General features: G+C 40.6%; 3 protein-coding genes across 13 annotated transcripts; 1 reads left to right on the forward strand and 2 right to left on the reverse strand.

Moving 5' to 3' along the window:
- Positions 1 to 14,663: 14,663 nt before the first annotated feature.
- Positions 14,664 to 35,824, reverse strand: LOC135102176 (trimeric intracellular cation channel type 1B.1-like). Of its 7 annotated transcripts, XR_010269578.1 has the most exons (10): positions 35,543 to 35,824; positions 30,480 to 30,636; positions 29,606 to 29,701; positions 24,775 to 24,863; positions 24,449 to 24,536; positions 23,452 to 23,572; positions 22,828 to 22,984; positions 20,258 to 20,316; positions 15,079 to 15,729; positions 14,664 to 15,036 (listed from the first exon to the last, which is right to left on the reverse strand). XR_010269578.1 is itself a non-coding variant. In XM_064006990.1 (9 exons), the coding sequence occupies exons 1-8, from the start codon at positions 35,661 to 35,663 to the stop codon at positions 20,291 to 20,293; spliced, it is 855 nt and encodes a 284-aa protein (XP_063863060.1). In that variant the 5' UTR covers positions 35,664 to 35,824; the 3' UTR covers positions 14,664 to 15,729; positions 20,258 to 20,290. The 7 variants fall into 7 exon arrangements, 2 of the variants coding, with proteins under 2 accessions (XP_063863060.1, XP_063863074.1); XR_010269581.1 differs by lacking the exon at positions 20,258 to 20,316; XR_010269572.1 differs by lacking the exon at positions 20,258 to 20,316 and having other exon boundaries at positions 22,740 to 22,984.
- Positions 35,825 to 38,020: 2,196 nt separating this feature from the next.
- Positions 38,021 to 49,848, forward strand: LOC135102191 (holocytochrome c-type synthase-like). Of its 4 annotated transcripts, none has more exons than XM_064007023.1 (6): positions 38,021 to 38,200; positions 43,084 to 43,421; positions 44,036 to 44,218; positions 45,886 to 46,065; positions 46,611 to 46,723; positions 48,905 to 49,848. In XM_064007023.1, the coding sequence occupies exons 1-6, from the start codon at positions 38,158 to 38,160 to the stop codon at positions 49,113 to 49,115; spliced, it is 1,068 nt and encodes a 355-aa protein (XP_063863093.1). In that variant the 5' UTR covers positions 38,021 to 38,157; the 3' UTR covers positions 49,116 to 49,848. The 4 variants fall into 4 exon arrangements, with proteins under 4 accessions (XP_063863093.1, XP_063863088.1, XP_063863099.1 ...); XM_064007018.1 differs by lacking the exon at positions 38,021 to 38,200 and adding an exon at positions 40,459 to 40,498; XM_064007029.1 differs by lacking the exon at positions 38,021 to 38,200 and adding an exon at positions 40,476 to 40,642.
- Positions 49,849 to 50,542: 694 nt separating this feature from the next.
- On the reverse strand, positions 50,543 to 60,530 carry LOC135102205 (serine protease 7-like). Of its 2 annotated transcripts, none has more exons than XM_064007050.1 (9): positions 60,452 to 60,530; positions 59,347 to 59,422; positions 56,825 to 56,889; positions 52,638 to 52,671; positions 52,187 to 52,271; positions 51,964 to 52,077; positions 51,581 to 51,735; positions 51,246 to 51,418; positions 50,543 to 51,097 (listed from the first exon to the last, which is right to left on the reverse strand). In XM_064007050.1, exons 2-9 carry the CDS (start codon positions 59,411 to 59,413, stop codon positions 50,930 to 50,932), a joined length of 861 nt encoding a protein of 286 aa, XP_063863120.1. In that variant the 5' UTR covers positions 59,414 to 59,422; positions 60,452 to 60,530; the 3' UTR covers positions 50,543 to 50,929. The 2 variants fall into 2 exon arrangements, with proteins under 2 accessions (XP_063863120.1, XP_063863110.1); XM_064007040.1 differs by lacking the exon at positions 60,452 to 60,530 and adding an exon at positions 59,991 to 60,183.
- Between the last annotated feature and the right edge of the window lie 6,830 nt (positions 60,531 to 67,360).

The raw sequence follows: 67,360 nt of genomic DNA on the forward strand, positions 1-67,360 counted from the left end.
TCTCTCTCTCTCTCTCTCCTCTCTCTCTCTCTCTCTCTCTCTCTCTCTCTCTCTCATTGACTCCAAAAACACAATTCTTGTAGACAATTGAATCTTTGAAACGGGAAAGAAAGAAAACGGATGAAGGGGAAAAAAAACAGAAAAACGTAAATATGGAAGGAAAGATAAGGGATAAGAGATGAAGGGAAGTAAGTGCCCACCAAGATGGAAATTTAGGAGATGGGAGTGTTAAGGGAAAAGGAAAACAATGGTGCGGGGTAGAGACTAGAGAATAAGACCAGGAAATGATGAGAGAAAGGAGGAAGGGAACAGAGAAGGGGAAAGGAGAAGGAGAAGAGGGAAGAAGAAGGAAGGGAAAGGAAAAGAGAGAAGTAGAGAGAACACGAAAGGGAAGGAGAAGAGGGAGGAAAATTATAAGGAAAGAAGAAAGGAGAAGCAGAGAGTGAGAGAAGTGAGAGAAGTGAGAGAGGAGTGAAAGTTTTAAATAGGTACTGAAGGGACATTCTCTCTCTCTCTCTCTCTCTCTCTCTCTCTCTCTCTCTCTCTCTCTCTCTCTCTCTCTCTCTCTCTCTCTCTCTCTCTCTCAAGGCATCGTCACACTCACTTGTCAGTCTGAGAGAGAGAGAGAGAGAGAGAGAGAGAGAGAGAGAGAGAGAGAGAGAGAGAGAGAGAGAGAGAGAGAAATGATGATGATGATGATGGCAGGAAGAGACGTGAGGGAAAGAGGCGAGGACGTGCTTCTGAGGGAGAGACGAGAACAGGTGCATAAGGAAGTGCGAAAATAGTGGTGGTGGTGGTGGTGGTGGTGCCCTCCGTCAGTATACCCTCGTGCATTTTACATTAAGGCAGGTTGGGTGGATGAGTGGCTGGCTGGCTGGGTGGCTGGATGGCTGGGTGGGTTGGTGGTTAGCGGTTGTGTTCTGACGCGGTTGGTTTACTGCAGCTGTGTGTGTGTGTGTTTGTGTGTGTGTGTGTGTGTGTGTGTGTGTGTGTGTGTTTGACTTAATTAATTGTTAGTTCTGTATTGGATTCCACGCGTCAATTGCACATCCCCAGCGGTTGTGTTTCATCAAAAGGACATGCTGTTTATTATTCTCTCTCTCTCTCTCTCTCTCTCTCTCTCTCTCTCTCTCTCTCTCTCTCTCTCTCTCTCTCTCTCTATCGCGGATCTGACCCCTGGCGATGTAATTTGAAAGCTAAATCGTCATCCATAACATTATAGGATTAATCAAACAACAGGAATTCCGGCGTGTTGACATTCCCCTTGCTGCCCTTCGCCTTCTCATTCCCCTTCATTCCCTCCTCCTCCTCCTCCTTCTCCTCCTCGTCCTTCTCCCCACGATGCGATAAAGGCAAACAAAGGAGGAAGATATATTATGAGTAGTGAATTTTTCTCCCCCTCTTCTTTACGTCTCTTTCGTATTCTGTTTTTCTCTGTAATACTGCAGTGCAAAAAGAAACACACAAATGAGATTATGTGAAATGGCTTTTGTTCACGTGATGCGTCTACGTATTTTGTATATTGTATTACAGACTGAGAAACAGACAGACAGACAGACATGCACAGACAGGCTGGCAGGTATACACACACACACGTAGGTACATACATACACACGCAGGATTAAGTGTGCATTAAGTGTGCGTTATTATCATTATTGTGATCATTATTTTTTTTATTATCATCATCATCATTATCATCATTATCATTGTTGTTGTGGCAGTGGTGATGAAAGAAGATTGTTTGGGTTGTGGTTCTGGTGGTGGTGATGGTGATGGTGTATTTTAGATTTCGTCGATCTATCGGTGTCTCTCTCTTTGTCTCTGAGTGTCTTTGTTCCTGAATACACATTATGTTTGTGTCTTGTCGGTCTTTCTTTCTTACAAACTGAAATACTTTTATGAGCGGTCTGTCCAAGTCATTATTGATAATTATTCCTTCCCCTTTACATCATTTCTTCGACTGGCTTCTCCTCTCCATTTATTTTCTCTCTAACGACTCCCTTACCCTCCCTGCCCTTTCTCATTTCACCCTTTTTCCTTCACATCCCATTCCCTATCTTTAACTCCTCTTCTCCTCCCTTGTATCTCCCTCTTACCTCTCCCTATCTCTACTTTCCTTCTCCTTCCCCTCTCCTCCCCTCCCGTACATCCAACTCTTATCCCTTCCTAGCTCTCCCTTCCTTCATTTTCCCTCTCTCAATCCATTCTCCTCACTTCCTCTCATTTCCTCCTTCCTCACATCCTTCCAACTTCTCTCTCTCCCCCATTGCTTCTCCCTTACACCCTTCTCTTATTCTACCGTCTCCTCTCCCTTCCACCGGCCCTCTTCCTCCCTCACACCCCATCCTCCCAGCTCCTGTCCCTTCAGTCCCCTCCATCCCTCGCCTCACCTTCCGCCTCACCTTGTCACGACATTGTCTTAATAGCCTTGACCTGGTCCCGCTGCCTTCCCTCGTTCCTGCTCAGTGGTCCGAGAGTGGTTTGTGTGTGTGTGTGTGTGTGTGTGTGTGTGTGTGTGTGTGTGTGTGTGTGTGTGTGTGTGTACTGCTCGTTACACACACACACACAAACACACACAGAATCAAGAGTCACTATCAATTTTTTTTTTTTTTTGTGTGTGTGTTCTTTTTACTTCCCTTTTTCTTTTCTCTGTATGCTTACTTTGATAGTGACATTTCATCAGATTGCCACTTACTGCGAGCAAACTTCCAGGTTGTATTGGTGTGTCTCTCTCTCTCTCTCTCTCTCTCTCTCTCTCTCTCTCTCTCTCTCTCTCTCTCTCTCTCTCTCTCTCTCTCTCTCTCTCAGTATTAAAACGAGCGCTTAAATCATGTTCCGTCTTGCACTTACAAGGTTACAGCGTCAGTCGGTCGGTCAGGGTTACCAAGATGTAAGGGCAGAAAAACAAGGAAAAATAATAATGATAAAATACACACACACACACACACACACACACACACACACACACACACACACACACACACACACACACACACACATATCTAGGACTTCCGTGGCTGGCTGGCTGGCTGGCAGAAAGAAAGTATCATTCGTCTCTCCCGCCAAGCCTCTTCATTACGCACACCAGGCAGCCATTAATGAATCCACGAAGGCAATTTGACGCTGACTCGAATTTTTGAGAGGAGACGCATCAATTAAGAAAGAAATACCATACTTAAACGTTCGACTGTCTTTTTTTTTTTTTTTTTTAGACCGAAGCGTCTTAAGAAACCAGACTTAGTGCTCTTGATATAGTGAAAGGTTTAGTATTTTCCTTTTTCCTTTTTCCTCCGGGGTACGCGTCAGTTAAGAAAGAAATACCAAAAATTAAGCATTCCACATTTTATTGAAGAGCAAATCACGGTAAAAATTAATAAATTAAAAAAAAAAACTTAGCGCTCTTGATATAGTGAAAGTTAGTAGTGCTGAGTGATTAGGGAGCTTTAGATAAGTTTATGGGTGAAGATGATGAGTGAAAATACTGTAGGTAGGTAGATAAGTTTCGTACAGGAGCTTCCACGTGTAGACCTGGCGGCTTTCTGCAGATTCCCTTATTTTCTCATGCTTTAATGTTCTTATGACAGGTTTAACTATTTTTCCCCTCCATTCGTTTATTGTTGAGATAATAAAAGAGAGAGAGAGAGAGAGAGAGAGAGAGAGAGAGAGAGAGAGAGAGAAAATCAATGAAGTTCAAATGTTCTTATGAAAGTTCAGCGAATTTTTTCCCCCACCTTGATTTGTTAAGATAGTAAAAAGAAAGAATAAAAGAGAAAGAAAGTGGAGGTCTTCGGTGGTTCCATGGAAATTCTCTGAGTGGGCTCGCGGCGATGGTTTTTCCCTCTGTCAAGTCGCAGCCGCCACGTGCCACCGCTGCCGTCGCTGAGGAAAGGAAAACGGGGCGTGAAGGCGGGAAAAGAAAAAAATGAAGAAAATGGGAGAAGCAGATATCCGTCGAAGGAGATCACGCGGGAAATGAGAGAGAGAGAGAGAGAGAGAGAGAGAGAGAGAGAGAGAGAGAGAGAGAGAGAGAGAGAGAGAGAGAGAGAGAGAGTCAAGTAAATCTCAGCCACGTCTTCACTACTCTCCTTGCGGCGGTTGGTCTTCTTGACACTAATGAGAGGCGGGAACAGCTATCAGATGAGAGCCTCTAATGACCCAATTATCACCCATCTACCCTCTCCCCTCCCTCTCCCCTCCCTCTACCCTCCCCTCCCCATCACCTTCTCCCTGCTTCCATGTCCCTTTCCGTCTCCTTAAACCGGAGCGCCATATGACCACTGTGCTGCGCGTTTTCGATTTGTCTGACCAAGGTTTATGATGCGGCAGACACTCATTGTTGTCTGTCTCCTTTTCTACTGCACATCATAATTCAGCAGAGTTTCGTTGTAGAGCGAAAGATTATATGATTTTTTTTTCTTTTCTCCATATTCTTTATTATTGCATTCTTCGCCGTTTCAGACTCTCTCTCTCTCTCTCTCTCTCTCTCTCTCTCTCTCTCTCTCTCTCTCTCTCTCTCTCTCTCTCTCTCTCTCTCTCTCTCTCTCATATACTTTTCATCCGCGAGGTGGGGTGAAATAAAAGCCTTTTAGTTATATCAACATCATAAATCCTTGAAAACTGGCAAGAGGTTTCAGGGCAACCTTTCCTCTTCATCCCCCTGCAGTGTTCCTTACCAGAAATAAATGGCTTCAGTTTTGCGAAATTCTCTCCAAAATGACAAGACCGTGAACTCAAAACGAGGTCTGGCTAAACTGCCATAGAGAGCAAGCAATGATTTCACGTCGCTTGAAATTAATGTTTTGTTACTGAAACTTTGGCTCATTTTGGAATTGGGATGTTTTTTACTGATTTTTTTTTTTTCATCCTTGTAGCACTGAAAAAAAATTATGTATTGTGCGTTTATTTACACTAACCATACTTCATACTCTTTGCTGTTTGCTCAGCTCTCTTGCCTCCTTTTCTTCATATAGAACATTTCCCATGCAGTAAGCAGTAAACACTCGCTGCCGGCGTATTGTCCCGGTGCCAGGGTGATGCCTTCATGGTATTTTCGTGTTGCGCCACAAACACCTAACGCTCTTCTCCTTACCCCAGGACTGCCGCCAAATCCACCTCATCCCCCTCATCTCCTTGATATAACAACCCAGCGCTTCACGGTGCGGTCAGGTTACGGCTGAGACTCTCACCTTTTTCTTATTTTTGCCTGAAGAAGGACACAGACCCTGGAATTCAGATCCCTCGCCCGGGGGCGTCCCTCAAGTTTACACAGCTAGTCATTTGTGTCTCCACGGGCGGCTGTGTGGGCCATTTCACTGAGCGATCCCTCAGAGTGTGTGAGGGCTCCCCGGCAGACAGCGGGATGAAGGGGTGTGATGAGTGATGATCATAATGACATTAGCCAGTTCTCATTACCTATGCCAACGTTTTATGCAGTGTGTCCAAGGCCAGACAGACGGCGACGCATTGCATACAGACAGACAGTCACAAAAATACGCCCCGAGGCTCGCGTGCCGTCACGTAATGAAAAAAAGGCATTGATGGCCCTTCCCGGTAAAGAGGGCGCGGCCTCCCATCTGACGGAGACCTGCTGATTGAGGCGGCTAAGTGGCGGCTAATTATGGCCGGGAGTCCTTGATTAGCTGAGTGTGTGTGTGTGTGTGTGTGTGTGTGTGTGTGTGTGTGTGTGTGTGTGTGTGTGTGTGTGTGTGTGTGTGTGTGTGTCTGTGTGTGTGTTATTGCTCTCTCTCTCCTCCTCCTCCTCCTCCTCCTTCTCCTCCTCCTCCAGCTCCATCCCCTCCTCCTCCTCCTCTTCCTCCTTCGCCCCTGCCGTCGTCCATCTCTCCCTCCCCTGTGTTCATGAGGAGCCCCAAAGTTCGGTGCGTGAGTGCCGAGATAAGGAACTCACGCCACTTATTAACTACTCGTTTCTTTGCATATTTATACACTCATTACATCGATATATGCTGAATTGATAGGTTCTTTGCACCTCAGTTTGCCGCACTCACAGACAGACAGACGGATACACAGACAGACACACACACACCCACACACGCCTGACATGCGCACAAAGAATAAAGGGCTGCAAGGTAAGTCAATTAGAAGAGACCGGAAAGGCGTGTCTCAACTTTAAAACAACGAAATACAGTTAAGTAAATGTGATTAGTTAAAGACACGCCAGGAGAATACCACCACCACCACCGCCGCCACCACCACCACCACCACCACCACCACCACCACCACCACTATCACCATCATCACCCACCTCCATTACGACCATCACTACGACTACTACTAGTGCTGCTACTGCTACTACTACTACTACTATTACTACTACTACTACTACTACTTACTGTCACCTTACTTATTCCGCCACCACCACCACCACCACCACCATTAATACTATTCCCACCTCCATTATAGTCAACACCCTTGAGGCCGAACCACCACCGCCACCAACACCACCACCGGTATCCCTTCTTCACTTAATTCAGTGAAATTTCATAGCAGGACAGAGACAATTGAATACATTTACCTTACCACCACTACCACTAACTTCTCCACACCTCCACCTCCTCCTCCTCCTCCTCCTTCCTCCTCCTCCTTCCTTTCCTATGAAAATTCCATGTCAGTTTTTCCATACTGCATGGTACTTTTCCCAACTATTTCCATGCCAGCGCAAGCTGGAGGGAGTGGTGGGTGGGGAAGAGCCTTCTGCTATGCTGTCCTGTCTCTCTTCCCTGTAGCTAGTTAGAAGTAGTTACCAAACAGCCTTGCAAGGACCAAAAGGTCTGTTGCTGTTTGGCTTTCCTTTATATATTCCTTTGTATTCCTCCTCCTCCTACTACTACCATTACTACTACTATTACTACTACTACTACTACTACTACTACTACTACTACTACTACTACTACTACTGCTACTACTTTCCTTTCTTCCCCATCATTCATTTAATTCTCTTCACTCCCTCAGTCATTCCTTTATTCGCCTACTTCATTTCCTCCGTCTATGAGAGAGAGAGAGAGAGAGAGAGAGAGAGAGAGAGAGAGAGAGAGAGAGAGAGAGAGAGAGCAGGGCCAATCTTCTAATTCTAGCAGGTGTATATTCAAGTAATGGCTGGAAAACACTCCCTAAGGTGTATGAGATGACGCCTGTTAACTGTGTCCTTGCTGGTACCCTTGTGATGAACGCGTCTGTACATTGGGTATATGAAGTAAATCAGTACCGTACGTTGCTTTAGTATATCACTAATAACTGTACGGAGGAGCTGTGCGTTTATTTTTATAATGTCAATAAATATCGTGATGTTTATGGATAGATTTATTATTATTATTGTCAGTCATGGGTTCAGAATGGCTTATCATTGCTAACATCATCATTATTGTTGTTGTTATTATCATTATCTCACCATCATCATCGTTATCGTTGTTTAAGAGCAGTAATGACTATTTGTTTTCGTTGTTGTTGTTGTTGTTGTTGTTGTTGTTGTTGTTGTTGTTGTTGTTGTTGTTCTTCTTGTTGTTGTTGTTGTTGTTCTTCTTCTTCTTCTTCTTCTTCTTCTTCTTCTTCTTCTTCTTCTTCTTCTTCTTCTTCTTCTTCTTCTTCTTCTTCTTCTTCTTCTTCTTCTTCTTCTTCTTCTTCTTCTTCTTCTTCTTCTTCTTCTTCTTCTTCTTCTTCTTCTTCTTCTTCTTCTTCTTCTTCTTCTTCTTCTTCTTCTTCTTCTTCTTCTTCTTCTTGTTGTTGTTGTTGTTGTTGTTGTTGTTGTTGTTGTTGTTGTTGTTGTTGTTGTTGTTGTTGTTGTTGTTGTTGTTGTTGTTGTTGTTGTTGTTGTTGTTGTTGTTGTTGTTGTTGTTGTTGTTCTTCTTCTTCTTCTTCTTCTTCTTCTTCTTCTTCTTCTTCTTCTTCTTCTTCTTCTTCTTCTTCTTCTTCTTCTTCTTCTTCTTCTTCTTCTTCTTCTTCTTCTTCTTCTTCTTCTTCTTCTTCTTCTTCTTCTTCTTCTTCTTCTTCTTCTTCTTCTTCTTCTTCTTCTTCTTCTTCTTCTTCTTCTTCTTCTTCTTCTTCTTCTTCCTCCTCCTCCTCCTCCTCTTCCTGTTCCTCCCTTCCTTGTATTCATGAGGCAACCCACAGTTTGAGTCGTGATGGCCAAGATAAGCACCTCACGCGAGCAACCCACACACTGCAAATTTCTTAACATATTTATACTCTTATCAAATCAATGTACACAGACTTAAGTGTATAAGCAAAGGCTGGACGAATCAGAGGCTTAGACATTAGGTAAAATTAAGAAGTTTTTTTTTTTTAGTTAAGCATGTCAAACATTAAAATTCTGACAGATATACTCGTAAGAAGGAGAAGGAGGAGGAGGAGAAGGAGGAAGAGGAGGAGGAGAAGGAAGAGGAGGAGGAGGAGGAGAAGAAGAAGAAAAAGAAGAACAAGAACAAGAAGAACAAGAACAAGAACAAGAAGAAAGAAGAAGAAAAGGAGGAAGAGAGGAAGGAGGAGGAGGAGAAGGAGAAGGACGAGGAGGAGGAGGAGGAGGAGAAGGAGGAGGAGGAGGAGGAGGAGGAGGAGGGCCACCTTATCATCATCATCATCATCTACTCAGCAAACGAACAAGCAGCTAGAGAGAGAGAGAGAGAGAGAGAGAGAGAGAGAGAGAGACTCATACATAATCCCCTACAGGTCCCCAGTATCTTTTTACCATGCCATCTCTTTACTTTCCTCCTTTCCTCCCTGCTTTCTTTCCTCCCTCGCTCCCTCCTCCTCGTCCTCTCCCTACCTGCAAGGAAATTAAGTCCCTGGTGGAGGCCGTAATGCGGAAGCTGGAGGAGGAAATGACGTGAGGGAGGAAGGGTTCACACTTTACAGTCACTCGGTACTGGGGCGGATGGTATTCAGGTCATATGGGCTTCGGGGTCAGAATAAGCCTCAAGACAGATCGGCCTGAGTGCAAATAGGACCACTTTGTGAATACGGGGCCAGGAGTGGATGGATTGTAGGTTATACTATAAAGAAATAAAAATAAAGAATAAAAAAAAATGTATCATCGTGTGTGTGTGTGTGTGTGTGTGTGTGTGTGCTAGTCTCGCCTCCTGTAAGTAAACGTTCTCTGGCAAATTAAAGGGTAATACAAATATCCCATAAATGAATGAGTTACACATACATATTTTTTCCGTCCCGCTACAACATGGGTGAGTGTGGGTGGACGTGTGATGGAGTGTCGCTGGGGAGTATTGTGTAGTGCTGTACCTCAGGCGTGCTTCTGGTGGTACGTGCTGTGTGTGCTTACCTACCTGAAGCTGTAGTGGTAGTCAACGTAAACCGCCAGTAAAGTTGATAATTGTAATGATGAGGATAATGATGATGGCAACACCAGAGAGAGAGAGAGAGAGAGAGAGAGAGAGAGAGAGAGAGAGAGAGAGAGAGAGAGAGAGAGAGAGAGAGAGAGAGGCGTGGTCCTGTTAACATTGTTCCATCCTAACAGAGCCAAAGGTAAATATTAACTCAAAGTGAGAGCATTGTGGAAGCTCTCTCTCTCTCTCTCTCTCTCTCTCTCTCTCTCTCTCTCTCTCTCTCTCTCTCTCTCTCTCTCTCTCTCTCTCTCTCTCTCTCTCTCTCTCTCATTTCCCCTTTCTTTTGACCTTAGGTAACTATAAAAACTGTGTGTGTGTGTGTGTGTGTGTGTGTGTGTGTGTGTGTGTGTGTGTGTGTTTCCCTCGGTTAATGACGCGTTCAAAGGAGACCCAAAGGAGAGATGAGGCTGAGAGGGGGCGGGAAGAGGGCGGCAAGAGGACGGGAGGAGGGAGAGGATGGGGGTAAATGGAGGGAAGAGGAGGAGAAGGAAAGCAGAGGGTGTCACTAGCGGCCCTGCGTGTGTACCTAACGAGACAATTAGAGGTTGTAGCAAAGGCAAGGCATGGCTAAGGTGTAGACATGGTGTATGTGTGTGTGTGTGTGTTTGTGTGTGTGTGTGTGTGTGTTGTCATTAGGATTTTTGTGTGTTTTTTTCTCTCTTGTTTCCTTGTGTTTCCTTCTCTCTCTCTCGGTTTTCGTTATAAATGCGTGCCTCTCTCTCTCTCTCTCTCTCTCTCTCTCTCTCTCTCTCTCTCTCTCTCTCTCTCTCTCTCTCTCTCTCTCTCTCTCTCTCTCTCATGTTCTGATTGAAATTCTTCTTCTTCTTCTTCTTTTGCTCCTTCCAGACAGTTGAAGTATTGGTACCAGCAGCAACTCTATTATTACTGCCACTAACGCCACTAGTAGTAGTAGTAGGAGGAGGAGGAGGAGGAGGAGGAGGAGGAGGAGGAGGAGGAGGACGAGGAGGAGGAGGAGGACAAAAGAAGAAGAAATGAGGAAGAGGAAGAGGAAGAGGAGGAGGACAAAAGAAGAAAATGATAAGGAGGGAAGGAGAAGAAGGAGGAGGAGAAATGATGGTGGTGGTGGTGGTGGTGGTGATGGTGATGGTGGTGGTGGTGGTGGTGGCAGCAGTAAATGTTGCTTAACACAATTGACCTAATAAGTGATTGGTGTTGTTAAAGTAATGAGGCACTTCGTTCAGAGACTCCTCGGTGTCTGTGATTGTGTTTGCCTTTTTGGCGGGATATTCCATGTGCATTGACAAAAGAGAGAGAGAGAGAGAGAGAGAGAGAGAGAGAGAGAGAGAGAGAGAGAGAGAGAGAGAGAGAGTAAGGGACAAAGGGCATTTAAGTGTATCCTCTGTTACTTTCAATCTTTATAATTTCTCTCTCTCTCTCTCTCTCTCTCTCTCTCTCTCTCTCTCTCTCTCTCTCTCTCTCTCTCTCTCTCTCTCTCTCTCTCTTTGGCTCTCTTTGTGGCACGGGATTAAGAAAGGGCAGGTATAACAGTCGTTCCCTCGTACTCAGATTCCCTAAGTGCTTTCCTCCCTCAATAACAAATCCACTTTTCACTTTGCTCAATCCCTATATCTCTTTATTTGTACACGTATTTATTAAACCCTTTCTCTTTTAGGCCATTTCTTGTTGTTTCTTCATAACCTGATAACGTTTTTCACGTTTTTTTTTTTTTTTTTTAGATTCGTTTCCTTTGAAGTAGTTTTGTAATATTAAAACGACAAAAATTTACGTCTCTTCGTTATGTGACCATGCAAATATTTTTTTTTCTTTTTCACAGTGCTCTCAATGTTAAAAATATCGACCTGAGTAGCAAAAGCATTAACTAATTTATTCATTAATTGATTTCGTATCTTCCCGTGGCAATTGTTATATTATCGTTAGTAGAAGAGATTGTTGCATTACTGTTCACACTATCACCCTTCTCCCAGCAGTTATGGTGACTGTAATGTAATGTTGTACATACTACCACTCTTCTTCCAGCCTTCTTGAGTACAGCGGGTCATGATACCTGTAACGTCATAGCGCTACTCACTCGCCACCATCCTTCTTCCAGCCTTCTTTAGTGAGTCATGGTACTATAGCTACGTGTAATGGCGTCCCAGCGGCCTTCACACATTGTGCCACTCTGTGTACCGTACGAAATGACCCCCTCCCCCTGGGCCTACGCTGCCTAACAGTATGTACACAAAGACTGAAAAAATAAATAAATAAATAAATAAAAAAAGGACACAAATGGGTGAAAAAGTATTCGTCACTTATATAATTTGTACTTTTAGATTAAATTTTCGTTCAAATTATTCGTTTTCTTGTTATATTTTTTTACGTAGTGTGACAAGTGAAACACGTTCATATTGTTTACTCATATATGGAGTTCTTAAAAGTCTCCCATACAGATAATTCACACTGCTGAGAGTTTATTCTTTAGCGTGGTGGTTTGCGGGGCGATGGACAGATGGGCTTGCAGTGAAGGTTACTCGCTGCTACCTGGTCAATATAGATTGTCCTTGGCCCGCCTGTCAACACTGCTTGTCCGGGGACGTCAGTTATTGTCGGCCTGTGTTTGTTTACGGCCAGCCAGCCAACGAGCCTCCCGTTAGCTGTAGTGGTGAGGCAGACTCGTTGTGGTCTGTTGTTACTTTGCCTTTGGTTTGCTGGTCTTCCTCTTCTTCTCCTCCTCTTCCTCCTCCTCCTCCTTCCTCCTCCTTCTCCTTCCTCTTCTTCCTCCTCCTCCTCCTCCTCCTCCTCCTCCTCCTTCTTCTTCTCCTCCTCCTCCTCCTCCTCCTCCTCCTCCTCCTCCTCCTCCTCCTCCTCCTCCTCCTCCTCTCTTCCTAGTATCCCGATGAGGGAGATGGAAGTTTGTTCGTCGTGGTAATGATACAATATTTCACCTGTATTATTGTTCACCTGTATTTATTGTTCTTTTTAACTTTTAGATAAGAAATTTCATTAATTTCACTGATGTTCAAGAGGCGTGACTGGATCTCAACTCTATGATGGAAGTTTTATCGTTTCTTTACAGCTCACGTTTATCTATCGTCACGCTTCCATCCTTGATCATCTTTTGTTTTTGCTGGCTCTCTTGACCCACTCTTATCTGTTCACTCATACCTCCTAACACCCAAACGTTATCCTACCTCCTAACTCTTCTTACGTCCCAGCTCATAATCTCTTTCCTCCCATTTGACTCTTGCCTCCCTACTCTCTAACAAATGTCAACTTCCTTACTGCCTGTATTTTGAAGCACTTCGTTCTCTCAAAAGTACTATTTTAGAAGACCAGAAAGAATAGTAGCAGGATTCTCATCAAACTATCTCTTGTGCCATAAAAACACCCGTGAAAACCGCAGTAACTTCCACTAATGCCTGTTAAAAGGAGCCGAGATACGACACTGAAACAGGTGAGAATGTGGTCCCTGATGTAGTGCATTTAGTCCTCTTGCTGGAGACACGATCCTATTGAACCGCCACCTCTCGATCCTTCAATATCCACTTTCCAAGACCTACTCAGCGACGCATCCATTTCCGGTCAGTCAGCCAGTCAGCCAGTCAGTCCTTTGCATTTAAACACTCCTTTATTCGCTCCACCAACGTTGTGCTTCCTCTCGCCATCCTCCTGTCTCTCCCTGACCCCCCTAACCTCCCTTTCAATTTCCTTTCACGTGTGGTGGGACAGTGGGTGGCGCGTTGACGATAACGAGTGCAGGGGTTTGGAATTTACTTTGGCGCCGAGTTCACTTTGAGCACCATTATCTCTCGTTACTGGGGATTACCTAAGTTTAAAGCCTAATTCATCGTGTTACTGGCGGGCCGAGTTTGAGAGTGAGGGAGGAAGGATGGATGGGTGGATGGAAGGCTGGAAGGACGGAAAGAGGGAGGGAGAGGGACATGGAAGAAAGGAAGAGAGCAAGGAAAGAAGGGAAGGAGGGATGGAAGGTGAAAGGCGTGTAGGAGAGAGAGGTGAAGGAAAGTGGTAAAGGAGGAGGAGCAGGAGGAGGAAGAGGACAGGAAGGAAAGAGTTGTGACAGAGGATCTATTATATTCTCCTACACACACACACACACACACACACACACATACTCGTACACACACACACATATCATCATCATCATCATCATCACCATCATCGTCATCGTTATCGTCAATCGATCACTGCATATTTCTTGATCTTGCTTTTCACTCGTCTTCGTTATCTTGATCGTCGTCGTCATATCGTCCTCCTCCCCCTTCCCCTCTCCTCCTTAATGCCCTCTAATGCAGCGGCAGTCTCGCTGCTGCTGAAGGGTCTCGGGTGGCTGAGGAACGCGACACACTAATGGGTTTGCTTACTGGGAAATCACTCGTCCTCCTCAACGTTTTAAAAAGACTGTTGATTTTATATCTCTCTTGGTCTTTCCCTTTGTTTGTAAGCGAGATAAAGTAAAGGACTGGTGGAAGATCGAAAGGAAGTCGTGAAGGATATTAATTTTACAACTATGGATTGTTTTACTGAATGGAAATCTCCCCTCGTCTTCCGGGACAGTTTCATCTTTCTCTGACAGGTGTATCTAAGTGGTTACAGACAAAGACGTGCTTGCTTTCGTCATTCCTTTCCGCGTGTCTCTTATTCATGGAAACACAAGGGTGTGGAAATTTGTTTCTTGAAAATGGTTTATTGTTTCCTAAAATTCTGGTGACAAGCACCACAGGCGCCACAAAACAATGTTCATAAGGGTCTCGTATAAGAAGCATTTGTGCCGAGCACGAACGACTGTTTACGGGAGACAAGACAAAGGCGGATCCTCGCGAGTCACTTACCGGTAACTCACTTTACGAATATCAGACAGCTGAATGTGACATGAAACTGACAGTGATCGGTAAAATTAATACGCGTGAATATAGGGACAGGAAGTCCCACGAGACAAGACACGTGCTTCAGGATGGTACCATTCAAATTATGTATCTAAAAATAAATAATATAATAATAATAATAATAATAATAATAATAATAATAATAATAATCATTATAATAATAATAATAATAATGGGGATAATTAATGATGTCGGTAACGCGGTAACGAGCCCACCCAAACATTACAGACCATACATGGCTCTTGCATCGCCCATCAGCAACACGTTTGAGAAAGGTAAGCCATCATCACCTATGTACATGGAAAAAAACAACCTCCTCAACGTGAACCAGGCGGAAGGAGAGAGAGAGAGAGAGAGAGAGAGAGAGAGAGAGAGAGAGAGAGAGAGAGAGAGAGAGAGAGAGAGAGAGAGAGGGTGTACACATGAAAGGAACAAGAAACTGCCAATAGTAGGATCAAAAATTTTAATTTTTTGCAAAAAATTTAACAAGGTTGTTTTCATTTCACATGAGACAAAAACTAGACTTTCTTGATTATATTCGTAAGGGTGCTTTATTTGAGGAGATACACACATGCATGAACAGGGGAGTAGGCACGCGCACATAGGCATGTAGACTAGTTGTAAGGACATAGAATCTGAGATGTGACACTATCGAGATCATAATCAAACAAGTACATGCACAGATCCACTCACACACACACACACACACACACACACAAATACACAACACACACACACACACACACACACACACACACACACACACACACACGCACACACTGACTAGTAAAAAGACACCAACACCTACAAGTGGATCTTTCCTACACACACACACACACACACACACACACACACACACACACACACACACACACACACACACACACACACACACACACACACAAAGTACAATCTGCAAAAATTACTGGTAACAGCGGTTTTTTTTTGGTGTTTTTTTTTCAATATATGAGTATTTGGCCTTAATTTTCATACTTCAGCATCATGATACATATTCTTATAAAATTTCTCTAACATCTTATGGTAAAAAATGTTTGTACCTGATGTTTCTTACTACATTAGATATCTGCAGCCTTCTCTATAGGCAAAAGGTGTATTTTATTGTACATATTCAGTTTAAGAATATATCAAAAGCACCCAAAACTGTTTTAGCAATTTTTTGTTCCTACATTAATAATCAAACGGTGACACATAGCACAAGTCTGCCTCCCCTTCATCCCCCGCACATACACAGGCCATCACAACCCTTATTTGAGATGAAACTTGTGGCCTTTAGATATTGTTATTACATGTATCTGTATATTACACAACCACTGAGTGGACCTGGAACACACACATGCACACACAAACACACACGGTGGGTGGAGGGGAGGCTAGGGGGTCCACAGGTAAGGTCGTTGAGTTGCAGTCGTTTAGCTTCATTTAGTCTTCTCCGTGGTCTTGCATCACCCAATAGCCAATCCCACAGATGTTGTTGTACTGGTGGCTAAGTTATCCTGTAATGGAGGGCAATGGTTATTTAATGTGCACCCAGATTAGAGATTTCCAGAATTTGGAGGTTATCTCTGAACTCTCTTAAGGAACAGAAAAGACTGACATATTGTGAACATCCTCCTACATGAAATCTTAGTGTCCTGCTTTCAGTGACTTGTTACTGCCACTTGCCACCATCACCCAGAAACTCCACCAAAAGAGAAAAAAGAGACATGCACTGTTTGCTATGAACCTTATGCAGGCAAGAAATACCACTTGATATTTTATATTAACATTTCTGCATCAGCTTTAATTACCTGACTTCCATATTGGATTGACATTGTTTAAAAAATCATGTACTCCCTACTACATATATGGTACCAGATTTTACAATACTTTTATTCCCCACGACTGGTAAAGCTACATGGATATCTGCTACTATTTTGGAAAAATGTTGAAGTTGCACATCACACAAATACTTCTTATATAGTCTTCAATCACTTGTAGTTCCCCTGTGGTAAAGGAAAGAGGCTAGTCACAAACATTGTTGGTCAGGATGGGAAACTACTGCCACCATAATATTTCCTCTGTATCATAGAATATGAAAGGAATTCACTTCTCTGTATTTCTATTCTCACAATGGGACTATATATGACATCTTGACAAGGCTACAGCTTGTAAGTTGGATCTCAGTTTGGTTTAAAGACATAGATCCCTTTCAAAGATGCAACAAAACTCTGCTGCTGAACTGACACTTTTTTGCTGTGAAAATAAAATAAAAATGACATGCAAAATTATTATTCAGTCATCATGGCGACTGAAGAAAACATGAGGTCCAAATTAATGCATAGTAGCATTATTTATAGGATTCACCCAGTTTTATCTTACTTTATAATTATTATTTTCTGTTTTTTTACTTTCCGGCACAAAATTTTGTTTTAAAACCCTAACATAAGTAGATCCTCCAATAAGTTTTGTGATTGCCATAAACTGCGTACCTTCTATCAAGTTTACTTTGTTTACTCTACCTCAAAGAGTAAGAAAATGTCCTGTTTTGATTACTCTCTGGTGGGTGTCTTTGTGCTTATATTCTTACTTGTACATCTTTATGATGGTGAATAATAAGAATGAACAGCAAATCAAAGTGGGGGAAGCAAATAAGCAGGGATAGGAAAAGTGCAGTAAAGCTAAATGCCTAGTGGTGGCTTTGGATTTTGAAACTTTCATAAAGTTTCATGATATGAATCAAATGAAACTTATGAAAAGTTTCATGCATAAATATATTCATAAATATCTACTATTCTGAAGCTGTATCACAAATATATCAAGTTCACCAGCAATTTTGTTTATACTTCCAGTCTGGATATCCCAAACTTCAATAGTAACTCTAATGGATGTCTGCACTAAGCAGAGGCTAAGCAGCTCTGCAATTTGGAGCTCGACTCTTGGTCAAATTATAAATTTGATCTTGACAAATGCCAGTTTCTCAGTGGAAGAGCTTTCTCATAGCACTAACTAATGCCTCCCTAATACCTTGTTACGGTGTTGTAACAAAATGTCCAATTTTTTTCAATTGTCTTCATTAATCCCAGACATTACACTACTACTGGTAACACCTGCACAAAAGGTGACTGCCTAAACAAAGTGTCAAGTTTGATGACAATGGATTTTCAGTTATACACAAATAAAATGCAACACCACTAGGCTCAAAGGTCAACAGTGCTGTATTGGCTGCTGAGCTGATGTAATTCAGTGAGTGGCTGCTTAAGTATCTAATCATTAAATATAACTGTAATGTACTATGCTTCATTACATATAAAAAATATTTCATGTATGTATTCATACATACATAAGCAAAATATTGACCATCTCCTCACTACCACTCAGTGCAAAAGATCCTTGTCTTTTCAGTATCAAACAGTCACTAGATGTAATAATTTGAAAACACTCAAAGCAAAAAAACTTATTATAATTGGGGCACGTGCTATGGGCTGGAAAAACTGTTAGATTCACCAACTGACAAAACTTTATACATAAAACAGGGTCTGATAGAAAAAATCTCTACATCATTTGTGTGGTATCAAACCAACTAATAAAATATTAGGAACATTTTTAGCCACCATCATCAAGCAGAAAACAAGAAGTATAGAACCATCTGCCCTGTGTGCGGAGTCTATATGCATGGCCAAAGGTGAGAGGGTCACAATCCTGCACAGCCTCACTTCCCGCCTAGTCACCCAGCTAGTGAGATGTGCCCTGTACCTACTCCCCGAACCAGCCTGCAGAGGCAGCATGGTACAGTGGTAAGCCTGAAGCCCTGGTTGACAAAGCTGTCCCTCACCAAAGCAGTCTGAAGAAGTGAGTACACCAGGGGGAACATCCTGGGCTGAATAATTTGGTGGTAAATTCAACCCCATATTCATATCCAGCCACCTGGCAACCATGTGTTTGTTGCTCTCTGTGTATCCAGCTGCCTGGTGACCAAGTGGCTCATCACTCCTTGTAAAGTGTTCACCTGGGATAATGCAGTGTGTGGTAGCAGTTTACTAACTCAATGCTCTTGAAATGTAGCATGATGCCATGCTCTCATAACGTAATTCTGTCCTCTCTCATTCACTGCCCACATGGGCACATTGTGGTGCCTGTAGGGGACAGGCAATTCCTGTGTGCCATTCACATGTCACAGGCAATAGCCATAGCTAGTCAGGCCATCATCATTGTATATACTGTGTGTAAATATACCTAATTAAAAGATAACTGTGCTTTCCTTTGAGTGTTTTATCCTTATCTACCTGGAGACTGAGCCAGGAAGTGCATGTAATCAGTGATAAGTGTTATCATCCATGACATAACTGCTCTGTAGAGTGTCTCAGATCTCATGGACACTGTCAGCATGAACACTCAAGTTTAATGTTTTGTAGCATATAGGTACAGTACATCAAGATGTATCATGAGAGGCAGTTTTTAGAATGTGCATCTCCAAAGAACTGTGGGAGGGTTGACTGACCCCTACATTAAAACAGCTGGCAATCATTGGCAACTCAGCCCATAGCAAACACCCCAATTAAGAGCCATCTCCTAAAGGTCTACATTAAAATCAGATAGTCAAGTAATCATTACAGATCAGATATCTTAGTGTTTGTGCACAGGTTACAGTATTCTAAAAAAATATAGTAAGTAAGCAAAATTATGACAACAAACCCACATGCAATTCAAAGGTTCAGTGTGTATTAGCAACCACATGTTCTTGGAATACTTCTTTCTTGTGCTTGAATGGTCATTAAAGTACTTCAAAGACCAATATAATTAGTTGATCATGACTGTTTAGCAAACACATTTTCTGAAGCTGCTGAGCATTACTGGTGTAAAATTAATGACCCTGAGACTTAACATTAACAAATACAACTAGCAGATATGTATATTACCTAACTTTAAATTTACTCACAGCTTACAATTTCATGTCATGCTTTGCCAAGTGAACAAGTGCAAAACAGAATTCACACTATAAAATATATTGAGAAAATGTGGAAAAAATACAGTAAGAATTTTAATAGAAATTAACAAATATGAATAATCCACAAGATCAATATATTTAATGAAGCAGTCTAATACACCTCATAATAAAATCTATACTCACTCAAAGATTGAAATTCAATAATTTGTTCTTTCTATGTCAAAATTAGTTTTTCATCATAGTATTCCACTGTGACACAAAACCTTTGAGATGCATTGGTTAGAGCTAAAAAAAAATATGTATGTATATATATATATATATATATATATATATATATATATATATATATATATATATATATATATATATATATATATATATGAAAATAAATATTAGCCATACTTTTAAAGGTAATTGTTAATGTTTATGAAATTAAGAAAAAATTTTTTTTTTTAGTTATAAGAATACTTTGGAGTCACAATGTTAATATTTTCACAATTAATTACAGCTTTTTAATAGACCTGTAAGAACATAATCCAACAAGTCTTCATGAAATAAATACCAGAACACTAGATCCTCTCTGTAACAGTGCTGAACAGTACTGGTACAAACATGACCATATTTTACTAAAGCAGACTGTATAACACTACAGGTCATAATAATGGCAGTATGAACAAAAAATGCAAGAAACTTGAAAATTCTATGATCATGATGCAGAGGGGTGTAATTATTATAATTTAGCTACTTGAACATACTACTCAAAACTGTCTGACATTCATTAAGTATGATCAAACTCAAGTCTGGAGTAATGCCACATTTAATAAATCTTAATAGAGGGAATGCTATAGCAACAAACTTTACAGAGTGGGAATATTCTCTTAATTTAGTTAATATCATGTCAGCAGAAAATTAAACAAAAAAATATTACTAAGAGGATCTATCATTTTCAGTGTAACTTTGGAAGTGACAAATAAATTAAATGTACTGAAGAGAATATAGTTTTGTAGTGCAATGTTGTGTGAGAATGGTTAGGTTTTAAGTCATCATTACGCCCACTGGTTAAGATCCACAATTATGTTGGAATTGTAAGCGCTTACTGGGTCTCCTGCACACCTGTTACTAGTGTCTTCTCACTGCTGCCATCTTCCCTCCAAGACTGAAAATAAATGGCCCAATATATGTAGTGTGAGAAGAGCAGCCACTCATGTGGTGGTGGACTGTAGTTCAAAGACATGCATCTAAGTGTTTGCACATACTGCACACACAAACACAAACAAGCAAAAATAAAAAACCACAAGTTGCAATTCTGCTGCTCAGTTATCAATCACTGCAGATTCTGTAATATTCATAATCATTAATTTCTCTCAAAAATAAATAAATAAATAAATAAATAAATAAATAAATAAATAAATAAATAAAATTAAAAAATATTAAAAAAATAAATAAATAAATAAATAAAAGCAAGAATTACAGAATTTCTATGATACACTGAATGATTTCTTACAAGATCTGCTGTTGACATATAACTGGTTTGTGGCTCAAGCAAGATTTTCTAAGCCCATATAGCACCAGTATTGCAACAACCAAGATTATACACAGTACCCAACTAGCAATCAACATAAGTTAGAGAGGAAAACTAAATGAAAACAATAAAACAGCACTGCAACATTAGGAGAAACTGAACAATTCTGCTTGGCTAGTAACTTAACAAAAGCAAAGTTTGTGAAGAGGAGAAGCCATGTAAGTGTAAGGCAGTGTTGCCAAAGTCCCACAAGGCCTTACCACCCCATCAGGTCCATGAGAGCTTATTTATCCACAAGCAATAAATATATGTCCACAGCTGCAGTGATCAGCTACTACAAATCACCAAAATTATTTCAAATTTGGTGTCTACAATAATCAAAGCTTTTCATAAAAAAATATGCTCTACACTATAAATGAACAATGCAGCTACAAGTGCAAGTAACTGTTAAAGGCAACAAATAGATGGTCAGTGCCACAGATTCTATGAGAAAAATTCACTGGCAATATACATATATGAATACTATAACAGCATATAATTATAATATACTGGGAATCCACTCTCAACCAGCACAAGAAAAAAATATAAAAAATAAATAAAAAATAAAAATAATGAAATAGAATTAAAAAGCTATACTAATAGGATCTAGAAACAAAAAAATTAAAACTAGCGGCACTACATAATTCTTAACTTGGTATGTTGTCTTCTTAAGCTAACAGTTCTGGATTTCATATTCATACACTCTGGTTCTCCACACACATGCCCAATGTGTATCACTGTGCCATCAGAGGGATACACCCTAAGCCAGTGTGTGGGTTTGCAGATATGTACTTAAAACTAACAATAAATATGAATACAGAACTTTCAACAGAGAGAGAGAGAGAGAGAGAGAGAGAGAGAGAGAGAGAGAGAGAGAGAGAGAGAGAGAGAGAGAGAGAGAGAGAGAGAGAGAGAGAGAGAGAGAGAGAGAGAGAGAGAGAGAGAGAGAGAGAGAGAGAGAGAGAGAGAGAGAGAGAGAGAGAGAGAGAGAGAGAGAGAGAGAGAGAGAGAGAGAGAGAGAGAGAGAGAGTGTTACTGGACATAAAGTGTCTATGCCTCACATCCTTATTCCTCGGTAATCGTAAGTGAAATGTTCAATATTTTTCTACTTGCACGAAGACACGTGTAATATATGTAAGTATCAGTACTCAATGCTATAGGAAGCACCAAAGCCAACCCTCACTTGTTAATAGAGTGTGGGGTTAACCCACTTGTCGCCTGCAGGCATCACTTACGGCCAAGTCATGCTCAGACAAAGACGGGCAGGAAGGTGACCAAGGTGAATACTTTAATTTTGTAGTAAAAAACTGATTGTCATAGTGCCAAATTGATTGCATGTATTGTTAATGAATACTGTAATATGATGAAAGTGTTTAATATCAGTGTACAATGTTATTTTATAAGAAATTGAGACCAAGAACTTGTTTGCAGTTCTTATGGTCCTGCCTACCTCATCAATAAATGTCAGGGGGAGAGAACTGCCTTTCTTCAACCCTATGATGATGGGTGTGATCAGTAAAACAGATCACCTGAGAGCTAATGAAGACCTGCCAGTGCAGCTACAAACATCGGCTTTGGTGCTTCATATAGTATTGAGTACTGATACTTACACATATTACATGTGTCTTCATGCAAGTAGAAAACTATTGAGCATTTCACTTATGATTACCAAGGAATAATGATGTGAGGCACATACACTTTACATATAGTAACAGTGAGAGAGAGAGAGAGAGAGAGAGAGAGAGAGAGAGAGAGAGAGAGAGAGAGAGAGAGAGAGAGAGAGAGAGAGAGAGAGAGAGAGAGAGAGAGAGAGAGAGAGAGAGAGAGAGAGAGAGAGAGAGAGAGAGAGAGAGAGAGAGAGAGAGAGAAAGCAAAGCCACACACAGGGAAAGACAGTGACATATAGACAGACACAAAAGCACAGAGACAAAAAAAAAAAAAAAAAAATAGGGAAAGAAGATAAATGTAGTAGGTGGGGAAGCCAATTGTCCCACACGGCTAAGAGCACTGATACTCACAACAGACAGGTCAGGGTCAGTTAGTGGACTCATGCTACTTAAGCCACACAACCCTGTCTCCTTCAGTCCCGCTTGTTTTTCCCATTACCATTTTTGACAGCATCAGACCCCTTCTCTGCTGCAGCACCCTTTTTGCCAGCCAGGGTCTGAGCCAGACTGTCCCAGATGCCTCCCATGAAAATAGCACAGAAGAGGTTCTCGAAAGGTATGAAGGGATCGTGGATCCCGAGGAGCAGAGAAGAGAGCTGAAAGTAAACATTAAAAATAAGTGTTGTGATGGTAACTCAATCATAATCTTGGAACACAAGACTGTGTAAGAAAGACTTTGCAAGAGTTTATCAGAACGTCATCATTGTTTGCAACAACTGTTATAAGATTCATTACACACAAACTTGTCCAATCTATTATGCAGACATCAACTAGATGACAGAGAAAAAGATTAATGGTCTTCCACAGTGAGCTCCCTGCAGAAATTTATCATTAATATCCTTTATTTCTTTTTTCCTTCTGCTTGAGCCTACATATGACTTTCCCTGATCCCATTTCATGAACTCTCATGATAATAAAGGGGAAAAATCAATTATTTTCTCAAGCTAAATGATGGATAAAAATTGGTGTACATAAGTCAATGATAGGAACTGGAAGATCTGTTTTAGTAAAATGTTACATCTACTAGACTGCAAATATGGACTATGCACCACTGAAGTATTACCTTAAAGTAGACAAAGAAGATGCAGATGCCAAAGTAAACAAGGGCATGGGGAGCAGAGATAAGGTCAGTCTTCTTGTCCAACACGAAGATGATGGCAGCAGCAATGGAAGCCTTGGTGGGGCTGGAAAAGAAGGGAAGTCATAGCAGGAACCACCTTACTAAAAAAAAATTCTACTTACCCATCCTTAGTTCATCCAGTATTTTGCACTGAAAGTAACAGATGAAGCAAAACCCATGTATAAATAGTCATCACGCAAAATTACTGGAACACCACAAGTACAGTGTTCTGGTGAACATCACTTGGTATGATGCAAGTGAAAAGTAGACTAGTAGAAAGAAACAATGATTCCAGTCTATTGGTCTCTAGTGGAAAAGAATGCCCAGCATACATTCACAGACTTAAATAAACCTGGCTCAGACGAATAGTATTATCACATTCCCTTCACAATACAATAGCTGTGTGAAAAATTATGAAATGAAGGAACTACAAATTACCTTATGGTTTCCTTCTCCAAAATGAGACATGAAATATTGCCAAGGCTACCTCCCTTTAAGGGGGCTCTCAGGCTTAGGCTTTTAACCTTTTGGCATTCAATAATATATTTTGGCAATGCTTTTATGTGGCAGATAGTGCACAAAACTGAATGAGTCTCTATGGGCTAAAACAGTCACATACTTTTCTGCTACCAAATATGCTGATCTGTATAATTTATTTATCATAATAAATGACATCATGAGACTTGAATGTGCATGAAAAGAGAATGTATTTCAGCCAGTGACTTGAAATACCTTCAAATCTTGAAACAAGCAATCCTCATTCATTTATACCTTCTCACAATTTGAAGTAATTATAATTTATGTAAAACAGGAAGACAAAAGCAACTATTACTTCCAATATTTCTTCACACCAAAATATAATAATTGACATACATGACAATGCCTTCCTGTGTTCTTCAGGTTCTCAGGTGGAATATTGATAACAAGATAAAATACTCACAAGGTGGGCTGCATGACCTCCACAGCCGTGGGAGTCCAGACACCGCGCATCAACCTTTCCATTATCTTCAGGAAGCCTGACCCATTGCCTATGGAGACAGAAAAAAAATGAAAAATGGTGTTGTTTCTGATAGATATTACAATACATAAAGATAATAAAGTTCGAAAATTTTTATTTCAAAATAGAACTTTAAACAGACTGGCTCAAAAAGACAGTACATAAAGGGGTGTGTAGGATAGAATAGTAGACAAACAATGTAACAGAACAATTGCAACAAGTGAGAGAAATGAGAAGAACCAAGGAACTTATGATCTATGAGCACTCACCCTTGATTGTGCCAATGAGGATCATGCTGAGGTAGCCATTGGGGAAGACCTTGGCAGCATGTGTCACTCCATCATTGATCTTCTTCACCCTAAAACACACCATCACATCAACTTAGATCATTCTACAAATTAAAAGGTCCATCTACTCATGACAATGAAAAAACACTCTATAACAGGGTTCTTCAAAGTACGGGTTGCGACCCAGTACTGGGTCGCAAACTCATATTCAGTGGGTCGCCACATGATAATAATAATAATAATAATAATAATAATAAAAATAATAATAATCCAATTTTTTCATAAATGAGAGAGAGAGAGAGAGAGAGAGAGAGAGAGAGAGAGAGAGAGAGAGAGAGAGAGAGAGAGAGAGAGAGAGAGAGAGAGAGAGAGAGAGAGAGAGAGAGAGAGAGAGAGAGAGAGAGAGAGAGAGAGAGAGAGAGAGAGAGAGAGATTGTGGTGAGGGAAGGGACACGCGCGTTTGATTCCTGTCCAAGACAGGACTAATACGCGTTCAGAATCTTCACTCATCAGAGTCTCGAAATTTTCATCACTTACGTTTGTACCGCGGGAGCGTGAAGATAGACACAGAGAACTCCTCAGTGACACATACAGTTATACCGAACGCTTAAACAAAATGGATCGTTTTGTTATAAAACGCGTCTCTGTTCAGTCGTCAAGTACGTGTGCACCTGATTAAAACACACAGGCCAACGAGCCTGGCTCGATCATAAGAGAGGCCGCATCTACATCAGCTTCTGAGCCGCCTCCCAAGAAGAAAGTCAAGTCATGGACAAGGCAGTACAGTGACGAGTTTCTGAAGTATGGCTTCGTCGAGTGTGAACAGGAAAAAGGAGAACCAAGGCCTCAGTGTGTGATTTGCAGTGAAGTTCTCGCAAATGAGAGTTTGAAGCCATCAAAATTAAAGAGACATCTCGAAACCAAGCATCCTAGTCTGGCTACAAAACCAGTTGACTATTTCCAGAGAAGAAAAGAACAAATGAAGATGTCAGTGAAAGTTCTAAATACAGCAACCACTCTTAATGACAAAGCACAATTAGCATCATATTTAGTTTCATATCGCATTGCAAAAGAGAAAGTACCATACACATGTGGTGAGAAACTTATTCTCCCATCTTGCGTGGATATAGTGAGCACGATGCTCGATGGAGTCGGCAGACAAGATCAAATGTGTCCCAATCAGTGATACAACAGTGTCACGGCGGATAAGTGATATCGCAGAAAATTTGGAACTTCAGCTGGTGTCACACCTACAGACTGCTGGAGAATTTGCTATTCAGCTAGACGAAAGTACTGATATATCTAACTGTGCAGTGCTCCTGGTGTACGTCAGATACGTACATGAAGATGACTTTTTGGAAGATATGCTTTGCTGCTTAAGCTTACCTACTCATTCATCAGGATCTGAGATATACAGAGTGCTGAATAACTGCATAGTTGGAAAATACAAGCTGAACTGGGCCAATTGCAAAGGAATTAGAACCGATGGAGCAGCAAATATGACTGGGAAAAAGAGCAGTGTTGTGACAAAAATATCAGAAGCAGCCGGTAATGATGTAACTTGGAGACATTGTTTCATCCACCGTGAAGCGCTGGCTGCCAAAGGTATCCCAGACAATCTCAGAGGTGTTTTGAATGACGTTGTGAAAGTTATCAACACAATCAAAGGAAGTGCACTTAACAGTCGGTTGTTTGAACTTTTGTGCCTGGAGATGGGAGCTGATCATTCACACCTTTTGTACCATACGGAAGTTCGATGGCTCTCCCGCGGGAGAATTCTAACAAGGGTTTATGAGCTAAGAATGGAAATTCATATTTTTCTTCTCGAGAAAAAATCCAGTATGGCAAGCTTGTTTTGCAATGATGAGTGGATTCTAAAACTTTCATATTTATCAGACATTTTCTCAAAGTTAAATGAGCTTAATCTAAAACTGCAAGGGAAAGAAACTGATGTATTCCGACACTGTGAGGAAGTAGAAGCATTTAAGAAGTCAATAATGCTGTGGCAAGCAAGGCTTGCAGTTGATCAACCTCTTTACTATATGTTCCCAACACTTTTGCAGCATATTGAAGAACATAATAACACCAGTGAAGAAACCATGAAGAAATTGAAATGTGATATACAGCTGCACCTCCATTCTTTGTCAAGCAGTTTTGAACAGTATTTTCCTGAAGAAAACCTTAAGAATATAAGAGACAACCATTGGGTGAAGGACCCTTTTGCATTTGAAAAACCAGAAGCTGTTATAGGGCTAAACCTTACACCTGATGAAGAAAATGAACTTCTTCATCTGACAAGTGATACATCATTAAGAATCAGGATGCGGTCATCACCTGTCATCATTCTGGATAAGTGTTTCCAAGGAATTTCCACATCTAAGTAAGAAAAGTATTTTACTTTTGATCCCCTTTACAACTACATACTTGTGTGAAGCTGGGTTCTCAACCTTGACAAAACTAAAAAGCAAAGAAAGAAATCAACTCAATCCTACAGCCGACATGCGTGTGGCGTTATCCTCCTGCAAGCCAAGCCAGACTGGAATAAGATAACGAAAGACAAGCAGGCACACCAGTCACACTGAACACGTAAGTGCAGACTATTTTTCCTTGCTTTCTTGCAGCAGTGTACTCAACTTTACTCCGATTTCGTATTTTTTATAACTTTTTAGGTAAACTTAACATGTTTTCAATACAGCCAGTTTTATATAGATGTGTGTGTGTGTGTGTGTGTGTGTGTGTGTGTGTGTGTGTGTGTGTGTGTGTGTGTGTGTGTGTGTGTGTGTGTGTGTGTGTGTGTGTGTGTGTGTGTGTGTGTGTGTGTGTGTGTAATATAACTGATATCAAGTTTATGAAGAGAAAGGTACGATAGAATGGACATACTGGGTCGTGAAGGTAACACAGAAGATCAAACTGGGTCGTGATGAAAAAAGTTTGAAGAACCCTGCTCTATAACATACACCATGCACTTGCAGTCTTTTTTAATGTTCCTACTATTGTCTCTTACCCACTACTATGACAAAACTCTCCAAAAGTATCACTCTACCCTAATACACACACACACACACACACACACACACACACACACACACACACACACACACACTGCATAGTGTAGTGGTTAGCACACTCAGCTCACAACTAAGAAGGCCCAGGTTCGAATTCTGGGAGCAGCCAGGCAAATGGGTGAGCCTCTTTATGTGTAGCCCCTGTTCACCTAGCAACAAGTAGGTATGGGATGTAACCCATGGGTTTGTGACCTCGCTGTCCCAATGTGTGATGTGTAAGTGGTCTCAGTCCTACCCACTATGAGCTCTGAGCTCCTCTTTCTAGTCGTCTGTTGGGTGACCAGCAGACGACTGTAGGTGAATCACACACACACACACACACACACACACACACACACACACACACACACACACACACACACACACACACACACACACACACACACACACACACACACACACATCCTCCTAAAAATGCCATAATTTCTTCCTGTAACTGACCTCCTAATCCATAAATTCACAGACCATAAGAGTTTCCCTTTTAACAGCATCTCAAGATTAATGAAGGCTACATACAATTTTTCACCCCTTCCTTAAGTATTTGTCTACTATGATTCTGTTGTAGAAATAAGGCTACAAACTCTTCTTTTGTAAATGCCCCTTCCTAATCATTAACTTTCCCAACAGTTACTAGCACAAATCTCAGTCATGACTCTCCTATACTTTCCTCATACATCAAGCAAAATTATCCTTTTATAATCCTTGCACACATTCCTACCGCCACTATCTTTATGTAGACGACAAAAATTGCCTTCCTCCATTCGTCTACATTTATTTCTCCCTGTTTCCATGCATGGACACATATCAAAAACTTCCATTATACTACTGTGACTTTTCTATACTTTAACATTACCGCAGTTATTTCATCAATACATGCAGCTTTACTAAACTTTACTTTGGATATTGCTTTCTCAATCTCCTCTCTGTCAATTCCTCTATGCACAGCCACTCACTCTCCATCTACTTCCCTACCAGTAATTGGTTATTTTGTGAAATAATGACATAATAAGGAGAAATGTGTACCAGAACAACAAGAATTATAATTTTCCATGAATACATGAAATCTCTTCCCTTTCACAGGGATTTTAGCTTAAAGAAAGACCAAATAATGTGGAAAGTCAGACATGAATTACAAGAGAAAATGCAGACTTGGATGATGCAATACTTTGTTAAGAAAAATTCAAATAATCTTACTATGTTTTACAGCCCCACACTTCATGCCACACTCCATCAAAACATGTAAAATGAGTCTCTGGAGTTCTGAGATTATATTCTAATACTTGCACTTTGAATTACTTATTTTTCTTTGATTGCTGCCAGCATGCATTCAACGTGCTGAGGGTCTTACAGTGTCATTCACTCTCAAAAGATATTCTGCTGAGTTTAAAACTTCAGCACCAAAATTTTACTTAAGCTTCACTAGCAGAATCACCCACAAGATGTCCAACTTTTGAGGAAAATGTGATGCATATTCCCTGATCTAAATGAGTACCTCAGTCATTATAAATACAACACTAACACAGTATCTAAGCTCACTCAATGATATCTTGCTCCTGACTGAGTAACCCTCATGAGAGAGTGTCTTTTCACATATGTACAGTGAGGTCCCCCTCTGGTGGGCTGCCAAGTTTTATCAAGGCCACACAACCAGCCCTCATGATATTCAGAGGGACAAATACTCTTCAGACAAACTTCATACAATGATAAATACATGTGAAAAGATGAACTAATACTTAATAATTTCTCACCTGTAAACTTCCTTCATGGCAGCCAGAAGAACTTTGATAGGAAGGAACTTGGCAATCTTGTATCCAATGTCGAAAGGAGAGTAGAAGATGACATACCTGAAAGACACCCATTGGGTCAGGGTTCACAGATAACCCCACTTTAATTTTTTTTTAAATAATAATAATAATAAAATAAGGATGGTTAGAGGAAATGAGAAGACTCAAGAAAGATGAAGTAGCACATAAAATAAAATGGAATATATTGAAATCACAAGGGAAGAATCCACAAAAATCCATAAATAATAATATACAAAGAAGGAATTAAATTTGTCATGGCAACTGTAAAAAGGCACAGAGAAGAATAAAATTCTCTCTGCTCCTTCCTATCTACTATAAATCTGCAAATAGCAAAAAATAATGTAAAGAACAGAACACTGAAACAGAAGACTGCCAAGTACTCTATGAGAAAGGAAGTGTGAGTAAGCTAATGAATGACAACCTTCAGACAATGTTTTCAGAGGAGTATTAACTTGTGAAACCTGAAACTGAGATGTGAAAATATAAGTTCATATATCTCTCACTCATGTACTGAATTTGCAACTGATAGGATGTCTAGCACACTTTAACAGGGAATTTTAGGTATAAGTCTATAACTCTTAATAATCTTCTTCATCATACATATTCCTTTAAGTGGGGTTTACGTATGTATACATGAACAATTAATGCATGCACTTTTATAAAACTCAATATTTATACTTTCTTTTCAAATAACACCAGGCTACAAACAAACCAACCTCCAAGCACAGCAAATACACAAGATACTCAATAGAAAAGTAACTCAGAGAAGGGAACATTCTTAGTAGTGTCTCTTCTGCTACAGCAAAGTACAACTCACCAGACGGCAGTGGCCAGGAGCAGCTGTTGGTTATTCTTGAGGGCCCCCAAGACAGGCTCACCCAGGAGGAAGTTGGTGAGGAGGCCACCAGCAAAGATAGTAAGCATTGAGGAAAGCCAGTTTGCCAGAGGGTGTTTGCGAGAGAAGGGGAGGGAGCCTGTGAGAGTGAAGGCTTGTTAGAGATATCCCTCAAATAATAGCAATGGTAAGATATGTCTACACCTGATCCACATTTTCAGAGAGAGAGAGAGAGAGAGAGAGAGAGAGAGAGAGAGAGAGAGAGAGAGAGAGAGAGAGAGAGAGAGAGAGAGAGAGAGAGAGAGAGAGAGAGAGAGAGAGAGAGAGAGAGAGAGAGAGAGAGAGAGCAGACTGAAATCAAGACAAAAGCAGGAGAGATGGACAGACAGACATCTATACAAAGATAGTGTTGTAATAAGAATGAATTTGATATCATAAGTTTCATGCAATTTACAACATAAATTTTAATTGTGTGAATACAAGCAATAAATTTGCATGTTAATATTCCCGGATTATATTTTGTCAGAAATTAATATTCAATTTAATATGAACCATAACCTCTTAGCTGAAGACTTAGTGGCATTACCTGAATCTTTGTATTTTCTTATTTTGCAAAAGAACAGCAATTAGACACCAACATACAGATTGCAAGAAACTGAGACTATTGTTCATTATCTGGATTTTCTTAAAAGCATTAAAAGTGGTGATCATAACACTTTAAAAGCAGTGTTCATGTGGTGAGATGAGTTCAGTTATGTACAGGAAAATACTGCCAAGAATCAAGGGTAAATGTGAGAGTGACTGGGGCCACACAGTCCATATTATAGAAGCATCTAATTGCTCTAAAATCTCTGCCATTTATCTGCTTACCACCAAAACTTTCATATATGAATTGTTTCATATACACTCATATACTACCTATACCTAATATCTATTTATATATAGCTGTAAATAGTTGTTACTTCATTTCATTAAAATCCACAAACATTAAATTAATTTTAAAGCAACTGATAAATTTTCATGCAGGATATTTGTTTGGTGTGATAGCTATATGTGCATTCTGATATACCTGTAAGTGTTTACATGTAATAAGAAACTTGTATATTTCAAATATTCCAAGATAGCATGAGAACGTAATCTGAACCATGGTTGCACATTTACTGGGCAAGGCAAGTAAATGAGCAACTGGCACCCTTATGGAGCCTGTGTGACGAGGTAAATTTAGACAGTGGGCAGGAGGGAGCAACCACACAGGTCTGGTGGGAGCCAACAACCTGCCTGCCTCTGCTCTCTCTGCCATACTGTCTTTCTCCCCTCCCTCACTTTCCACGCCCATCACAGTCTCTCTGTGCCAAAAATCATCTCTAATTTGTCATGTCCCAGATATCAATAGTAAAGGTTATACTCTGTGGTACACAGGATAGATGTGGTGCTTTCTGCAATGCCTATAGAAATATAGTACAAGAAATGCCAACTATGTGTGTAGGAGGGACTGCTCTACTCTAACACAATAAATCTAATCTTATCTTCTCTGATACCCATGCCTTGAAACACCCTCAAGGAAATGGGCATGACAGAAGTCTCCATTTTTCTCTAAAATAACAAAAGTGTTAAATATAACTCCTGGCCTAGTTCTCAGTTCTCTCTTGCTACATTGGTAATACTCTTTCTCATATAATTTCCTTTCCTCTTATCACACAGGTATGGATATATTCAAATAAAAAAATTGATAAGGATTTATACTTATCTTTACTTGACTAACCTCTTTCTTAGTAGTATAATATTCAAACTAATGCTTATGCATGCTTTGCAGCACACCTTACCTTGTGCACAAAGTACATGTTTGAGTGGATATGTGCCTTCAATGAAACATCAATACTGTGTAATTTCAACTTCCTTGAATGTGTTCTACCTACCAATTGCATGAGGTGTATGTAATTTTCCTAAGACAGCTAGCTATTTACTATCATTTGGTTGAATAATACAAAAAATAACATGAATATATATATACATATATATATATATATATATATATATATATATATATATATATATATATATATATATATATATATATATATATATATATGCACATACATACATACATAGGAGTGGACCATTAATAATACAACTGTTAAGACTGAAAGCTAGCCCATATTTTAACAATGGCCTATTCATTTTGCCCATCTTAAGGTCATACTTATTCATCCTCATTTTAAAGTGTACCTCCTCATCAATTTACCACCTAATGCGAAGTAAGAATTACTACCTCCACTTTACTCAGGATGGTGATGCTGATGGTGATGATGGTGATGATGATACAATATATGGTGGGATGCTTGCAATATGTACAGGTCATAATGCATATCCATGGAAAGGAATGCTCAAGTGCTCAAGGCTCTCATTCCACAATGCAACAGCTCAGTGTGTGTGTGTTGGAAGGAAAAAGCTCTCTGGTACACATATGTACACCCCAAATGCCCCTGGCACTCTTCCAGGAGCAGATGCACCACCACAACCCCCTCACTTACAAATAAATGCAACATACTCCTGTTATGTCACCTTCCACCCTACCAAGGATGCATGTGAAGTATACCCTTGACTACCTACCATGTCTGAGAGGGGGAGTATATGTGGAAAAATGAGGACACAGGATGTCCTTGTTTCTTAAATAAACAACTTGGCATTTTCTACCTACAACAGCAGCAACATACTGATCAAGGAAGCGCAATGGCCTTGATGATGTTGCTTAGGGTTGGTGGCTTTTATTCTTAAGTCCGATTGCTATCTACATATTCCAAGGGACCACTGTAGGATTGTAAGGATATTATAAGGCTGTATACTTAATTACAGATGAGAAGGGACTGGACAAGAGGCAAATGAAAGAAGCTATCTTTTAAGTGTTCCACCCAAACCAATTTTGAAAAAACATTAAAAGTAAGACACAAGCTTACTTATAATTTCAGTGATCATTACTAAGACCTCACTTGCAGGTCAATAAGTGAAAACTGCCATCTACACTCACACTGCCTGCCACAGAAATTTTCAAAACTTGCCAGGCATCAAGTACCAAGTGAACTGCAATGATATGACAACTGATGGATGAGTGGACTATTATTAGTATTAAGTAACATCACTATTCATACTAATCCTACTTGATTTTTAAATAATACATAGAAAAGTTAATCTGATAATGACTGGGAAGGCTAATCATCAAAGTGCATAAAAAATATTAGCATGATTAAACCTCTACCCACTTCTCAGCAATGTTCAACAGTCCTCTTTAATTTTCAATTCCTTAAAATAATTTCCCTTCCCCCTTCTCTCTCAGAAGCAGGACATTTCACCAATGCACCACTTCACTGACAGCGATAAACCATCTCATTTTCCTCACCAATCTATTCTTATTGAATTGTCCAGTAATGGCAACTTTATTTTAACAATTAACAGTTACTGAAAGGCAATAAACTGTCAACTCAAGTCAAGGCAACACTGAGGCAGTAAGAACATTGATAAAGCCTTGTATCCAGAGCAACGCTTGCAAAGGAAGCACTTCAACAACACTTGTTATCAGATGCTACAGTTACTTATCTGCCTTCAGTGTTTACCCCTGTTCGCTTGGCCGACTGAAGCCATTAGCACCACTGTCCATCACAGCCAAAGGACCTTGTATTTTAATGAGTGGATATTTCCTTCTCTGTGTTACCGCAAAATGCAGAGAGAGAGAGAGAGAGAGAGAGAGAGAGAGAGAGAGAGAGAGAGAGAGAGAGAGAGAGAGAGAGAGAGAGAGAGAGAGAGAGAGAGAGAGAGAGAGAGAGAGAGAGAGAGAGAGAGAGAGAGAGAGAGAGAGAGAGAGATGAAATATTGGGATAGTGAGCATGACATGAAAAGAAAGATGGTGTTGTGAGGATGGTATACTAACCCACAGTATGAAACATAATGAAACCACTGCCTGAGTCGCATAAAGGGTTGACCAGTAAATGGTAAATAGGGAAGGGAACAGCAAGGGCAGTTGGGGGCAGGGAGTGTGGCAGGCAGATGTTGTGGAGCACAGGTTCATCCTTATCTCACTAAACTGTCAATGAAGCAGTGTATCAATAAACTTCCTTGTGTCACTAAACTGTCAATGAAGCAGCGTATCAATAAACTATCTCATACTCTGTCTTGAGGTGTGTGTGTGTGTGCATATATTGGTGATGGTGCTATGAAGACTGGCAAACCATGAGGTCTGTGAGGTATATTTTTATTTTTTATCTATATGTACTTACAGATTTGAAAAACAGTAGGCGTCATTCAGGCCTTGTGTAATTCATATAAATTCTGCAACCTTCTTCACCTGCCACAGCTCACACCTAGAGCCCAATGAAACACACACACACACATACACATTCCAGCTGGATCACACTCAACCCTCAAAGCCTAATCTTCCTTAAACAACGTCTCTAAATAATAAACCGTTTATTATTATTATTATTATTATTATTATTATTATTATTATTATTATTATTATTATTATTCCAGCTGGATCACACTCAACCCTCAAAGTCTAATCTTCCTTAAACAACGTCTCCAAATTCACACAATCTATCACGGAATACTTTATATTAATATACTGCAACATGGGCATTACAGTCACAAATTAACAGCACTAACTTATTAATCACCGAGCCATACGTAGACTGTATACATGCATTACCTGAGCGACATAAAGAAAAGGCACCACAAAAATTGGTCTGTGATGCAATAGTACCACGGTGACATTACACATGAACATTACTTTCTCCTCGTCTGGAAGTAAACCTGAAAGGTCAAGGAAATGTCAACTTTGTTATAGGAGAGAGAGAGAGAGAGAGAGAGAGAGAGAGAGAGAGAGAGAGAGAGAGAGAGAGAGAGAGAGAGAGAGAGAGAGAGAGAGAGAGAGAGAGAGAGAATGTTAAGTTGCAGAGGTGTGAAATATCAGAGAATAATTTGAGAGAGAGAGAGAGAGAGAGAGAGAGAGAGAGAGAGAGAGAGAGAGAGAGAGAGAGAGAGAGAGAGAGACTTACCGGTGCCCAAGTCGTCTCTCACGTAGAGGCAGCACAGGGTACAGTGAGCTATGTCAAAATACGGATACATTTTCAGTTTTGTGACCTGGTTGGCCATCTCTAAAAATGCCTCGGGATCCATGGCGGTGGCTGGCTTGTCTGGCCGCTTGCTGCTCCTGTTGTTGCTGCTGCTGACTGGTGCACACTCGACTGCTAACCCTAGCCGGGCTCCCTCCTCTCTCTCACTGGCTCGCTTTCGGATTGAGTCCGATTGACGCTCTCAGCCTCTCACTCTCACCCCCACAGTTGCCAGATCCGATAGCACGCTTTTCCCTAGACAGAGGAATTTGGCTTTAAATTTTCCTATGTGCTACACATAGATTTGAATTACTTCATAGGTTATATCATACATAGACTTCCCTTTAATGTTTGTCTTTCATGGATGCGTCAAGTTCAGCATTTTCGGCACCCGTGAAGGATGTGGAGTCCCTCTCAAGGATTTTACATACATTCCTTGGTCTTGAGCCTCTCTTTTCCCCTCATTAACTCCTCTCCTCTAAACTGTCTTCTCTCTCTCTCTCTCTCTCTCTCTCTCTCTCTCTCTCTCTCTCTCTCTCTCTCTCTCTCTCTCTCTCTTCAACTCCTTACCTCAATGGACCCGATTTTTTTTTATTCATATTTTCGGCTTATGTCTCATCACCACAGTGTTACATCTCCTGTTATATTCTACCGCTATTTTCACGCCAATTGTTCTTCTGATATTGTTAACTGTACATGTCTTCTTTCCCATAATCTCACTGCACAACACTACTTTATCCCTATTCTGTCCACCTCCCTAATGCAAGAGTTGTCCATTCTCAGTTATCCATTCCTTTCTCTGATAAAATCTGAGTCCCCCATCCCATCTCGCTCCGCACTCTCCTACATTCCCCGACCCATCCCATCTCTCCCTGACCTGTCCTACCTCTCCCCATCTCGCCCCGAACTCTCCTACCTCGCCCCAACCCATCCCATCTCGCTCCATCAGGCCCCGCACCCTCCCACCGCCCCGATCCATCCCATCTCGTCCTCCTCCGCCTCCTCCTCCTCTTCCTCCTTCTTCTGTACGGTCCTGTCTCTTTCACTAATACTTAGCGTAGAATAGTTACGCAAACAGCCTAGTAAGGAGCTTCAGGTATTTTAACGTTCCTTATTTTCTCACCAAATGAGTCTCACACCTTGGGACTCGGGGCGTGTGTGTCTGGGAGGACTTGCTCTACTAGGGGCCCGTATTCAAAAACGATTTGCTTTCTCACCACGACCATTTTCAAAGGCCACAGGGATTATTAGGTGTCTTCTGAAGACTGTTTCTTCTTAATATGATGTAAAAATCTTGTTAATCCGTCACTAAAACCGTAAAAACATCCTTAAAAAGCCGTGTTGCTTCAATGAAAGCCTTTTCAATACAGCGGAGGTGCGCAATTTTTTTTTTTTTTTTTTTTTCAGAATTATTGTCCCTGGACGGAGGTCAGCATCTGGAAGCTGGAAGCTGGGACACTCTCTCGGTGTCACTCAAACAGGCTCTCAGTCACGAATTGAGAGGTAAACATTATTTTCCTTACTTCTTTACTGTATATTACGATATCCTTTTACAAGCCACCGAGAAGAGCAGCCACGGTACACGGGGAGTCACAGGGGAAGGGGCGGCCACTACATGTCCAGCTGGTCATGACACACAGAGGCTAAAATGGTTTGCGATGCCTCGTGGTTGTCCCGCCGCTCTTCGCATCATTTATTTATTGTATTCAGTAAAGCAACTAAGCGTACTCAACCAGCCATAACCTACACAAGAGGCCTGCAGGGAATTGTTTTTGTTCATTTTGTTAATTTGTTGACATTTATCTAACCCTTTCACTGGCAGACTTTTTTTTTTCACACGGTTATCTGTAAATGTATCGATCCTTATGTTTGTAATCGTCTCTAATAGTGACCCCTTCTCTCTCTCTCTCTCTCTCTCTCTCTCTCTCTCTCTCTCTCTCTCTCTCTCTCTCTCTCTCTCTCTCTCTCTCTCTCATAAAAGCCGTAACAAGCATATTATAACGAGCAGACTACAGCGTAATTTGAAGAGGCAGTTGGTGATTTGATAGGTGTGTTGCCAATGGCTTGACATTAGCGGGAGAGAAAAATGGGAAGTCAATATTTATATTATATTTATATTTAAATATTTAATATTATTACGATATATGTACAAGAAAAGTTGTTGTACAGGTACCTATCTATGTAGAAGTATTGCTATTACTGTAATTGTACTCATTCTTTTGAAATAACGTACTTTATAATGTCAACTGGGGGCCCGTTGGAGGCAAGGGACGCCAGTCTGTTTAGATAGTAACGGTGGGACAATATTCTGAAACACACGTGCGTAGCACCTCCACTATTTCAAAAGCCTCTAGTTGAAGTGAAAAGTGTTTAAAAGGGTGTTTTTGCGGTTCAAATGACAGATTAACAAGATTTCTACATTGTAAAAAGAAGAAACGGTCTTAAGAACCCGGCTAATCGTGTTTGCTGCCTTGGAAAACAGTCATGGTGAGAACAAAGCGTCTGTGAACACGGGTTTATGGGCATTGGTGTTTCCCCGCAACGTCTTAGTAGACTGAATGCCACAAAACAGAACCACAGAGGCACGACTACTTAATCAAGGTAAGTACATGCTGTTATGCCTTCGTCTAAGTCTACCTTAGCGAATGTTTACCTTCGGGGTGGGGGTAGCTTCTTTCAGATGTTTATTTAAAGCTTTATTATTCGTTAATTTTTTTTTTTTTTTTAGGTTGTTTATTTATCTTTATTTTTTTTTAACATAAGTTCAGAAATTTAGCCAGATATTGATACAAAACTGATCTGCTAAGGTAGTGAGGGGACCGTTTGTTTGTCCCTTTTTATTAGACATCTGTTTCATCTCAATATTATAAGCCAATCCTGTCACAAAATGGAGCCGCATGACTAAACTTTCATATCCGCCGTTTAGATATATTCGCCAGTGTCAGGTTTACGTTTGATGAAAATTTAATTAAGTGAGGCAAAATATTGGTCGTCCCTTCCACCGACTCACCCCCATCAAGGCCGCCATCTTGGATATGCCTGTTCCAGCCTGTTCCAATATTATTTTACATATTTCCTTCATGTTGTTATTTCGGCTTATGTATAAGATTTTATGGTTTCAAAAAATATTTACTTACTTTTTAAATGTTTTCCATATGTCTGTTAAGTGAAACTTGTTGATTTTGGCGCTGTTTTTATGTAAATAAGGGTGGTATTTTTGGTCCTTCTTTCACAGTCGCTACGCTATTTTTTTTTTTATTTCAGTTTATAATTAAGATCTTATTGCTTCTAAATATTGCTCATGATTTTTAAATGTTTTTAACCCCTGTTCACTCAAATTTGTGGACAGTAGAATTGTTTTCAGTTGTGGTAATGTTCCAACAATGTTTTTGCTTTTTTTTTTCCAGTTCTGCTTCTAACTAACTTTAAATTGTAAAAAAAAAAAATAGTTCATATTTTTAAAGTTTTTTCTTTTTTTTTCTTTTTTTTTATTCTTGTCAAGTCAGAATGGGTGGACATTTCAATGCCTTTAGTGGGGGTCAAGGTTTCAACAATTTCCAGATAGTTCTTTTTATTTTTCTTTATTATTGCCGAGGCTTGAAATCTCTTGATATTCTTGTGATTAGTTAAAATATGTGGCGAATCAGAATATGTAAAGCATTCGAGTCTAGCTGCGTTTTTTCGAGGGGCCATTTTCAAAATGAAATACGTACGTAAATAACGGTCCCTGTGACGCTATCAACCCATCGGTCGTGACGTCATCATAGCGGCACCTTCCTAGCTCCCTTCCAGTTTCTCTTCGTTAATATGTAGCATTATTTCCAGTGTTTTTTTTCAGATATTTTTAGGTGTTTCCAGACATGCAGTGTGTGTGTGTGTGTGTGTGTGTGTGTGTGTGTGTGTGTGTGTGTGTGTTATCCTGTCTTTCGTTGTACAGATGGCCTTGCAGTGTTTGTGTGTATGTGTTGCCCTGCCATTCATTGTACAAATGGTGATGTGTGTGTGTGTGTGTGTGTGTGTGTGTGTGTGTGTGTGTGTGTGTGTGTGTGTGTGTGTGTGTGTTGCCCTGTCTTTCGTTGTATAGACGGTGATGGCGTGTGTATGTTGTCCTATCTTTCGTTGTACAGATGGTAATGCTGTGTGTGTGTGTGTGTGTGTGTGGGTGGGTGTGTGGGTGGGTGGGTGATGGGATATTGCAATAACGATTATGTTTAGATTTCCACTGCTTCTACTGCTACTGATACTATTATGTTATTATAACTGCTTAGCAGCAAAATCATTTCTTGATTTCGATAACAGGTATCTATTGAGAGAGAGAGAGAGAGAGAGAGAGAGAGAGAGAGAGAGAGAGAGAGAGAGAGAGAGAGAGAGAGAGAGAGAATTACACTTTCACAGAGTAAACTCTTGTTTACTTGCTCCATTTCTATTGTAACATATTCCACAGATAACGAAGCAATAGTAATTTGTCATTAAAACTCCATACATTCAATAAAAATTCATACAGAAGTTGATTTGCGCCGAAATAGTTCTCGGGAGCAATTTGGACTGGGAGCGGTTTTGCTCCCGTCTTAATTGCTCCCGGGAGAATTTTTGACGCAGGAGCGATTTGACACGACAGCGGACCACCGCAAATATGACACGGGGTCTCTAGACTCACTAAATAACATTAAGGAAGTATCAGACAGAATGAGAGAGGAAGCTCCCGGCTCTGCTCATGGCATAAGTATTGAGTATTTAGTTATGATTCCGAACGGTATTTCGTATTTATTATTGTGATAAATTTCTTAGTATTTATGTCCACCACTGAATGTATACCAGGGATCCTCTCTTTACATTCCTTGGTATATTACAAAACTGCGGTTCTGGGAGTTGAGATGGTTCTGCAGCCGCCAGCATTAGGTAAACAGTGCTGTGGGTCGGCAAGCGTGGATCCAGATCTTTCTTAATTTCTGTCTTGAGGTTCTTGTATCACCCATTAGTCAATTCTTGTTATTTCTCGGCCGTGCAGCAGAATTTATCGCCACACTACCACACACAGATCATGTAAGTAACTAGATCAGAAAGTACATGGTTCTTGCTCTGATTACTTAATCGCTGATGAATTTGAAAGCTTGTCTTAGAGGAGTAGTTGTCCTCCTTCGCTGTTCTTTGAGGCAAGGCCACGGCGTAGCCGCCACTAGGACGGGGAAAGTGCCTGTTCGTGTACCGGAACGACTGGTATCCACTTATCGTTGAGGGACCCGCCACAAAATTGCCCCGTATCGGTAAGGTACTGAGTAACCGTGGCTCCTGTCTCCCATGGGCTTTCATTAATTATAAAGGGAGAAGGCTTCTTCTTACCGGATGCGGTAAATTTTTACAATAGAACCAAACCATTTCGTGTACAAAACTGATATTCGTTTATTTTATTTTATTTATTTATTTTATTTTTTAGTATTTATTTATATTTCTTTTTAATCCTCCTATGATCATGGGGACTCGTCGGGAAGCAGGTTCATAGACAGAGAACACGAACCTGATATGATCTAACGTAACCTAACCAAACATGACTTAACCTAACTTAACCTGATCGGACCTTACCTAGCAAACTACATATATTTTACACAAAAAATATAAATGCTTACCTTAGACCTGATTAGACCACAATGGCAGCCATGATTACAGGTCACAAGAAAAAGAAGATGGCAATAAGGATGCATTTGTAAACAAAGCAGGCGCGCATCACCTATCAAAAATTCCCTATATCATGGAAACTACTAATTTGCGATGAAAGCTTCAATAAAGTAAGTTTCTTAGTATTTATAAAGGTAATCAGAAACAATACTCCCAAATGTATAGTGTTATGCCCCTCGTAAAATAATATCCCAGAAACCTTTAATAGTATGTGCCATTGTAGTGACAATCTCTGTAGCTTAGTGGTTTGTTGTGGCAAGAAAATGTACTGAAAGAAGAGTAACATGAAAAAAAAAGGCATTGTGAAGCAAAGATATTGTAAGTGGACTGGAAACATCTTGAAAAGCACCAGATACTTGTCAGTTGTCACTCAGTGGCTCACTTTTATGACCCATGCCACCAACAACTTTGTCACAGCCTCCTGGGCCAGGGATACTTGTACGAGATCCTGTTAACAACACCATACCAGTACTTCACTACCAGGACTATTGGCACTGTCTACCTCCCGCACTTGACAGTCTTAGCAGCACAGTGACTGCTTAAAGCTCTTGAGTCCCGGCGCTCCCAGGACAACCACTCAGTGCCAGCCAGTCACTGCCAGGTAGCAGCCCAGCGTCTGCCAAGACTTACTTGGTGGCTTGAACAAAGTTGCTTCTGCCTTCTATGATCCACATTTTGTTTCTCTTTCCTATATAAATGAATAAAGATTAAAAATTTTTTTTAATGTTATGTGCCAGATTAAGTGATGTCATGGTAATGACTGTTGTTTTATGAAAAAAAATCACATGTACTGTAATACTGAGTGGATTGATAATTCGATATTCAATATGCAGTTATACAGCCAACTTTCAGCGCACACACACACACACACACACACACACACACACACACACACACACACACACACACACACACACACACACACACACACACACACACACACACACACACACACACACACACACATTATATCTGGCAATTACATGTAATAATTTGTTTAATCTTCCACATGCCTGTTTCTGACCTTATCGTACCAGTATGAGTTCTGGAAAACTGGTAATTAATTTTTTTGTACTGGTATTTCAAGGTTTGAAATTAGGAGTATTTTCCCAGCCCTAGCTGCCACCCTTCATTCTGTCAAAGGTATTCCAGCTAGTCCATGATGGAGATGGAAGTTGCTGGTCATAAAGCAGCATACCCTAGCTGGTCTAAGATTGTGACCAGGAATTTTTCTGGCTTCCTCTTGAAGTATTTTGTATTTACTCCCTTGATGTCATGGATGTATGCTGGGAGGGAACTGAAATGTCAAGTGCCCCTTCTTGAAGTACTGCCATGGTGGAGGGTTCTAATACTTGTGGGGCAGTTAGAAGGGAGGTGGGACAGGCCACACTTTCTGTTTTTGCTTCTGATTGAGTGTATGTGATAGGTTAAGATTGGGATGGGAATGAGATTGTTCTCTATCCTGCACCTACTCCAGTCCTGAAACCACAGCAGATGCAGGTATTTCCTATGGAGTGCCCCATACCTTAACTGAGTCCATACACCATTGGGCCCCGCCAAGTGTACCCACACCTCCCAGGGGTTGACAAGACTGTGTTATTTTCATGCACTCACCACTGTTGCTCTCCATTCACTTCTTTTATCATGCACGATTGGTCTTGCTGCTACACAGTCATTCCTCTCACATTCATTGCTATCTTCACACAGTTTGTGATCATCCCAACAAGAGATGATCTTCCTATATTGGTACTGCTTGCCTGTTCAGAGATGAGTAATATCAAAGGTAATGATGAGGATGGTGTTTGTTTCAGCCACTGTAATGGGCAATACCATTTCTGCAGCCCAAAACACAGCCAGTGTCATCACAAGTGTAGGAGGAGGAAAGGAAGCCAGCCATGTCATTTCAGAGCTTCCATCAACCCATGCCTCCATGGACATCTCAGAAATCCCATCATCTTACTCCTCTATGGATAGCATAGAGCTCCCACCATCCCATGCCACCGTGGACGCCTCAGCCCAGCCCCCAGCAGAGTGTCCAATGCATAGGCCTCAAGTGGCTCCACCTTCAGAGTGTCCTATGCATAAGCAAAATGTTGAGGCCATTGCTCCTCCTTCAGAATGCCCTATGCACAGAGGAGAGAATCAACAGGTAATATATACTTTTGATTAGAAGACAAAATGCAAGATTGTTTACTTTTGTTTTGTTAACTTTTTATGTAGTTCTTTTTGGAATCAGTACATAGGAGAATAAATGGATGCAGGGGATGAGTGGTATTTCTTACTGATTGAAGCTTTTAAATTTACATTCCTTAGGTAGGCTTAGGTTAAGAGGGGACCTGATAGAGGTCTTGAAGTAGTATAGGGAATTAACAAATGTGACATAAGCAAAATTCTCAGGATCAGTAACCAGGATAGTACAAGAAATAATGGATTCAAGTTTGGAAAAGTTAGATTTAAAAAGAGATAGAAAGGAATTGGTTCTCAGGTAAAGTGGTAAATGAATGGAATGGACTCAGTAATCAGGTTGTTAGTGTTGAGTTATTAGGTAGCTTTAAAAAAAAAGATTTAGACAAATTTATGGATAGGGATGGTTGTTGAAAATAGGTTGGTATGTTTCATGCAGGATTACCACATTTATCCCCGATGACTTTTTGCAGCTCGTCTTATGTTCTTATGTTCCTATATATGCAAGTTTACTTATCTGGATAGTTATATCGGATTGGGTAGCACAGTGATCCACATTCTTACTAGCCTCCTTTTCAGAGCTTTCCATCTGAGTGTCCCATGAGTGGAGGCAAAGGCAGTGGCCCAGCACACCAGGCAGGACTTCACTATGGTAAAGAACATGCTGGAAAGTATGTGGACATCAACCCATTGAATATGGAGGCCTATCCTAACCAGAAGCCTGCACCTGACCAACCCTTTGAGCTGCCCACAGAAAGACAGGTGCATCCACTGTTTGCTTGCAACTACCATGTACTAATCAGAATATGATACCTAGGCCTTTCATTGGTGAAGGTTTTGGAAGAGTGTTAGCTTTGCAGTGATTATGCAAATTGATCAGTTAATTTGTTTATACAAAGTCTTTGATCAATACATTATATCTTTGTATCCTCACATTCATATTTTTTGTACTTCAGTTGTAGAATGCTGTTTGATGTGTAAGTTAGTGACACTGCAGGTGCAGTTTTCATAGTTAAATAATTCTCAAAATATATTATTTAAAAAGAAAAAATGGATTTTGTGAGTATTGGTTTTGAAAATATCTTATTAACAGTGTAACTAAATTGATGTTCTGGTAAATATTGGAAGATTAAATTAATAGCTTACACAGACAGATATTGAAGATGATAAAGATGATAAAGAAATGGGAGACTTTCAAAGCTTACCATCAGTATACAGCACCACCGTACTGTGCTACTGGACTGGAAAGAGTCCTTGACAATCTTGAGTTTCCTGTGTTCATGCAAGAAGCTTTTTGTCAAAGTATCAGCACATTAAACTAATGTATTCAATAAATTTCACAGTAAAGATATAGGAGACATGGAAAGATAATCATAGTTGTATTTCCTTGAAAATTAAATCTTATTTTTCAACATCTTGCAACACAACAGAGTTTAACTTGCATTTAAATCTTGGAAACATATTCACTTTTCGCATATCAATATGTCCTCTGGTGTTCAGTTCATATAATGGTTTGTTCTTGAAATGTCCACCAGGCAACTAAAATCAGGCACAGTCTTCACCCAAAGATGAGTTCTGAGCCATTATTGTTTACATTTGTACTGCGTCTTACACTCACTGCATTGCCTGTGTCTGTTCCCTCACTCTCACTGCTTGTGGCTTGCAGAAGGTGGATATTGCATCCAACTAAACTTGTTTTTGGAGGCAGCTCTCAGATCTTCTCTCCTTGCTGCTGACTGTAGCATGCTGGTGACAGAAACAAACACATCTCAGTCCCACAGTGTCTTTGCTCTGAATCTTAGTGATGAAATTTACTGCAATATTGTTTTTGTATTTATTGACTTATATTAAAGATGAATACATTTCTAAGAATCAAATGTAAGTTGAACATTTTTGGACACAGGCGAAGACTCATTTTGAGCTACATTTTTTATTTAAAAAAAACTGCTATATTGCAAGTTATTGAAGAATTTGGGTTTGTTTTTAGGAAAATATGACTACTGTTATTATCTTCTACATTTTTACAACAAAGCTTACTGACTACATCAATTGCGTGTGCTGATAGTTTGACGAGTTTCTTGCGCAACACAGGAAAGTCAAGGCAGTTAGGAATTCTTTCAGCCCACTGGTGCAGCAATCTATGAGATGGTGGAAGTCTCTGCACAGAAGTCTTCCATTGTACAGTGCATCAATTTAAAACTAAGGTAGATATTAAATTATATAGATAGTTGAATGTAAAGGATCACTGTCAAGTCAACCCATTAACTCAAGGTACTAGCAGATACTTAGGATTGATGAGGATGCATTGTGGAATGTGTTAAGAATATATGGAATGGGAGGAAGGTTGCTAGGAGTAGTGAATGCATTTTGCACTTCCAGGTATTTAAGAAAGAAAAATCAAGTACCCCTCTCTTCCCCAAATCCCACAGGTCTCATCAATCCCCAAAGCTGATGGAAATGGGGAGAATTGGGTCTACCCATCACCACAGATGTTCTGGAATGCAATGCTCAGAAAAGGGTGGCGGTGGAAGGACGATGACCTCAACAAACAGGACATGGATAACATCATTCGTATCCACAACATAAACAACGAGATGGCATGGCAGGAGGTAGGTGATGCTAGACGTGGGTTAAGGCTGGATTTGTTAAGCCAATAATATTTTTTTACTTATGAGAAAAATTTTAGTGTATAGATTAGTATGTAGTATTCAAGCATGCAGTTTTTTTTTTTTTTTTTTTTTCTTCTTTTTTTTCCACACTGGTTTAGCATCCAGTACAGGCAGGATATAATACAAATGTACACCTACCACATGGGGGAACAGTATGTCATACTGTCATATAAATACTGGGAAGACACAGGCAGATATGTCTTAGCTGGCAGTGAGCTGTAGATAATTGTAACATCATACTGCACCGTAATGTCAAGACCACTCCTTTTCTTATTTTCTCTAGTCATGGTTTGTTAATCTACTCAGGTAGTGTATTGTAATCAAGTGAAAAGGATGTTCTGTCATAGATATGTGTCTTGCTCCACCTGATCGTTAATCTGGGAACACAAGCTAAATTGGGTTGAATTGTAGAAGAGGACAAGTATTTGACATGCTGACCAAGTCTACACATTACATGGTTACCACATGGATTGTCTGTCCCACAGGTGCTGCAATGGGAGTCACTGCACAAACATGAGTGTGGCAATCCCAAGTTGAAGCGTTTTGGAGGAAAGGCCTCTGATTATTCACCTCGTGCCAGGATGAGGAGTTGGATGGGGTAAGGATAGCTGTCACTCCATTTCTCATGTGCCTCATGCTAGAAGAATGATTGGAAAATTTCAGTTTATTCCTTTCTAAGTGAGTTATCACTCATTTCATGCATTTATTTTAAAGTGATTTTATATCTACATTTTTTGTTCAGTCTTTGCATTAAAATCATCTACTAGAAAAGATTGCTTAGTTTTGTGTTGTTTGTTGCTTTATCTAAATTTTCGGAAAACTTTGCCACATACTTGTCATCCTGGGCATTTGTTGGTTTGTAAACCTGTATAGCTTTCATTTCTGTTATTTAGTTTAATTTTGTTTTGTTTAACTTAATTTGAGTTTTAAGTGAGGGAAGTTAATACTAGAATGTTGGATAGAGGATTGTGTCTGGTAACAGCAGAGGGATGAAGAATGGAGTGTCAGTCAGTTTCTGTTTGTGGATGACACATCATTGGTGGCAAATACAGAGAGGTTAACTAAGCTTGTAGAGGAGTTTGGACAGGTGTGTAGATGAAGGAAACTGAAGGTTAATGTAGGAAAGAGTAAGGTAATGGTGAGGAGCTGGAGGAGGTAGACTGTTTCAAATATCTTGGATCTACAGCTGTGATGGATAGAGGAATAGAGACAGAGGTTAGAGCTTGGGTGAAGGAACTGGTTAAAGTGTTAGGAGGTATGAATAAAGCGTTTGAGAGTAGAGCGCTTGGAATGAAGATAAAGAGAATATTATATGAAGGGATAGTAGTGCCTACTGCACTGTACAGTGCTGAGGCTTAGAGTATAGGAGTAACAGACAAGAAGAGATTGAATGTAATGGAGATGAGATGTCTAAGGGGTATGTGTGGAGTAACTTGGATGGACAGAGTCAGAAATGAAGTAGTGGGAAGAAGAACAAGTGTTGTGAGAGACTGCTGGATGGGCTGAGCAGTGTGTGCTGAGATGGTATGGACATGTTGAGAGAATGGAGAATGGCTGACTGAAGAAGATATGTAACACTATCAAGTGTGAGAGGTGTGAACTTGTGAAGTAGGCCACATAAGGGATGGATAGATAGTGTGGAGGCCTTAAAGGGAAGAAGACTGACACTAGAGAATAGAATGATTGTGTGTGACACAAGTGAATGGAGAGCAGCCATGAGTGTGTGAGGAATGATGCTGCCCTACAACCTCAGACTGAGGTGCCACACATTGAATCAATGGTCTCACACAGGTGTGGAGCAATAGGATATGGTAGCATAGGGTACTTGTTGTGAAAGAGCCTTGATCTAGACCAAACTGTCCAAGCTGTGCAGCTGACTCCTGTAAAGTGAGGGTAGGAGTACATTCTCTTCTCCATCGAGGGCCAAAGAGCTAAGAGAGTGATATGAGTGAGTGTGAATGTGAAAATTGTGTGCCTTGCTGTGGCTATCCCCATTTTTGGGATAGATAGCTTTGGTATATGTATGTATGTATGTTTAAATTTTTTAGATAATTCTTAATGGGTGTTTACCAGAAAGACCAAACTAGTGTTCTTTCTCTTCATTTTATCCTGTGTAGCAAAACTGTTCTTTCATTCTAGGAATTCTTTTCCAATATTTTGTAACCTTTATATGCCATTTTACATCCATCTTTTTTCTAACAACACTTCAAGATCACTATCTCAAGCAGTGTTTTAACTATGTGCATGTTGAGTTGAGGTTCTAGATTTAGAGGCAGGAGGCAGCCTATCTAAACCCAGAGATTCTTAGCACCTGCTCCAAACTATTTGTAACCACTACCATTGTGCCAAGTTATGCCATTCCTCCTGAGAGCTACTGTAGGGATGTTTTGGTCATGGTCAGAGAAATCAAGCAAGGACTGTGGAAAGCTTCTGCTATTATTCGATATAGTAGATCTGCTTAGTGTATTTGCACTTCCCTTCCTAATATCTTTGCATTTCACTCACTTAACTCTTCTGATCAATGGAATGGACCTGCTCAGTATGTAATATTTCTTAAATTTAAATAGCATATATATTTTTATATCTTTGTCACAAATCATTTTACATTAAAAGTTATTCTGATTAGTACTTTGTTTTAAGAATGATAATTTGACTTAATCATTATTTCTGAAAATTACTTATTAAAGTCAAGAGGGTAAAGCAATAAAAATTTAGCAAAGCAGCATTGCCATAGAATGTTTTGTCTTCAAGTTATAGGAAACAAACTCACCTTCCTCAGGTATGAGCTGCCGTTTGACCGCCACGACTGGATAGTGGACCGCTGTGGGAAGGAGGTGCGCTACATCATCGATTACTATGATGGTGGTCCTGTTGACACAGAGAGCCATCGCTTTGCCATCCTGGATGTGCGGCCAGCCATGGACTCCTTTGAAAATGTGTGGGACCGTATGGTGGTGGCCTGGTGGAGGTGGACCCACAGAGGAGAGTAGGCTGCACATCCTCTAACCCCTTACCTTCCTTTTCTATATAGTTTGCATTCTGCTCAAGCTGTGTTATATTCTGCTGTTGCTGATTATGAGAAAAGATTTTCCTGGTTTTGAATACTCTTGAGCAACAGTTGTAGTTGAAAGTCACCACAAAAGTTGTCAAATGTACAGATAGGATGGATTGCAATTCATGCTTTCTTTTTTTTTCTTACTGTTATGAAACTGTTTACAACTGGTGATAACTGAAAATGCTTGGGTGACAGAGAAGAGTAGGATTCTTAAACCCATCTTCTCTCTTGGTAATAAGGGAGGTGGGTATGATTAGGCAAGGGAAGAATAAGGGAAGAATAATTGCTCACTGATAAAGAGCAACTATGTATAGTCCTTTAGTGGTGGCTATGGCAGCAGCAGCACGAGTAACAGCACTTATTTCATCAGATACAGTATTCCTTTGAGAGCTTTAAATTGTATAGTTTTCCTACAAGTGTCAAGGCACTGTTTTGTATTTTACACTTATTTTTTTCCAGATGATGTTGCAGTTACTTTCACTGATTGGTAGTTCATGCTGCACACTGGAGCACATAATGGTGTTCTTGTGAATGGAAGTCTTGCTGTCATGTAGAACAAGGCTGACCAACCAACCAATCTGGTTAGTGGAAAATAATTACTCCAGTGTTTGTGTATGTGTAAATAGGATGTACAAAAATTATTGTATTAAAGGTTGATGCCACTGTTATGACTTCTTTTTTATTTGCAGCCATCAGATATCAAGAGCAGCACAGCTATCATTATCAATATATCATTGTTAATGAACCAGTGTAGAGGAGGGATGACAGAGCTTAACTGATTTGTTACATTAATCTTCAACTAAAAAGAGTTAAATTCAAGACCACTGGCAAATGCATTAGCTGTCATTGTTATGGAGACAGAGAGAGAGAGAGAGAGAGAGAGAGAGATATGTGGGGCAGTCAGGTATGGTAGGAGAGGGTGCTTATTGTGAAGGAGTCTTGTTCCAGACCAAATTGCCTAAGCTGTGTGACTAAACCCTATGGAGCAGAGGTTCTCAAACTTTATTGCTTAGTGGCACACTAATGATATATCTTGGACTTTGAATGTGCACCAACTCTACAGTCATGTGTAGTGTATTCCTGTCTATGAAAATTACACTGTGACTTGGGGGATAGCTGCAGTGCAGAAGTATGCCATGCTACACAGTTTGAGAATTGCTGCTATAGAGTGAGGGCAGGAGTACTTTCTTTTCTCTGTTGGGGGCAATGGGATTGGCATTAATAAGTGTGAATGTGAAGGTTGCCTTGTCTTGATTTTCCCCTTTTTGTGGGAGATGTCATTGGTATATGTATGTATCATTATCATTATTATTATTATTATTATTATATTTTATTTAGTGTTTCAGGTAAGAAAATTACTTGAAATGAAGTTTATTTATTCATCTATATTAATAATATTGTCATTTTTCAGTATAATTAGTTATAAAATGATACAGTGTACTTGGTGTCACCATTAGACATTAATGTGAGAGAGAGAGAGAGAGAGAGAGAGAGAGTAGTATACAAAAGACACTTAAAAGTAAAGAAAGGATCAAAAGATAAGAAAGAAGATAAACCATAAGTGCAGTACCAGTGAGCCAGCAAGATAGGGAACAAACTTATTAACACACAAGCAAAGAGATGCATGGCGAATTTCTCTGCTGTTTATCGACTGAAGGAGAGGAAGACACAGATTAATGGATCACAAGTAAATATGCCAGTAAGTTTACTTCTAGACAGCCATGTAAGTGACAAAAGTGAGATTTAAATTTAGGCATATTTTATTGTCTCAGTAATAAAATCATAATTGTCAGCCACACTAGTGGAGATGGTGGGCAGCACAGTGGGACCACAGATGTCTGCTGTGAAGCTGATGATGCCCTCCAGGTACTGGCGGCCAGACTCGTCCTTCCGTACCACTGGCCCACCCTCGTCACCCTGTTGGAGAGAAGAGGTTATGAAGATCCTTTAATTTAATACCTCTTGCTCTCTGCTGAGCTGTTAACCTGTTCTGGTTTCATGCTCTTTTTTTCCTCTACTGTATTCTGTTCAGTATGTTTTAATGGACTAAAATGGTGGTGCTTACATTACAAGCCCCTCTGTTGGGGTGACCTGCACACACAACACCATATCCTTGCAGGAGGTCAGGGTAGGCACTCAGCAGCAGGTTATATCTGTTCTTAGCACGATACTCTGCAACACAGTCATCCAGGGACATCACTTGGAGCTCTCCCTCTTGCAGATGTGTTGGCTGATGGGCTGGGGATGAAGGAAGGAAATTTTTTTAGGACCTTGAGTAGGTATGTTAGAAATATACTCGATATAAAGGAGCTTATAAGAACCTTTACTTGTTAGTAAATAAGATATTGCAAATTTGAGGCTGTACTTCAAACAATAACAGAGCAAGTAGTAAGGACTCACAATCATTAACATATCCATAGCCTGAGACAGTGACAGTGGTGTTGACGGCAGGGCTGGTGCGAGATATGCAGAAGGGGAACACAGCCTCATTAAACTGTATCTGAGTTTTGGTCTTGAGCAGTGCCAGATCATTGTAGCGGATCCCTGTTTGTGGGCTGTGTTTAGAAGGGGAACGCAGGTATGAGTAAGGACAATAGATAAATTTACTGTTGCAAGTAAAAAAAAAAAAAGCACAACAAAGGAAAATGACAATTAACAAGTCTCCTCCTGGAGCATAGAGTAAAAAATAAATAGAGATAAAGATAATAAAAAAGACAATGATAAGGAAAGGATATGACAAGTGAAATAGATGGGTTAAAATTTATTAACACATTGTCACTTACTCATCTGTAAAGTTGGGATGGATGATGATGAGCTCGATATCGTAGTCAGCAGGCTGGCTGTTGGCCTCTCCTTCCTTGGCCAGGTCCAGGTCACCCAGGCGCACAGAGTTCACCCTGGGAATAAGCCATATCCAATGTTAAATGTTTATAGCTGAGAGAGAGGAAAAAAAAAAGCTATATTATCATGCGTATGCGTACAGTACATGGTGTTTTCTCTACTCACGGTTTATCAGGCTTGAGCACGCAGTACGCCGCCGTCAGCAGGAAGTAATCACTGATGACCACGGCACCGCAGCTCGAGTACAGTGCTGGAGTGGTCAGGGCGCAAGGAAAAGGAACAGATGAAACAAAAGCAACATAAAAGGTAAAATGGATCTAGATAAGCAATGCCTAAACAAATGACTGGTAAATGAAAGCTAGTAGTGAAGTCATCATTACAAACAGTATATTCTTAAGAAAAAAAAAAACTTAAGTGATGCAACGTGATGAAAAAGAGGAAGAGGGAGAACAGATAAAGGTTCTGTATTTGAGTAATGTGTACAGTACCATTATATTGTTTATTATATTTTTCTAATGGATAAGAGGCAGACATCAGCTATCATAAGGGAATGTTATTGCAATGCCGCCGTGTATTGTGTTGAAGGTTTCTGTACAGATACGATAAATATTCTTACCTGGAACAGTGAGTGTTGACGGCGCCGATTCGTTCTGGCAGTGAAGGAAAATGAATTAGTGCTTAGAGAGAGAGAGAGATTTTATTTGCCTGACATTCACCTTTTATTCCTCGGCATCTCTTCTTGCAACATACACACACACACACTGCGCATCAAGTATTCTCGATGGGAAGTCCCAGCCATACAGGAAAAAACCGTTCACCTTTTCTCCCTCGTCTCACGTACCGGTAACACCACCTCAGCTCCTCTCCCACTCCCCGCCCCCTTGTCCTAAATACCAACCTCCGACACGCAAACACTTCCTTTTATTTAGTCTCTATCTCACGTACCCGACAACACCGCCTCTCTTTCTTTTCTTTCTGTGATACCTCTTTCACCAGTTTTTCATTTCCTGTTGTGATATTATCAAGGAAATGTACACATCCCCAATGCAGTGGTGTGTGTGTGTGTGTACGGGCCTTGGTGTGTGTTTAGGATGAGACGGATTTGGGGTAGGATAGCCAGTATTCTTGTCATTCTTCGCGTTGGTCAGGAATGGGTATACAGTGTGTACGTTTTAGAATCGGGAAGGACGCGTGTCGTGTTACAAGGGTGTGATTATGGAACTGAGAGAGAGAGAGAGAGAGAGAGAGAGAGAGAGAGAGTTATGTAAGTCGTCATTAGGAATACGAGGCATAATCCAGAGGTATATTTCTGTATTACAAAGTGATGGAATGTCAATTTTCTTTATTATTACACTAAATTTCCTGCTTTATTTAACTCTTACGATTTTACCCTTACATTATCTTAAATTTTAATTTGCATTATTGACGACACTTGTTCTTCCCATCGCTTTGAAATCTCTGAAGTTCGGAGGAGAGAATAATTTCAAAATTTATTGGATGAAAGACCCAATCGTCGCCACGATGTTTAGGTCCTCTTCGTATTATAGAATTATTTTAGGAGACTCAGGAGGACTCATATTAACAGTTACCGAATTAATAAAAGTTACGAAGCACAACTGTTTTGCTCATCGCTCAGTGGACAGACTCAGGATGGTTCGAATTTTCCTACACGACTTCAATTATAAGCAGCAAAGTAGATTCTCTAAGCCTGTATTCGACTGAAGTTTGCTAGTGTGTAAGGATAACATCACTACAAATTCATCTCTTCGGGACAATGAAGAAATACTTACGTAATTTTATCATGAAACGAGTCCATAGTGTGAAGCAGAGGTCTCAGTGTGTGTATCGAAGCACGTGAAAATTGCCATCTGCCTCACTGAACACTCCATTAGGGCACGATGTCTTTCCTCATAGTAATGCACATACCACTGCAGGATACTCAAATGCTGAACTAATGGAACCACTGATATCACTTAGATAGCTATTAACCGTACTTAAATCACAAACAAATGACAAATATTTGACACGGAAGAAAAACTGGCAGATGAGTCGAGTGTCGCGGTGATACGAGCCGTTTCCCGCAATTTCCGCCCGTAATCTTTCCCTGGTGGTGGGCAATTTGCTGTGTGTGCTCAGAACTTAGTTACATCAGAGTTTACCGCTTATTATAGCACGGCGAATCAAAAGGCCAGTTATTAAGGATGATGTGGATAATAATTCTACACAAGCAGGAGGCCGCTGAATACAAAATATGGACGCGGACAGTGTCTCTCCTTAGCAACAGCGGTCAGGTCACACGCGTCAGCTAGCAACACAACCACGTGACGGCAGAGAGGTACGTGAGATGAAACTCTTGTGACTGCTAGGTTTGGAGAGCTCATGAGTTAAGAAACATTTGGGCCACAATGCTTTCTAGGGAGTATTCTCTTTCCAGTCTGTCTGATCATGTGCTTTCCGATTTTCAGTTTATTTGGATATCGTTTACTTATCATGATTTCCAGGATATAATTGTAGCAGACTTATGGAATTTTGTGGAAGTGTTTCTCAGAATTTCTAATATTAGTCGTTCCGGAGATTTTGGTATTGTTTTTCCAGCACGTATCTCGGATATTGCAATAGCGTTAAAGTTTTTATCTGAGGGCTAGGCTAGGTTAGGTTAGTTTTCTCCAAGGAACGTATAAGAACTTAATGCAGAATCCTTGATCTTCTCTATTGCCCAGTCACTGTGTAATGAACAAAACTGCTCGTATACTGGAGGGTGCCAATTAGAGTTTATAATATGGTGTTAGATTTAGTTTGTAAATCTCTTGGCCTTTGCGAACGTGTTTTTGCCGGTAGTTCGTAAATTACACGTCGTATTGTGGACAAACAGTAAGGAGAGCGTACACATGTGACTGTAGAGATATCTGATGATGTTGGGGGAAAGGGGAGCATTCCAAAGCTATGATAAGCGATAAAAATGTGTTAAAATAATCCCAAACATATCAAATTCTGTCGTCAGTGTGTGTTGCATAGATACTGGTCGTTTATAATAGTTACGAAAATAAAAATCCTGTCATCCATGGAAAATAACTACGTAAATACTTAGAAGCGGGAAGGGTGCCTGACACATGAGGGAGGCTGTGGGTGGAGGCACACCAGTTATTAGGTGCTTGATGAAGAATGTAAACAATGCACTTAACCGACTTAAAATATGTGGAAAAAATAGTTTTACATATGGAATTATTTACATTGTGTGTGTGTTAAAAAAAAAAATAAATAATGATAAAACTCCGCAGGCGACTGACCTTGTGGAACTCAACGCATGTGCGAAATGCATTTCCTTTCTTTGTTCTTACATTTCACTGCCAGCTGAACACACACACACACACACACACACACACACACACACACACACACACACACACATACACATACACATACACACACACACACACACACACTTACTGAATAGACTGGGTTTCCCCAAGGTAATACGTGCGTATGTGTGTTTGCACGGTATTTGCAGACAAAGCATGATGTTTTTAACATTCACCTCGCAAGATATGTTTTATGTAGTATAGATGAATATATTTTGTACATTTCATAGTTGCAATCTTTAAGGTTAATATTTTCTTTATAAGTAACAAGATTGGGTACTCTTACAACACTTCTTCCACTTTGCTTGTATTATTGCTTGTGGAACTCCTTATAAAATTACTCCTATGTCCTCTCAGCCCTTGACTCAACAGGATTCCAGTATCCATGAAGTCCTTTCCACAGCATGACCGTAAAAGACACATCGTGCTTTTTTCTTTTCCTCACCAGAGCTTTCCGTCTCAGCTCACTGCGTCCCTTGATTGAAATGTTATGATACTCACTTCACGCTCTCGTACGAACGCATTTTCCTCATTACTTTTTCGAACTAGGGGAAATCCTTGCAATCAGTAACTGTGAGTGTTTTTTTTTTTTTTTTGAGGGGGGAGAATCCTTGCATTCAGTAACGGTGTGTGTATGTGTGTGTGTGTGTGTGTGTGTGTGTGTGTGTGTGTGTGTGTGTGTGTGTTGCTAAATCGACTTTGGAAGATTGGAACAGAGAGAAATACTCGTAATGCATTTCCCTGAGACAGTCGAGGCCACAAGGTCATTCGATAGGCATTTTTTTTTCTAAACACACACACACACACACACACACACACACACACACACACACACACACACACACACACACACACACACACACACACACACACACACACACACACCTTACACGTTTTCTAATAAAGTTTCTTACTAATAGAATTAAAACGTCAGATTCAAATATGAAAATAAGAATAACTATTCCAGAGTTCTACTTAGTTCCGGAGTGTTTTGTTTCTCTGCAGTAAGCAAGAGAGAGAGAGAGAGAGAGAGAGAGAGAGAGAGAGAGAGAGAGAGAGAGAGAGAGAGAGAGAGAGAGAGAGGCACATGGTATTGGAGCTAACCTGTGACGATGAAGGAATGGAGACGGCATTAATCAATGCAATAGTAGAATGGTCTCCAGATTTATTTTTTTTTTTTTATTTGGAAAGTTAATTCCTCAAGTATACATAATTTTTACTACAAAATTTAATTGTAGTATTTTTCTTATAATGTTAGTTTCTTTATTTTTTTTCTTTTCCATATAAAAGATTATAACTGATTTTTACGGTGATTTTTTTTCCTTTTAATGCAGCTTGATTCGTAAGTCGTGTATTTTGAAACAACGCGAGATTGGTAATTGATAAAGGAAGTAACGAGGCAAGAGGTGAAGAAGAGAGATGATATGGTGAAGGGGTAACTTACTGTTTGTGAGGGTTCCGCCTGGCGACGAACTCTGGTGTCTTGAGACGTATAGGGGAGGCCACAGTCTGCGAGAAAGAGATTGGCTAGTTGATGAATTGATCGATTGACAGATTGATTTAAGAAGAAGTAATTAAATCATATGAAGAGAGTATTATAGCTTGGTCCCCATGAAATAACTGTGACTGTTATTCCCATTACTAAAATTGACTCTGTTCTGATAAATTTGCGGGCAGGACAGTGTACTGATAAATTAGTAAGTATTGATAGATTATCTGTTGTTCCTTCTGTCTAATTATTCCAACCCGGATTAGTGTTTTTACTGGCTTTTGTCTCTCTCTTCAGTAAAGAAGACCATTACTTGTAGAGATTGTGGTGTCGAGGATGTACGACTCTTAAAGGGGAAAATGAAGCCTATTAATCTTTCTGACATTTGGTGTAGTTTGATGGAAGATGTATATAATTTACGTTTAGTTAGCATACACTTTGACCTTACTCAGATTATTACTCGTATTCCTCCTCACATCTTGCCACACCACTCAAGGATAACATGTACAAATCAGTCAGTAAATCTTTTGTTCCCCACTGACCACCTTGTATTCCCTCTCCCATCTTGCTGCACCACTGAATTATAACATGAAGAGATCAGTTAGATTCTTAAACATCTATCACTTCACAACCTTCTATCTGATCGCCAGTATGGGTTCCGTCAAGGCCGCTCTACTGGTGATCTTCTGGCTTTCCTTACTGAGTCTTGGTCATCCTCTTTTAGAGATTTTGGTGAAACTTTTGCTGATGCCTTGGACATATCTAAAGCTTTTGATAGAGTCTGGCACAAAGCTTTGATTTCCAAACTACCTTCCTACAGCTTCTATCCTTCTCTCTGTAACTTCATCTGAAGTTTCCTTTCTGACCGTTCAATTGCTGCTGTGGTAGACGGTCACTGTTCTTCTTCTAAATCTATTAACAGTGGTGTTCCTCAGGGTTCCGTCCTGTCACCCACTCTCTTCTTATTATTCATTAATGATCTTCTAAACCAAACTTATTGTTCTATCCACTCCTACGCTGATGATACCATCCTGCACTTTTCCACGTCTTTTCATAGACGTCCAACCCTTCAGGAGGTAAACATTGCACGCAGGGAAGCCACAGAACGCTTGACTTCTGATCTTTCTAATATTTCTGATTGGGGCAGAGCAAACTTGGTATTGTTCAATGCCTCAAAAACTCAATTCCTCCATCTATCAACTCGACACAACCTTCCAGACAACTATCCCCTCTTCTTCAGTGACACTCAACTGTCCCCCTCTTCTACACTGAACATCCTCTGTCTGTTCTTAACTTATAATCTGAACTAGAAACTTCACATCTCATCTCTAGCTAAAAACAGCTTCTATGAAGTTAGGTGTTCTGAGACGTCTCCGCCAGTTTTTCTCATCCCCCCAGCTGCTAACTCTGTACAAGGGCCTTATCCGTCCATGTATGGAGTATGCTTCACATGTCTGGGGGGGGGTTCCACTCATACTGCTCTTCTAGACAGGGTGGAATCAACAGCTTTTCGTCTCATCAACTCCTCTCCTCTAACTGACTGTCTTCAGCCTCTCTCTCACCGCCGCAATGTTGCATCTCTAGCTGTCTTCTACCGCTATTTTCATGCTAACTGCTCTTCTGATCTTGCTAACTGCATACCTCCACTCCTCCCGCGGCCTCGCTGCACAAGACTTTCTTCTTTCTCTCATCCCTATTCTGTCCACCTCTCTAATGCAAGAGTTAACCAGTATTCTCAATCATTCATCCTTTTTCTCTGGTAAACACTGGAACTCCCTGCCTGCTTCTGTATTTCCACCTTCCTATGACTTGAATTCCTTCAAGAGGGAGGTTTCAAGACACTTATCCATCAATTTTTGACTACTGCTTTGACCCTTTTATGGGACTGGCATTTCAGTGGGCATTTTTTTTTTATTGGATTTTTGTTGCCCTTGGCCAGTGTCCCTCCTACATAAAAAAAAAGTTGATGTCTTTTGTGTGCTACTGACCATCCTGTATTCCTCCTCCCATCTTGCCACACCACTCAGTTATAACATACAGAGATAAGTCTATAAAGCTTTTGTGGGCCACTGATTACACGCTTGAAAATAGTGATAGCTTTTTGTACATATCTGGTATGGCAGTAGGTAAAAGATTGGACTGATAGCAAGCGGACGTGTTACCGTTATGTACAGCTATATAGAATAAAGGAAAATACAAAAGCCAGGAAAACACTTGTCCGGCTTGGAATAATTACAGAAAGGGAACCCTCCCGCCCGCAATGGCATCAGAATAGAACCTTCTTGATAGTAGGAATAATAGGAACACAGCTATTTCATGACGACAACGTTATAATACTGACCAAGAGAGAGAGAGAGAGAGAGAGAGAGAGAGAGAGAGAGAGAGAGAGAGAGAGAGAGAGAGAGAGAGAGAGAGAGAGAGAGAGAGAGTCTTGAAATGCCAGCATAAAGCCTCCTCCACCACCATTGTGTACTTACCAGTCTGTGCATGGGCGGACTTGATGAGGGCGGCGACACCCACGAGTAGCAGCAATAACGGCGACATGATTGTAATCTGCAAGAAAAAAGAAGAAAAAAATAGCACGTAGTAGTAATGTTCCGTCCACTTACCTAATACAAAAGTAAACCAGTGTTCACAATCTTTCATGCCTTTCACTGGTAAACTGGAACTCCCTACGGCTTCAACTTTTCAAGAGGGAGGCTCAGGACACGTCTCTTTATTTTGGCTAAACCTTTTGGCTCTACTTCAAAGACTAGCACCTCAATGGGTCTTTATATATATATATATATATATATATATATATATATATATATATATATATATATATATATATATATATATATATATATATATATATATATATATATATATATATTGTTACCCTTGGCCACTGCCCTTCGTACATAAAAAAAAGTATAAGTGGTAGTAAGTCACTTTAAGCAACGTACTGTTCACTTATCTTTCTTTTCTTACAGTACAAACCACTTTGTCTAACTTGAGTCACTTCTTACCCTGGCCTCCGTTACGTTATTTTTTTTCCTGTCTGTCTCTGCACCACTCCACCTCCTTACAATTCAACAATAGATCACTCAGCCCCTGCCGCCACAAGTCCCTTTGTTACCTTGGCACGATTCCTCTCGGCTTCCTTTCCTCGCCGCGACTCCAAACACACTGACGGAATTCCCAGCTTCACGCTACCACGTATGTTTCTGCCTCGCTCCCTCCTGCCTCCTGCCCCTCATGCCAGCAGCCCGCACAGTCCCTCAAAAGTCACCGCTGCACTCTCTCTCCTTTCTTTGCCCCCTCCGTCTCCTTAGCAACTCCTCCTCCTCCTTCCTGTGGATTCCCCGGTATTTACTTGACCTTGTATCCTGGAAGCATCTTTTTCCTACTTACTACACACACACACACACACGAACACACACACATACACATACACACACACACACACTTGATACTGTACATATTTGCTAGGACAATTTTCTCTTTCTTTGTCTCCAGCATCCTATTTTCATTTAATTTGCTTCCTCTTAGGATTTTTATCGCTACCACCATCACCACCACCACCGCCGCCACACTCACCTGCTCACCACCGAGTCCCACAAACGTCTGGTGTCTGATGTTCCATGGTGAGCCAATATACTCTCTCTCTCTCTCTCTCTCTCTCTCTCTCTCTCTCTCTCTCTCTCTCTCTCTCTCTGACGGTGTTGCCTTTTTCCAGTGATTAATCAACAAGTTTACTTTTTTCTTTTGTCGTGATATTTTGGTTTTTGCGCTTTCCTTGTGCCTTGCCTGGATACCCTTTTTGTGGTGTTTGCCACTGCCACGATAACAACAACAACAACAACAACAACATCGACAAAAACAACAACGGCAAAAATAACGACGACAGCAATGACAACAACAACAACAAGAACAACAACAACTCTTACTACTACTACTATTACTACTATTACTATTATTCCTCCTCCTCCTCCTGCATCACCACCACCACCACCACCACCACCACTACCAACTAGAAAAACCTGTTTCAGGTGTTGCCGTCTTTGTACGTAAAGAACCCGGGTTTCCCCATGTCCCCCGGGGCGTGAGTCATGGCGGCTGGACTGACAAAAGGCGCGGCCGGGAAGGTGAGGGAAGGAATGAGGAAGGGAGGGAAGATGGGACGCGTGAAGGAGGAAGGGATTACGTTAAAATAAAATAAATAAAAAATATATAAAATAGAGAGAGAGAGAGAGAGAGAGAGAGAGAGAGAGAGAGAGAGAGAGAGAGAGAGAGAGAGAGAGAGAGAGAGAGAGAGAGAGAGAGAAGGCTAAAAACAAGTCAGCACTGCCACATCAACATTCAGTAAGCCAATCCTGAGTGTTTTTTACCACTTACACAACCTGCAGTTCATTATCATACACTTATGAATATTCAGTCAACTTCCGTACTGACATTTCCTGACCCTCGCCTCTCTTTCTTTTTTATTATTATTATTATTATTATTATGGCCCGTCTTCTGAAACGTTTCTGCGCCTCACCTCCACTGTATTCAAGAGGTTGAACTTGGTTACACGGATTTTTAAGCATGTTTTTATGGTTCTAGAGACAGATCAACAAGATTTTTATATTATTAACTCGATAAACACACTTGAAAACCCTGTTGATAATCTCTGTGGCTCTTGAAAATAGTCGTGGTGGTAGAGAAGAGAGTTTCAGAATAAGCGATCAAATGACTGACGGGAGGAGCATTTACTTCCCAATACATGACTCGTGGTGCCGAGGCAAGGTGGTCATACTGGTTATCTCGTTCTGAGAAGGTGGAGGGCGAGGCTGTGTTTTTTTTTTTCTTCGTGACGTAAAAGATGCAAGGTGATGCTGATGAAGTGTATGTGTGTGTGTGTTTCGTGCCTAACCTGTATTGGTCTGGTCGCTTGGGGCCACGATCCGCTACTTGCTGTTAGGTTTTGCTTCTTTTTCACCGTCTTGTTGACACTGAAAGCCCGGTGGTAAAGAAAGGCCATCTTTTGGATCTCACTTCAGCAAAGGGGAACAAAACTTTCCCCGGCCGAACCTTGCAGGGGAGAAAATATTCGTTCGGCAGCTTCCCCTGGAATTCCCACCTGGGACGGAAAATTCGAATTTCCTGGGTCGGACCTTTCTCTGATGGTGACTTTAATCAAGGAGAGATCTGAAAACTCTTCCTTAGTTTGCATACATAATTCACAGTCTCGTCGAATTTCATATCAATTAAACAGAATGTTCGAAAATTCCTCCATATTTTTATATAACGTTCATGGTTATTCACAGTTTAGACCCACAGAAGTACGGCCTGCGTGTCTTTAGATTCGTGCTCGCCACTCCTTAAATTCTTTGAAGTGTTCCACAGCGTGAGTAAGACAATTGTAGCTCTCCCATTTTACTAGTGTATGTCGTACATAGTTCTGTGAACTGTATAGAATCCATTTACTATCTAATTTCCAAAAATGGTACACATCGTGATCCTTTCCGTCTTAGCACCTTTGGGAAGTATTATGTCCACTTTCAGCCTTGGCTGTCACCTTCCTGTAAACACAGTCTTAACTTTGCTCTCCTCCGTAACCTAAAACAGTTGGTATAGCGCCTGCTTATATGTCTGATTGCCTTGAGGACATGCAATTTCTGATGCCCAACCTTATGTCTTATCTATCTATTTACTGTTTTTTTCGCTATGTTTCTCCAACCGTAATAATCTATCTATTGTATTCTGACCGTAACCTTTGGACTCACCGATGCTATGATATTCTAAGACCCCATGGACTGAAAGTCTGATTTCATGACAAACTAATTACGTGAGTGTTCAGTTCATTACGACACAGATCTTCAATTCACGCCTTACCTGTTATGTTCAAGTGACATTAGAAGACCTTGGTTCTAATCAGGCAGCCCTTACTTTAGTAAAGGTAGAGGCTGCTTACTGAAGGCACAATAACTGTCGATATCTAGATGATTATCCCCTTTAGATTTATGTTCCGAACCCACCTCAATTCAAGAACCCCCCCCCCCCAAAAAAAAAAAAAAAAAAAATCCTCCATTATCATGAACTGCTTTTCTTCATCTGATATCTAATCAAAAATATTTTCACCAGTTTTCTTCTTCTTCTTCTTCTTCTTCTTCTTCTTCTTCTTCTTCTTCTTCTTCTTGTCATAATCATCATCACCATTATATGACCTTGATATTACGATAATGAATCACCTTCCCCAGCAGTATCTTAGTTTGTGTTTTCAAGAGCAACCGTTTTCTGTGGACTCGGTAAGTGTACGTATATAGAAAAAGAAATTTTGTGGTAAACACAAGTAAATAAATAATTTCGCTTAGAGAAAGGACATGTAATTACAATGGTGTGGCCAGTGGTGAATAACCGCAGTATACAATATCACTACTAGTAGATGGGTAACTGCTCTGCAGAAAATTCTAATCTTGTCATTATAAACCGATCAAGTGCCGGTGAAGCAATTAACATCATCTAACAATATTTTCCTTATAGATAAATAGATATACAGTTGTGCTTGCTGATTCATACGAAACATTAGCTTCTCGGGACCTTCATTTACCTTTGGACAATATGCCTTTGGACTATATGCCACGGTGATGCCTTCCAGGTGACTGGTTCAGGCAGGTTTAAGTTAGGTTTTTAAATACGAGATAAAAAATTGGTTCTCATAATATAGTAGATAGTTGGAAGAGACTAAAAAATATCAACGTGTTAATGCTGTGTTAATAAAGAGCTTTAAAATGTTAGATATAGTTACAGATAGGGATGATAGTTGGATATGTTTTATACAGGGACTGCCACGTGGCTTATTGAATCTTCCGTATTGTATTCTTATCTTACCTCCACCAAGTCACTGAAGTGTGCGATACAAACGCTTTATCTACAAACATCCCCGTAGGACCAAGAACTGTCTTTAGTTTGTGATTCCAACGGAGGCGGCAAACACGACTCAGTGGCAGTCCTCTCCTGTCACTCTGCTGGCTGAGATTCATAACTGTTCTGGCGTTGGCAGAGTTGTTGTACTGCAAGTTCTGTGAAAAACTTCTGTGTGAAGGAAAACTGACATTTTGTTATCAAGAAGAATTTGGTAAAGTTTACACCTGGCAGAAATGAAACAGGTCTGCGATTAATGTTCAGTGATTTCTCTCCTTTTATACATTAATGACTTTTGTTATTGGGGAAACACGCATCTTCAAAAAAGAAGCGAAAAACCTCGTCACCGCTAATCTATTATTTCAACGTTGATATCATCATATCCAGGAGATGTCTTAAGGTTGTGACTTGTGAGTAACACCATTAGTTTCTAACAAACAGAGAGAGAGAGAGAGAGAGAGAGAGAGAGAGAGAGAGAGAGAGAGAGAGAGTCACGGGTAGGTGGTAGAAGGAGGGCCGCAGGCGAGAAGCCGAAAACCCCCCCTCCTCTCTCTCTCTCTCTCTCTCTCTCTCTCTCTCTCTCTCTCTCTCTCTCTCTCTCTCTCTCTCTTTCTGTAGTGCATTCTGGGTTCGCAACAAGATTGCAGCGGCCTCTTCCTATTGGTCAATAGAGTGCTTGGAGTGACAGCTTGGAGTTAGCCCGATGTGGGTGATTTTGCCAGAGTTCCTTAAATACAATATCAGCACGCCGTACCTACTGGCAAAGTTACACTATACAGACTCGAGATGAGCGCATCTATCAACGTTTCCCCCAAGACTTCACTGCACAAAGCTACCAGTATGTGCAGCTGGAAAGTGCTTCTGGCAGCTACCCTCATTGTTTGCATCGTGAGTTGTGCTGAGGCGGCTGGCCGATGCAAGACATGCCTCCAGCAGAGGGCTGCTCTGTTGGATGCTATTAACGGTAACCACACAGCCCTGACACGCATGCAGAAGAAACTCGTGAAGGTGAAGGGCACGTTAAAGAAACTGCAAGCTGATCACCAAGAGGTGGACCGTAAGTTTAACGCTGCGATGAAGGAAAACACTATGCTGATTAACGCCCTCACCCGCTCCCAGGAAGCATACAGGTTACTCTTAGAGGAGTTTCAGGACGCGCTCACTCTGAAAAACCAGAGGAGCGAATACCAAGAGTACCTTATTAAGGATGCGGAGTATAAACTCGCCAAATCTAAACAAGACGCTTATGAGATCAATTCGGAACTGTGGAAACTAAATGAAAAATTGAGAAAGGAAATGGCCGCTGTGAAGGACGACCTTACGGAAACACAAGGTGAGAAGGACTCCATGGAAAACTATTACGTCCATGCATTGAAAGGTTGTGTACTTGAGCAGACCAAAAGAAGCCCTTGTGGTGGCTGAGCAAGAAAAGACGAACATCTTGCGAGACATGAAGGAAATTGAACACAACTACTCTCAGCTCGCCACAGAAAAAGATGCCATGGAAGACTTTTACGTCTATGTCATCAAAAGTCTTCGTGAGCACGGGGTAAAGGAAGACACAAACGACGACCTACTACGGAAAATTCACATTACTTTGACTTGCGGAAGGATATTCATCAAAGTAATCAAGAGATGGAAGAACTGCAACACACATTTGACGCGCTGATCACTGAGCTGAGCGAAGGAAAACAAGAAAAAAGTACACAGCCAAATTACTGTTGAGGAAAACTCGCTCAATCTGAGTCACGTTACAGACACGTTTACCGCAAGCGCAGAACAAATCTTCCAAGAACTTGAATGTTGGAGAGAAGAAATGAGAAAAGCTTACGAAGACAAGAAGAAACTCAATACAGACACGGAAGAAGATGAAGCCGATGAAAAAGAAAGCCTGAGACAACTAGAGGAATGCAAGGATGAGCTGAAAAGAATGAACTATTTGGATGATAACGTAGAAAAATATAAAGCAGATGAATCCGGAACCCAGAAACTTAATGAACGGAGCGACAGACTGGTAGAAGTGGACGGATATAGTGAGCAAGCGGATGAGGACACACAAGAAATCAACGCGGGTATAAACGGAACACCGACTAAACTTTACGACTCGAGTGATAAACCTGAACAACTGGGTCAAAAGTAATACGACAATGATGAGTTCGTTGAAATGTACAGAGCAAAAACAGTTCAGAAAATTAAGAAACTGACCAACAACCTTGAAGAAGTGGATGGAACCTGGCACGACATGGATGAGAAATAGAAAGAAGTGGAAAACCTGGATGAATTTTGGAATTACATGGATGAAGTTGGGAAAGAGAAGGAAGTGGAAGAAGCTACTGTGAAAATTCATGACGCTGATTGGACTGAGGAAGGAAACAGAGTGGAGAACCTGAATGAACACTGACATGACATGGATGAGGTCAAGGAATGGAATGCTATCCTTGAAGTAACGGAGAAAAAAATTGGAGCCGCCATACATGATGATGCGAGTGCAAAGATAGGTGCAAATAGGGATGAAGAAAAATACAGCAATCATTCTACGGAGTGGAAAGACGAGGTGTGAAGTGGCGGGGAAGCAGTATGAGGGAAAGGCGTGTTGATAAATCGGGGAACAGTGAGGAAGGCGCAGACACAATGGAAAAGTGAGATGGAAAATAAAAATGGACGACAGGACAGAGAGAGAGAGAGAGAGAGAGAGAGAGAGAGAGAGAGAGAGAGAGAGAGAGAGAGAGAGAGAGAGAGAGAGAAGAAGAAGAAGAAGAAGAAGAAGAAGAAGAAGAAGAAGAAGAAGAAGAAGAAAATAAAATAAAAACATGAAACTAATAAAATTACCCCAAAAGGAAGAAATCCAGGTTAAGGAGTGAGGCAGGGAAAAAAATAACGTAAAGAGGATGGAAATAAAATTTATTTTATTTTTTTTTATGTAAGAAGGACACTGGCCAAGGGCAACAAAAATCAATAAAAAAAATGCCCACTGAAATGCCAGTCCCGTAAAAGGGTCAAGGCAGTGGTCAAAAATTGGTGGATAAGTGTCTTGAAACCTCCCTCTTGAAGGAATTCAAGTCATAGGAAGGTGGAAATACAGAAGCAGGCAGGGAGTTCCAGAGTTTACCAGAGAAAGAGATGAATGATTGAGAATACTGGTTAACTCTTGCGTTAGAGAGGTGGACAGAATAGGGGTGAGAGAAAGAAGAAAGTCTTGTGCAGCGAGGCCGCGGAATGAGGGGAGGCATGCAGTTAGCAAGATCGGAAGAGCAGTTAGCATGAAAATAGCGGTAGAAGACAGCTAGATATGCAACATTGCGGCGGTGAGAGAGAGGCTGAAGACAGTCAGTTAGAGGAGAGGAGTTGATGAGACGAAAAGCTTTTGATTCCACCCTGTCTAGAAGAGCAGTGTGAGTGGAACCCCCCCAGACATGTGAAGCATACTCCATACATGGACGGGTAAGGCCCTTGTACAGAGTTAGCAGCTGGGAGGGTGAGAAAAACTGGCGGAGACGTCTCAGAACACCTAACTTCATAGAAGCTGTTTTAACTAGAGATGAGATGTGAAGTTTCCAGTTCAGATTATAGAACATAAGAACATAAGAAATAAGGGAAGCTGC

Source organism: Scylla paramamosain, chromosome 1, assembly GCF_035594125.1.
Source record: "Scylla paramamosain isolate STU-SP2022 chromosome 1, ASM3559412v1, whole genome shotgun sequence".
In the NCBI taxonomy this organism is placed as follows: Eukaryota; Metazoa; Arthropoda; class Malacostraca; order Decapoda; family Portunidae; genus Scylla; species Scylla paramamosain.

Excerpts from the sequence above, each read along its gene's own strand:
- LOC135102205 (XM_064007050.1), bottom strand. The coding sequence starts at position 59,413 with ATGTCGCCGTTATTGCTGCTACTCGTGGGTGTCGCCGCCCTCATCAAG. Across the intron at positions 51,419-51,580 it reads CTATGGATATGTTAATGATT|CCCATCAGCCAACACATCTG; the intron begins GTGAGTCCTTAC and ends CTTCATCCCCAG. Across the intron at positions 51,098-51,245 it reads CCAACAGAGGGGCTTGTAAT|GGTGACGAGGGTGGGCCAGT; the intron begins GTAAGCACCACC and ends TCTCTCCAACAG.
- LOC135102176 (XM_064006990.1), bottom strand. The coding sequence starts at position 35,663 with ATGGATCCCGAGGCATTTTTAGAGATGGCCAACCAGGTCACAAAACTG. Across the intron at positions 29,702-30,479 it reads CTCCTGGCCACTGCCGTCTG|GTATGTCATCTTCTACTCTC; the intron begins GTGAGTTGTACT and ends GGTGTCTTTCAG. Across the intron at positions 24,537-24,774 it reads CCTCATTGGCACAATCAAGG|GCAATGGGTCAGGCTTCCTG; the intron begins GTGAGTGCTCAT and ends CTGTCTCCATAG.
- LOC135102191 (XM_064007023.1), top strand. The coding sequence starts at position 38,158 with ATGCCACAAAACAGAACCACAGAGGCACGACTACTTAATCAAG. Across the intron at positions 38,201-43,083 it reads GGCACGACTACTTAATCAAG|CCACTGTAATGGGCAATACC; the intron begins GTAAGTACATGC and ends TGTTTGTTTCAG. Across the intron at positions 46,724-48,904 it reads AGGATGAGGAGTTGGATGGG|GTATGAGCTGCCGTTTGACC; the intron begins GTAAGGATAGCT and ends CACCTTCCTCAG.